A 72,089-nucleotide genomic window follows, 5' to 3' on the forward strand; every position below is an offset into this window, starting at 1 on the left:
AGGTTACGTAGACCCGATTGTGGTGGGAACTGCAGCGGTTAAATGTCATAAAGATTGACTCTCTCTCTAGAGTCAAATAAAAAGTAAAAATATATATATTTATACAATTGGTACACATTTGATCTTTTACAGACTAGTTCTCTAACCAAAAATTCAATTAAATAAAGCTGAGTCGAACTACCTTCCCCATCGCTTCCAAAAAGTCTTCCTACATATAAATACGAACACTTGATTTCCAAACAATTAACAGTTCATGATGTCAATAAAAAATTCCTCAATTCCACTACCCATCAATATATCGATTTTATTGTGCAATAATCTAACTTCATTTGTTCGCCACTTGTCTCGCAACTCACAGAGAACATCTCGAATGGCAATTCGAAAATTTCAAACGCAATTGAAGCACTTAAGAGCAACGCCCCCCACCATATCTCACTCTCCACTCACCCAATTCACTACACCTCCCTCTCTGGCTTACATTTACTCGTATAGTACATAACTACAAACAATCACAACAAATCGTATGAAGCCACCCACAGTTAACTACCGTTATCCTTTAATAACACACTCCCAAAAGGATATGTCTATCACGAAAGAGCGGCAACAAAGCAGAAGTTGGGGCGGAGAGCGGGAAAAAGGGCAGTAAAAAATGCTACAAAAATCAAATGTTGAGCTTGGGCTCGTGCCACTGGCGGATGTTGCAAGTTGTTGAGGGCGTTCGCATTTTTTCGCTGTCATCATGAGTGGTTGTTGTTCTTCTTGTTGTTGCTGTTACTGATGCTGCTTGTTGTTGCTGTTGCTGCTCTCGTTGCTGTCAAATGAAGTTGAATTTAATTAAATCCTTCATGTCGTTGTGTCTGTTAAAAATAGACAAATGACAGTTCTCGCCTGTTTGCCTTCGTTCTCAATTCACAGCAACAACAACAGTGCGCCCTTTTAGTTAGTACGAGTTTTATGCAAGCAAGCGTATAGGTTATGTACTTCTATGTATGCGTGTGATCATTGCTTTTATTCGCAGTTGAGTCGGTTTATCGCACGAATGCAATTCTCATAGTTTCATTTCGAGTAGTCATTGTTGCCGTTGTTGTTACTGTTGTAGTGGCATTTAGTTTTTTTTGCGCCAAATAGTATGTACGCATTTCTGAGCAAAGTTGAAATTGATTTTACATTTAATAAAGTTGAAGGCTTTGGTGGAGCAATTGCTTTTATTAAAACTAAAAAAAAAACTCGGGGAAAGGAGAATGTGGTCTTAAATTTTAGTTAATCAGATTGAAATAGTGCACAGAGCTCAGTTAGTTGGAATCTAGGTTGCTTTATAAGTTAACCCAAACTTAGTAGCTTTAAGGCGTTACATGGGTTACGGGTTTCAAGGAAACGAATTGTGTTATTAACACCTCTAAAATGTTGTTCTAAATTCTCAAGTTAATCCGTGTAATAGTTTCGGCTAAATGTGCCGTCTTTAAAAACGTTTTTCTCGAAATTGTATTTTTGAAGTGAAATTTCACACAGAGATAAAATTCTTAAAGACTTGGACGAAGAATTATGAAAAAAAAAAAAACAAAAAATATGTCGGAAACTTTTCACTGAAATTTTCTTATTTTTGTAAAAATGTCTGCCAAAAATCCAATTTTCATTTTTTTTCATCGCTCAAGTTCTAAGATAAGGTTTTAACTAAAAAAAACACGCATTTTTTACTTTAGATGATCCTGTAAGGAGTTATCCTGCCAAAGCGGGCTCATCTTTTTTCCGAGGGGTCACCGATAATGGCGTCGCAATGGCCGAGTTTAAAATAGTTTTCTTTCCAAATCTTTCAGTAGGTTTATGAATAGAGAATAGGGAATAGAGATTTCATAGGTGAAGTTTAAAATCACTAGTTGTTAATAAGAGTAAGGCGTAATGTTGTCTCTAACTCACTGAGCAATGGTTGACGACTGACAATAAATCTTAAGGCATTCAAAATTAATACGCACTATTGTTCTACTTGTTATATCCACTCTCATATCTTGTGAACAATATTTACTTACACGACATTCTTTTTCTTATCTTTCCAGGTAATTATTATGTGAAAAATCAGAAACCAGTATTGTTTGTATCAGATTTTTGATACGAAAACGAGAACATGGTATGTAAGTCACTCTTTTCGTCAATTAAATTGTTTAAATTAAATTCTTTATTTATTTACGTTTATAATTATAATATACAAAAGTCAGAAAGTCAGAGTTTGTTGTAATGTAGTGCTCTGTGATTACCTAAGAGATTTTCGACTAACAACACCAAACTTTTTCAAGCTTCAATTACCGGAACAATCATAACTTTGACCAAATCTGTCGTTAATTGCTGACTTTGAGGCCCATCAATGAAACCACTCTTCAACTTTTCTAAACTAAACATTGAGAATTTTCTACAAATTACGTTCTGCATGTGGATCTATGACGTGTCTCTATAAATCAATAGATAAGCCTATAAGGTTCTACGGAATTGTGTAGGGCACTGAAAAATACTTAGATTACTGCAGGCCTGGACAATTTGAAATATTCGCACACTTTCTTTCCAAAAACTTGGACAACCAGATCGCTGAGGTGTGTCGTTTCCCCGTTCACATACCTTTTAAGAGTTGCACGGGAGGTAGCATCTAGCATCGGTAGACTTAGCCGCAAGGTGTATGGCCACAAAAGCTGCCTTCAGGCTCAGATAATGCAGGTACTGTAAACCTGAACAACCTGAAATCTTCGCACACTTTTGATTTCATTCCAAATACATGAACAATAATCGAGTCTAGCCCTGGCTGTCTTTTCTTTATTCACATATTTGCAAGGGCGGCATGGTAGGGAAACACTCGCTGGAGGTAAGTGGCGGTGAGCTTTTATACGTATGGATCAAAACTTGCTTGAAGTTTGGTGAGGAATAACTGTTGGCAACTCTCCATCAGCTTCAGTTTTAGGCTTCCTGACGTAGTGCCTGTTATCTTTTGGAGAGGTAACTAGTAGTACATCGACATAAGCCTTAAGTTCGCTGACTGCGCGCTCAAGAGCAGTGAAAAGATATCTAAACTCTTTATTTCGAATGCTTGGTCATATAGGTATTGTGGGAAACTGTAAGGTAAATAAGCAGATACTTCAGTCTCAATAACTGCTGAATGCGTACGGGTAGGAACGGTTTCTTGTGTATAACCACAAGACTGTTGGACCTCAGACTTAATTAGCAAACGCTGGTAGACTTCTAGCAGCTCTGTATTGACAAGTTCTGGTCCGGGGTAAATCGTTGGATCTCTGGCGAACTTTTCGCTCTCGGCTAGCTACACCTTTCAGTAGTTCTAGTTCTAACTGGACATTGCTCGACCAGAATTCTTGCAGTAAGATTCAATAACTTATCGGACGATAGCTGCATTAGCTGTTCTGAAGAAGATAAGATAAAATAATCTCAATAGTTCTTCCTCAAATATCCCGCTTTTACCAGATCAAGCCGAAAATACGAATTGCTTCTTTATTAACGATATTCACCGGATCTGACCACCAAAGTGCTTAAAGTTCCAAAGAAAGATCGATGGAAAGATTTTTAACGATAATTCTTTAACAGCTAAAAATTTACTGTACTAAAAAATAGTTTCGTAAAATGTGAAGTTTTAGTCAATTGTCCTATAATCCTAGGAAAACTGAACTGCCTATAAGTGTGGGTACCGGGACATAAAGTGGTAGCCGGTAATGAGCTGGCCAACGAACTAGCCCGCTTTGTGGTAGCGTCCAGGTTGATGGGGCCAGAACCATGCATTAAAGTGGAGTCCCACACTGTATAGGACCTGCTCCCCAGGGAAGAGAGAGCGAAGAGAGAAGAGCATTGGCAGCAGGCAGCAGGAATGCGCCATGCCAAGTTACTTCTGGGAGGGTACGACAATCAGTTGTCAGTTCAATTTTAATATAAATAATTCTTAATTAATTTAATTAAATATGAAAGGTTGCATGCCACAGCAAGTGAAAGTAAATGAGTCAGTCGTAACGGCACCCAGCAAACCACAATCATTTCGTAGACACCTTTTACGATTAATTATGCACAAAACTGTTGCTTACAATGCCGTTTAGTTGGTGTGCGCGCCGCTCTATCTGAGGCATGCGCTTGTGTGGCGCGCTGCAACGCGCTTTATCGGACATTTTTGATCGCAACTTAAACGATCAATTAGCAAAACGAACGGCCATCGATGATGCAAAGCGCGCAGACGCTAATGAAAACCGAAATGACACACACATAAGTATATGTACAGGTGTTTACATGCACTTATGTAGGTATATACTAGGCAACTTGCCTCCCGGCTTTATCACATGCGCACCGCCGTTTTATTTCAGCGCTTGTCGTAACTTTTTCGGGGCGCCAATGAAATTAAATGAAATCATTAAGCTGCAAATATCTGACCACAACAGAAATTAAATAAAAATAAATGTGCACCAACGCAACAACAATAATAAATAATACAAATAAAAGCAAGTGGACGCAAGCGCCAAGCGACACAATCGCGCAGGGCGCACTGCTCCATTCACCACTCACTAAAGCACCATTTTTGGCCGCCGCCGTGCACACATTTAATTTGTACGCTTTGGTCCGGAATTCGCTACCTGATATTATGTATGCTATTTTAAGAATTTACGCGCAAGGACATTTGGACAACTGCCGCTGTGTGGCGGCGTGGCAGCAGTGGCATCAGCTGCCGCTAAGTGCCGCCGCGCTGCAGCTGATCGGCGCCGCCCGCGGAAGGTGCTTGCTTTGGTCATTGATATCATTAGCGCGTTGACCCTTATGCTGCTCTGGCGCTTGAGCTCACAGGCGCCCAGGTTGCTGGCTGCTGCAGCCGTTGCAGTTATGTTAATTTTGTTGCCTGCAATCGCCGGTTCGGTTGCGCGCTCATTGCCTCATTTACACACTTTTATTGTGCGCATTTAATTTCTCTTTATTTTAGTTGTGCGTTGTTTATGTAATCGCTGTTTTTGTTGTTGTACTTTTTGTTGGCTCCTCCAACAAGTTGACAACGGCAATAATGTTAAGGAGTTCCTTTGAGACTATTGATATGCGCTCCTTGTATTTAAGTCATGTTTTCCGCTGCTGTAGGTTGTTGTTATTGCTGTTATTGCCGCGGTTGCCATTTGTTGCGGTTTGCTTATCAGCGGCGTGTTTTTTCTTTCGCTGATATGTAGGTGCTTTGGTCTCAGGTGGCAGCGTTGATTGTGCTTCCTTGTTTCTTGTGGGTTGCTGGACTCTTAAACATTCTTGTTCTTCTTTTTTCGTCTTTGCCTCTTGCGTCACCATAAGCAGTTCTGATTTCTGCTGTATTACTTCGCTTTATTCAGTTTTTTTCTTACATTTCGATGTCAAGCCGAATTCGTTTATAGAGTTGTTAACGACTTCTCTGAATAGCCGTTCTTAAATAATTTCGAAATGAGTTAATTAAGCAATTAACTGGTGACTCATTGGTGCATCAGGGATTCTGTTAAGCAAGTAAGGCGTTGAGTCATTTCTGCTCTTGACTTAGGAAAGTCTGTTATTATAGGAGGTTTTAAGGTAAGGGTTCGGATCACTGCTGGCATCATGCGAAGAGTATTTCCTTTTGATCTCATATCAAGAAGGACCGTTTTACAGACCATTACCTTCATCGGGGTAAGTGGAAATTTAGGAACAAACTTATGGTTTTATGGTTTGAGATATGAACAGCCATAAAGTATGGTCATACTGTCTTTAAGACTTAAATGTTTCTCAGAGGTCTTTGGGAACACTCTTCTAATATAATCGGTTAGTTAGAGGGAGGATGGAGTCATGTGTTGAAGTTCACGCAAGTGATATTGATATCATCGGCCTCAACACCCGCGCCGTTAGTTCTGCTTTCTCCAGACTGGACAAGGAAGCAAAAGAAATGGGTCTGGCGGTGAACGAGGGCAAGACGAAATATCTCCTGTCATCAAACAAACAGTCGTCGCACTCGCGACTTGGCACTCACGTCACTGTTGACAGTCATAACTTTGAAGTTGTAGATAATTTCGTCTATCTTGGAACCAGCGTAAACACCACCAACAATGTCAACCTAGAAATCCAACGCAGGATAACTCTTGCCAACAGGTGCTACTTCGGACTAAGTAGGCAATTGAGAAGCAAAGTCCTCTCCCGACAAACCAAAACCAAACTCTATAAGTCACTCATAATTCCCGTCCTTCTATATGGTGCAGAGGCCTGGACGATGTCAACAACGGATGAGTCGACGTTGCGAGTTTTCGAGAGAACGGTTCTGCGAAAGATTTATGGTCCTTTGCGCGTTGGCCACGGCGAATACCGCATCCGATGGAACGATGAGCTGTACGAGATATACGACGACATTGACATAGTTCACCGAATTAAAAGACAGCGGCTACGCTGGCTAGGTCATGTTGTCCGGATGGATGAAAACACTTCAGCTCTGAAAGTATTCGACGCAGTACCCGCCGCGGGAAGCAGAGGAAGAGGAAGACCTCCACTCCGTTGGAAGGACTAAGTGGAGAAGGACCTGGCCTCGCTTGGAATATCCAATTGGCGCCACGTAGCGAAAAGAAGAAACGACTGGCGCGCTGTTGTTGACTCGGCTATAATCGCATAAGCGGTGTCTACTCCAATTAAGAAGAAGAAGAAGTATGTATATCTTGACAAATGCAAAAGTTTTCCATACAAGACCTTTTTTTCGACCATTTGTTCTGTTTTTTTTTTAAGTCCTGCTAGTCCCTGAGTTTTTAAGATATCGTTTTGAAATTTTGCAAACATCATTTTCTCTTCAAGAAGCTGCTCATTTGTCGGAACTGCCGAAAACTTTTGCTTTTTTTGCTTTGACAAGATATATTCACGAAATTTGGTATAGATTATTTTCTAAGACAATAATGCAATCTTCGAAGAAATTGTTCAGATCGGTTAACTATAACATATAACTGCCAGACATATTTTTTTTCGGCAAAATCAATTTATTTTATTCAAAAAAGTCTTTTTCTGCTTCAATACAGCTTTCTGCACGGTCGAACGTGTGTGTCGAACGTGTGTTTTAGCTCGTTGGTCGGTATGGCCGCCAGTATGTCGGTGCAAGCCTTTTGAATGGCCTCTACGTCTGCATAACGCTTTCCTTTCATGGGCAAAAGCATTTTTCCGAATGGGAAGAACTCGCACGGTGCCATGTTAAGTGAATACGGGGAGTGGTTAATGGTTAAAATGTGATTTTTCGTCAAATAATCGGTCACAAGTGTCGATCGAATGGTGGATTCTGAGCACACACCTTTCGAAAACCCAAATTTTCGGTCAAAATGCGATAAATCGATATTTTGGAGATGTTCAATTCCATTTCCATGAATTTCAATTGTGATTTCTCACGACCACTTTGAAAACGTTGAAACCACTCGTGCACTCTGGGCAATCATCGCCATAAATTGAAACGTTTCGGTAAAAGTGGCGCTGAACTGTATAAATGAAATGATGATGAAGTTTTGCTCACAGTATTCCTTCGTTCATGCTATAAATAGGTCTTGAATATCTTACCTGCCTTAACAGGTATCATGTAAGAGATCAAGAATATTTCATCAACCACTTAAGTTAGGTCAGTTTTGGTGGCTCATCTAGAGAACGTACTTTGAACAACTTTGTGTAATCCTTTGTGGTGCCATAAAATAGAAATCCAATATCCCATCTAATAAGTCGACTAAGAGCCTTGAAGCCAATACAGGCTCTGGAGGACAATACATCAAATATTAAATTATTTTCGTTTTAAAACAATGCTTGAGCTTCGATATTTCTAGCTCTAGTAGTATGGAAAAAATGTGTTTCACTTGACTTGTACATTCAAGTAGAGGTACTTTTTTCAATAGGCTTTTTTTTGAGAGATCACGCCTGAGTCGTGTCACTGTCATTTTATTCTTGTTGAGTAATGTTTGGCATTTCATCGTGAAAAGACTTACGCCTGAACAACTTTTACAAATGGTTCAACTTTAATATAAAAATTCACGTTCTGTAAAGAATGTAGTTCTCTCGCTTTGCTCAACTTATAATCAATATAATCGGTCTACAGAGCGTACACTATCACCCATCTTGAGACCCAGCATTGATAAGTGGATAATATTCGACCGAAAATCAGCTGTAGCTGTGTACACGAAGACTGTGAAAAGTCGATTCGGCGCCGTTCGCAACTAATACAAATTACAGCTTGTGCAAGAAATGAACCCGCTCGACCTTCCTAAGTGACATTGGTTCAATCAAGGGGCTCTTGAAAAGTTGCAAGAAGATCAGACGTTTTCGAGCTAAATTTTGATCAGCGGTGAGCCCTATTTCTGGTTCATGTGTATGGAAACAACCAAAAATGGGATGAAGTGCAACCTGAAGATATACAAGAGCTGTCACTTCTTCCAGAATCATCGGTGGAATCATCGGTCCATATTTCTTCAAAAATGATGCCGGTGAGAACTTAACATGATTACCGACTTTTTGATGCCTGAAATTGAATGTCATGATCTCGACGACATTTGGTTTCAACAAGACGGAGCCACTTCCAACACATCGCATCAATCAATGGATTTTGGCCCGTTCGATTGGCCACTAAGATCGTGTGATATCATACCATTTTACCTTTTCCTGAACTTTTGAAGTTTCTGTGTTTTTTTATTTAAAATTGTAGGCAACCTCGAAATCGATCACCCTTTAAAAAACCCACGATCCGATTCCTAAGCCATAAAACACCTTATATAGCTCACTAATTAACTTTTATTATTTCGAATCTCAGCAGGTGATTATAACTTTTTCATCGGATATAAGCGGAGATCGTAAAACCGAAAATAGCGCTTCATCTCCGCTAAGCACTAAATATTGCTTTGACTTACACAAGCAACGATTTGAGCAAACAAAAGGGGCTTAATTATCAACTAATCTAATAAAATAATTTTAAAAATTAAAAATCGAAAATTTTATCACATAAAAATCGCCGTTTTATATGCAAATTCGAGCGCGCGGTATCCGATTGAACAGCCACCGCCCTGGTTGTTTGTTGTACAACAACTTTTATGTTTAGGCTGACTGCGCATGCGCACAAACTAATCACTTACTGATAACTCAATTAACTTGTCGGAATGTATTCGTTTTGAAGTATGCCCACATGCCGAATTAATACAGCGGCGCACGAATGTTAGAGCAAAGCGAATATGTAAATGAAATAGAGAAAGAAAAAATAATTATTTGCTATAAAAAAGTTACACAAAATCACAACAGCGCCGCACCAAACAAGTAAAGAGTGAAGAAGGTGGTCTTGCGATCAGCGCACTTTGCTTGCGATCTGCTGCTTTCGTCTTGGCGTGTGATCGACCGAACGACCGACCGACCGTCTGTGTGACAGTTAGGCCGCGAGTCGGGAGCCTGTGTGTGGCGTTGACTTTGCTTGATGACTCTAATGTCGCTTAAATTGGATCAAATGCGGTAGGTAAATTAAAAAGTGATCGAAACATTTTTATTGATAAATTAACAAATACCCCGAAGAATAAAAAGCCGAAGTGAAATACATACTACATACATACATTAAATCAAAGAGAGCAAGCGGGGTGACATGCAGTTAAATGTTGTGACGACAACTTGCACAGTGGCTTGACCATTGATAGCGCTGACAGACCAACAGATATTCGGTTGAATGGTGGTATGCATGCCTCAATAAGTCTACACTCCCGCCCAACTCAAGCACTTATACGTGCGGTACTCTCTTTCTCTGCCGCCAATGACCAGCATGTTCATGGAAATTTATGCGGAATTCAAATAACGACGTGTGTGGTCCTACAGCGCTACAGCCCACCAGCGAACTTCAAGCAAAGCGAGCGAACGGGAGAGAGGGAGAGAGAGCGTGATTACGGCGCGATTGAGTAAAGTGCGTGTGTGGTGTTGCTGATTATTCATGTGCTGCAGATCAATCAATTTTATTTAAGTAGTGACTCACTTGACAGCTTATGAACTCTGATCTCAGCGAAACAATGCCTCCCTCTCACTTTCCGGCTTTGTTGCCTTAGTGGGCGCTGTTTATGAAGATCGACAGCGACGAAATCAGCAACAATTGAAATTAATCGCTTGCAGACACATTGTGTTCCTTTATTGCCACAGCAAATCGCTTAATCGGCGGCAAAATAAATATTATGCATTAGTTACGAGATTTGTGGACGTAGAGATCGGCACCAGGGGTAGATCGAATGCGTGCTCTAAGCTAAGAAGTTACAATATAATTGTATTTACATATATTTAGATACATTACAAAGAAGCGGCATTACAGACCCCTAAAAGACTCAAGGACTTTGACACCGTTAGTGTTATTTAATCAACCATCATCCATCCCCCATCAACCATCATCCATCCTCCATCAACCATCATTCTACCCCAACGATTGCGGTTTATCTAGACACTGCCCTATTGGTACTCATGGCTAGGTTAGGGTAGGGATTTTGGGAGACAAATATTGTCAAAGCTGCATGGAGGAAGGTGAAGTGGTGTTATCTAGACACTCTGTGAACGGTTCCGTACTACACTCGCCTCATGCATTCTTGCAGTAGATCTGTGGACACAGGAGGTCCGTTGGATGACTAGCTCTTGGTAGGGTTAGGAGGGATTTTGAAGGCCACACATTGTCAAAGCTGCATGGAGGAAGCTGAGGTGGCATTATCTGGACTCTTCGTCTTCTAGTAACCAGATTTCGCTGATGTTGAACTCGGTAGTTATACCTTCAGCGAACAGGATGAGTTGACTGCAATTGATATTAGTGGTCTCAAAAAAATTTTTTGGCTTAAGCCTGCGTTTTGTCTATAAACGACGATCTGCCTAGATCCGTAATTAGAAGTTCAGGGAACGGAGTCCAAGTGATGTCATTCGTGACTTGAAGAGTTATTACCCTGATTGCCTAGGCTAAGTTTCTCCGAGTTCGAAAGCGGACCATTTAACACCGCTTAACTTGCATCAGGATAGAGGGAGATTTAAGAACAGTCTTAGGAATCGAAATACATATAAACATTGCAGCTATCCGTGAAGTCTTCAAGCCCTAAATTTCTCTCAGTAGTCTTTAAGATCACCCAAAAGCTCGCATAACATTTCCTCACTTTTCTTCACGAAAGCTCGCGTAAGCGTGTTTATGCATCGGCTACCACGCAACGTGATGTCATAACATAACCGTAAGCATGATCAGGTAATGCAGCCTCCTCTTCTGTGCCCCGATTGTCGACCGCGAAAACAAATATGCGAATATGAATGTTCACACCAATGCCCATAAACATTAACATCAATCTTTCGCGGATCAAATCGAGAAGAAACCGCCGCTATGCACTTGTGCGCCCCATAAAAGACCACCAGAGATGACATGGCCTTAAGTCATAATGCAAGCAAATAAACAATAACAACAAATTAAGATCTCTACAGCAAAACGAACGAACGGTATGGTAGCAGCGTCAAAGTCAGACATACCTTACTAAGACGGTAAAAAGAGATTAAAGCAATGCCAAGAATTAAACCTTACGCACGGGCCAAGAACTTGCAACCGGCCGGCCGGCGGCTCCGGCAAACCGGCTGATGGATGCCTAAGTCCTGGCGGGCTGTGAGTCAAAGTCAGTGTCAGGCGGCGGCACGGTAGGCTCACTCCGGAAGAAGACGGCGTAGAAGCGGCATACAACGCATCACCGCCGTCATGGTTGTTGTCTGCGTCGCCGTCGCCCTAGGGCTAGCAGACAGCAGTAGTGAGCTTCATGGTTAAGCGCCTCTACATTTCATGCGTGGCTTTACTGGTTTGTTTGTTATTGTTATGTGTGTGTGTTTTTTCGCAAGTGGCGTACATATGTATGTGCAACAACAACATATGATCGGCTATCTCATGTTGTTGTTGCTAGCTGTCTGTTTGTTTATTAATTTTTGCGTAGCTGTCTTTCAGGAATGGGTTGATCCCCCATAAAGCCAAATTAATCAATTAATGAAGCATTTAATTACAGTGTATGGTCTGGTGAACCGAAGCGGGGTGTAAGATGGAAGGGAAAAGACTCAATTTGATGAATGGAATAAGTGCCCACACATGAGTCTATGAGTGGATCGATGTTGGCAAGCAGAAGAATTACTCCATTACCTGTGAGAATTATTTTTAGCCATGAACAATATGAGTAGCTCGTGAGATCGAAAAAATTGCGCTATTAATACAACAAAAAAGAGTCGATTTAGAATTTATGAATGATTTGGAATAAGTAAATTCAATAGTTTGATTTTCTCGAAGCACAGGCATCAAGCGATCTTTTAAATTCTTGACTTTTATAGTCTATAATATATAGGTGTGTCGGTATAGTAAAGTCTTTAAACGCTTTTCTCTTATTAAGTTAGTCAATGCAGATCAAAGCTTTTGGATCACACAAAATGTGGGTCATTATTATATCGCTCGACAAGACAGACAGCCAGAAGTTCTTCTTTGAAACAGGATATCCAAATGAAATTCACTATTTTTTCTGCTTCTTGCTCTCTATATGACAATCCAAGTTTCGTCCACTGTTTCGAAACGACGCAGAAACTCCTTCGCTTTCGCTTAAGCCGTGATATGAAGGGATCTCATGGATGCACTTGCTGTTCGGAAGACATGTCATTGCCGCTTTATTCTCAGCTATAATCCCCCTCAGGGGCGGATCCACCGCGGGAGGGTTCCTCCTCCCAAAATTAAAAGTTATAATTTTGTACTTGCAACTCAAAGTCCTTTTCTTCGCGGAATGTCACTGATGATGGAAATAATGTATAACTTTGAACTTTTGGGGAACCGTGGATCCGCCCCTGACTGTGATTGAGTTTCCTACAAATGAAACGAAGTTGAAGCTCTTACTGACACCAGTCACGAGTTGAATGCGTGCTCAACTGTGAGTATTTTTGGCTACTAAGTCTGACCGGAGACATAAATCTAGTAGAGAAGCAGGTCCTTGGTGTTCGCTCCAATCTGCTCATTGCTGTCAATTCAATGCTGATTCGCATTGCGGCAGGGTGTCGAACCCAAAGTACGAAAGAGGTTTCGGATCGGTTTCGAAGCCGTTCAAGGTTGAATTATGTTTCCATTCCTCCTTTACATTCGATACCAAATAATGCTTTCATTGTGCTTCCGTGTAATCTTAAGCGCCGTGCGGTTAAACCGTCGTGGCTTTGTCACGTCATCGTCCACCGGTAGTTGTTTTCGGAGCACCTGGGCGTGGCTTATGAAAAACCGAATCGCGATTAAGTTGGTACTAAGTAAACAAAATTTTGCCGGTCGTCATCGAAGAAGAGAAGTTACCGTGTACAGCGTCGCAGCGATTTTTGATTTCCTTTCCAAACAACAGAATCAAATCACTGATCCATTTGGTTGTTTTATAAGACTTCTAAAATCAACAAAACAACTACGAGTCCGAGAGATATCTCTGATTACTCTAGATTTTCTAGGGACTTTATAATTCATAATTGGTGATACAGTTTCCAAAGAATTCGTAGGTTTCCTCAATATAGAAAAAATACATAACGCAAGACCCCGAATTATTGACGACAACTATCTTTCAGTTTGGCTCTTTTGTCATCCTTTCTTGTCCTGAAAGGTTAAGAGACTTACCGCTATGTTGGTCTTGCCTAGCCATAGCTAATTGCTAAAACTTCAAAGGTCGTAAGAGCCCGATGCCAGCTTTCAGATATAAAACCACAGGGACGAAAAACCAACCAAACCAACTGCTGATTGGACAAACTTTAAATAGCTCATGAAAACAACTTCATGTGGGATGTGGATTATGTGTTGAAAAGAATGCATGTTGTAGTCGTTGACAGTCCTTCGCCGCTTATAAGTCCAGGTTTCCATGAGAGTCACTTGTGGCTCTCGAATGGTGAAGACGCTCTTCAACGTATACTCAACTCTCCATCAAAGACGGATCCGAAGTTTATATTTCAAGAAGAATCGGTATTAACCAATTACTGGATATTTCCATATCGATTTACTAAGTAATACACACCATGCTTCCAAAAATAATATAATTCCCACAGAAGAAGCCGATAACCAGATTCAGCCCACCTGTTCACTCTTCATCGAACATTTCGCTGCATATTTCAAACATTTCTTAATAGAGTCATAAAAGCGCCCATTACTGACCTACAAATTACTACTGTGCCCGACGTTTACGCCATGCCACACACAAGCACCGAAAGGAGTGGAGCGAGTGCATGCACGGCCAGTGCCAGCCAACAACAAGAACCAGCTACTGCCTAGAGGAAAAATGAGAAAATATTGTCACAAGTAGTTATTGCTCCGGCTTTGTGTCTGGAGCGCGTCAGTTAGCTACTCATAACTATGGGATTACTCTTAAATATTCATAAGTTGTAGTCACCCAAAGCCGACAGCGTCTGTGCGCAAAGTAAGAGCAAGAGAGCAGGAACAAAAGGGAGCAATTAAACGATAAAATTACAAGACGATCGGATACTACGAAGGTAAGCACATACACACATGCACATGATCATGTGCGCATGTAAACATACGTAAATCAAACCAAATTCCAACTTCTGGGTGGTCCAACGCTACCGTCGTCTTGCTGTACCCCTTCCATGCGAGCTGCAGCGGCCCCAGCAGATTAGCAGCGAATTTAAAGAAATTCAAATACGCCTTAAAACTGCCGAAGCGTGTGGGGAATTTCAACTATCGGCATTCGAAAGGGCTTAGCGGCCGCAGCGCAGCAGTTGGGCAACCGATGACAATAAAACAACTACAACAATTACCGAAGAATTAGTGAAATAAGAGTTGAAAAGCAAAAACAATCAATATGGGGGGCTATTAATGGCTAACGGCTAGTAATCAAGCATTTTGATGTGTTCATTAGGTAAGCGACGCATGCGCCGCGGCTTGTAGGTGAGACAGCAGCAGGGGAGCAGTTCTGTGCTGGTTGTTGTTGTTGGAGTAGCGACAAAGAGTCGTAATTAGAATAAAAACGCATGTATGCTTATGTGTATGTGCGCGTTGGTTGAGATTTAAAGGAGTTGATTGTTCAATTAGGCAGCGAATTGTTTGTGATTCGGCGTGTACAGTGGGTTAATCTCGAAAAAAATCATTAAAATATGGTAAAAAGTAAGGAAGAGTAAAGTTTGGTTTCCACGGAGTATTATGGGTGGAGATATTTCACAATGCCAGCAAAATATAAAAAAATTATAAAAAATGTTTACCGTGACTTAGTTCATGAGAAGTAGTCATCCTTGAGGATGCCAGCGCTTTGACGCAAATTTCAAAGTTCTACGTCCTTGTTATCGATGCCTCTTCCGGCGTCTCATATCGTAAGGTTCCTGAATGTTTGAAACGTTGGGTGGGACAAGTTCTGAAGAGATGCTTTATTGTTTCCATGATGACTTGCTCTTGACATTTTCTTGCACTAGTCAGCTCAATCTGTCATTCCCATTTTACAGGCGTATCCTGCCACTAGACTGTGACCTGTAAATATTGAAATCATCTCTAAAGTCTTTACGAATAGCAAGAACCTATCCTTTGAATATACTGCAGTGACCCGACAGCTTAAAATACTGCATTATATTTAACTCTGAACACAATACACCGCACCAGTCCGTCCTCCTTTTTTGAACCATCGTATAAGTTTTTATGGGTTGCGCAGCTACCTCGCCGTAACTCCAAACATCTCTTCTACCATATGCTCATTCTCAGCCATATTTTTGAATTGAAAAATGAGATCATATAGTCGGTGCTTGACAAACTGCCATTACCTACTGAGCTAAGCTCTGAACTGAATTCTCCTGCAGCCAGTAGTTGTCCCATCGGTGTTGCCGAGCAGTTTTCAGCGAAGGGGTCTATAAGTGGCAGGCTTCGCATTAGGTCAAGAACCGCCGCTGGATTGGTTCTTAAAACTGTCGTTAAACACATTGCAGCGATCCGATGAACCCTTTCCGGTAGATTGATTTCCGTATATCTGACCACCAAACTGTTGCACCGCAAAGCAAAATTGGTCTCATAATCGCTGTGCAGCACCAGCGCATGAGAAAAGAACAAAGTCCTCAGGTTGTGCTAAGCATCTGCCTACATGCATACAAGGTACTGTTGGCCTTTCTTACTCCTTCTTCCACCACAGTTTGCTGTCCAAACCTATCACAAAATATTTGGTGCGGTTCTTGAGAGAAAGCTGTGTCCCATTTATCGAAGGCACCAGCTATGGAGGGATTTCGTATTTTCTAGTGAAACAACAGATCCGTTTCTTCTGTATTTGACCCTAGACCAGCTTGCGATGCCTAATTTTGAACTGCATTGGGAGCGGTGGTCATGTTACAGCTAATGATGTGTAGACACGACTCGAAGGAGCCGAGATAGCATACCTCTAAACCTTCTACAGATCAAGGGAAGATATATTAGGTATACAGGGGTAGAACAAGGTCTGGTAAAAAAAATAAGTCCAACCAATTTAAACAGCAAACAAATCTGACCATTGACCACTGTAAATGGTTAAAAGTTAACCGGTTAAAATCGAAAATTGTAATGGTTATATGAGTCAGTATTTCGAATTTTTACCTAAACCTGTAGTTGTTCAGGAATCTACTTTGTAGTAAAGTGAATTATTGGACCTAAGCATATAGCCTTACTTTTGGAGAATAGTGGGAGATTTTAAAATGGCATTATTTCTTTGTACAATGTTGTGGAGCATTTCGTGAGAACTTGGTCGACAACGACATATGGACCAAACAGTGTACGCCATCATGCCTTTGGATTAGTTTTTCAACTGCTCTGTTTGTTAGGTCCAACACATCAGCTTTTCCGTAGAGATTTACATGTATAATATTAAGCTTTAGACTATAGTTAAAATTTGGTTAGTTTTTCTCTCCGAAATATTATGAAGGGTTGTTGTTTTAAAGGATACCTAACCCCCCTTTAGATTACAAGGATTAGATAAGTTGTCGTCGAGGTCATCCAGCGGTAGGCCCAGGAAACATGCTGTTTCTACGGGGTCGGACTATAGTTGGCGGGGTGTCAGATGTGTAGGGTTAGCAGGGGGTGCAAGGTTATAGTTAGTTTCATGCGGGGACTCGTTGCACGCTGGAGATATGTTTGATATGTCAGGGTCGCATAGAACTCATAACAGTCGGTTCTGCGATACCAAAACCGACCTGGATTTTATACGGCCAAGGGTTGTACTTTCAGAGATATAACCTTGTTTGGATCGGTAAGTTTTAGTATGGTGAAAGGCCGTTTTCTTCGAGTTTAGTTAAGGTATCTCGGATAATTAGAAGACTCTTTAGGGATCGATCTACGCGGACTTGATTTTATTAAGATATTTACTGAATTTGTAGCTGAGACTGACAGAGAGTCAAAAGAACAGAAAGAATAAATCTCGAAAGCCAGTATATTCGTTAGTAATATTTTGTAATGACTGTTATTACCTTTCCACACTGTCCACTACTCTGTATTACCGAGTGAAAGGTTAAAGTTATGTATGTCAGCCCGTATAGAGTCAAGCTATTAGGCCACACTGCAGTGATTTCAAATCATCCACTTCCAGATCATAAAAAGATGAATAATTAAATACTTAATAAACCCACTACTCTTTCTACTTGGTCTGCTAGTTATTATGTGTATTTAATAACTTAATCTAAATAATCTAGCTGCGGAGACGGCGCATTGCAGCTTAGCGGTGCGCTGCCACATACTGTGCGATCTAATGAATCGAACGGCGCTCGGTATGTAAACTGTCTAACTGTCTGCTCCGACATGGCTCATATTCGTATGCACATTCGTTTTTTATATCTTTTGTATCTTAATTAATAACTGAACACACACACACGCATACACACATTCGCATTTTAGCTGGCATGACGGCATGCAACACAGACTCTCTATGTGTGTTTGTATGTGTGCGCGATCTGTAATCGAAAACCCACTAAGTGACAGTCTCGTTGACTTTGGCTGATTACTGTAATTGAGAAACCTTATAAGTGGCGCTGACGAGTTCATTTACGGACACACACACACACACACGTACACTTATAGTGAACGTGCAAAAGCGCTGGCTGAAGGTAAAACATACCTAGTTGGTAATACATATATAACATATAATGAGTATATATGTTTGTATAAAAATGCGAGTTTGTCTGTAGCCTTATTAAGTTCTTGATCGAATGAGGCACAGATAGACACCCATAAGTATGCTTGCATATAATCACATGAGCGTGTCATTTTTCACACCTCAGCTGAAAACAAAAGAGGAGAATACATCTCGAAGAAGCTTGAGACGGAACACTGAAGAAAATTAATATTTTATGTCTTAGTATTATTAAGGATCGAACTTGATCTCATCCCTGCAGATATCTAGTATGATCGAGAGAAAAAACTCTTCTAATATAAGAGAGGAATGCTGACGAGTTACCTTTGTTAGGCGGATATAAGTCTGGAAGCAGCCGTTAAGTCAACCCGCCTATCGTGAGAACCTTGAAGTAGATATCTTCATGAAGAACCCGTTTAATATTCGGCGCAAGTCCACGCTTCCTTCCCATTCACACCTTCCTTGCAACAATGCAGCTGTAGCTATTCATCAAGGCACTTTGGACAAAAGTTCTGACTTTATTTCGGTTCATTCGCCACCAGCCACATCTTATCAATAATAAATCTACAAAGGTGTCTTGTTTGCTTCTTTTTACGAAATTTTTTCGGTTCCGAGCTTTTCTTATTTCCAGACTTTTCTGAAAATCCGTGTGATAACCTTAAATTTCTTAGTAAGGAGCAAGTTTCATATCATTTGAAGAGTTGGTTACGATGCTTCACATCAAAATGGAGATCCCACCTTATGGAATCTCTAAAGATAAAAGAAACTTACAATGTTTTCTTCCAGGCTATAGGTTGAAGTGTGTGATTAACCTTATAACTTTTGGGACCGAACTCTATACTGTGTAGGCTTTCAAGTTGATATGCGAGCATCACGGCTAGAATTAAAATATATACAAGTCCAAGTCGAAGTCCAAGCATAATCCATGTATTTATATGTAATAGTCTACTTCTCCAACTTTTCTTAATACCTGAGTAATATCTGCTAAAAATTGGAGACTTATTTATTTAATTTGTCATATTGTTGAGAACTTTTAGAGCGACTCGATATCGAACTTTGTTATTAGAACTCTAGTGCCTTGAACTTCGTAGCTCTTAGATATAAAAAAATCCTGGACACAAATAGAGGATCTGTTTTAGGGTCTGTTGCATGCCCACTTCCCTACACTTTCTTCATAGGCCACCCGGCGCGTATGGGATGCCAGTAAGTTGTCACCTGTCATTAAGTCAATAAGCATTCTGCAGTCCTTTCGACACCGCGTGTGTATAAAGCATGTATGGCATCCGTCGGGATTCTTACACACGATCTTGACGATTCTCATGTCTTTAAAGCGTTCCATCTCTCACTGATCCGTTTGGCAGCCCTTTATATTCCCGGTTCTGGTTCGACAGCCAGACGGAAGTTGGTTTTAGCAATCCCTTTGTGTCCTGGATCCCAGTATATATGTAGCCGCTGCCTCCCTGCTTCCAGGGACGGTCTCTGACGTATTACGATGTGAGATTATTACCTTAATTGCCGCCTGGTTATCAACGTATATCTCGATCTTCCTTACGTTATTTCCTGTGTTATTAGCTCTCAACCGTTTTCCTGACCGCAAAGTCTTCTACCTGAAAGATACTGCAGTATTTCGCAAGCTTGAAGGGCCGCCTGAGATCTAGCCCCGCGCAATAGATTCCGCCGCCCTTTCATTAGCCATTTCTAAACCGTCTGTGTCGATGTGGGAAGTTATATTGGGGAATCGCATGCTCTTGTGTCATCTGGCTTCTTTTAGTGTGATTTGGAATCTTCTCTCCGAGATAAATCATCAGGATAAGTGGTCTATTTTATGCATCGATCCCCTGCTTATCGAGCTATGCCCGTAGGTTACATTTTATATTAGATTCCATCAGCGACCAAAGTATTGGTAGACCTACAAAAATTTCGGCTTCTGGAGTAATATTATGCCGTAGATTTCGCAGATATTTTGTTTGTTTTGACAGAAATGTCGCGGAAGTCGAATAAAAATGGGACATTCGCGAACGCTCTGCCTTAGTTCTGGTGCATAAGTGTTGTTGTTATACAATTTCACGAAAATGTTTCTCTCTGCCAATTTCTCACAGTGTACACATTCGCATTAATAACTCCATTCGAAATGTATTGATGTCGTGTGGCATATTTGTGCATTGAAATTTATCGTCTACGCAGACGCATATTGCTTACATTGCAGCCGCACACGGCAGCAGCAACCGGAGTGCTTGGCAAGCAATTTCGTTAGACATTGGAGATTACGAGTATTACTGCAGCCAATATTGAGTTAAAACTATTAATAACGCTACTAATATTTGCTCGTATGTAAGTGAGTTGGACGGCAGCAAAATACCGCAAGACACCCTTTCGCCAATTGCGACGACGACTCCAACCGCCAGCGAGAGGTGTGAAGCGCAAATTAACACACTTGACAAATTATTGCCACACGCACACCAACACAAACACACACACAAACACATGAAAGCTGTAGGCATGAGTTTAGTTTGCCCCAAAGTGGTTTGCCTTCGCACAGCGCAACGCAATGCAACATTCAGCAGCAACCGGGGTATCGGATCACACGACGCTGGCAATTGAGGCATTGCAACGATCGATTGATGGCAGATTTTTTAATGAAATTGTCTGTTTTATCAACTGAAAAATGCGGTTTCCCATGCCACGCACAACAATGTGTGCTTATTTACACTCAGACTATTTATTTGTATGTACATTTGAATGTGTAGGTGTGTGCGTGTGGCAGTCGCAGCAATTTTATCTGGCTGCTGATTGCTGATTGCCACACTTTATGGTTGATTGGAGGGGCACATTTGCTAATTGTAGGCCTGTTATTTAGCATACAGTCTTATATATGACATATTAGGGTGGTACTGAAAAAATCGAATTTGGGGTTATTGGTGCCAAAATCGGTAATGGTACCTTCGAAGACTGTTTAAATATCGATTTTGATTAATAGCTGGAATAAAATAATCATAATACACTGAACAGGATATACTTGTATTAAGTCTACCACGATGTTCATAACCCCCGAAAGAGAAAGTAAGAGAATCTATAAAGCTCTGTTAATGAGTTCAAACTATCGCCGTTCTGCTATCTGAATATCCATTCAGTCACTGAAGGAGGCTGCACTCCGGAACAGCTGATCCACATGTAACATAAAGGCTGCAATCTCGACTTGGACGACACTGCAATAGTCGAGAAGTCTGAAGCTGGAGTTGAGAAAGAGCTCCTGCCTCTGAAGGAGGCTGCACTCCGGAGCAGCTGATCTACCTGTAACTTAAAGGCTGCAACCTCGACTTGGAAAACACTGCAATAGTCAGGAAGTCTGAAGCTGGAGTTTATAGAGAGCTCCTAATAGTTACCCCTCCATCACCCTTCTCCCAAGCTTTGACCCATCCTTAAAAAAGCCCACTGCCCTTCTTCTCCAACGGCTTCTTCCCACACACATCACCCTCGTCGGCATATGGGCAGAAAAGGAGCAGTCATACTTCGATTTGATGCAAGTGACCCGGTATGAAGTCAAAGAGTGTGTGAGGATAGTCGAGTGCTCAGATAGGTGTTCTTTTAAGAATCCAGATTCTCTGAGTCTGATAGCAACTTTCGCAGCCTAACACCTTTTGACGATGTCTACGGGCACTATGCACATATGCTGATGAACGCCGCTCGTTGAACGCTTTGGAGTTTCTTTGCAAGTGTGGTCCTTTGGAGTGTCCTTCACCACATAAATACCCCATAGAACACAATGGGCTTGACTATGATGTCGGAGAGCCAGAGGACCACTTTCCGTGAGAGACCCCACCTTTTGCTAAAGGCTTTTCTACAGTAGTATAAGGTAATCGATGCCTTTTTTTGCTCTCTTTTCGATATTCGGCCTCCATTCTTATCCAGGATGAGCTCCACGTATTTCAGTGTATTTGTTGGTTGCAAACGGAAAGCTTTTTTGACCTTAATCCACCATAAAATTTGTATGAGACATTTTCATTTGTGATTCCAGTCATATAAATACTAAGGCTTATGTATATTAAAGTAAATGTAAACATAATCTCGTTGCATTTAAGTGCCACCCTAATGTAAATTTATAGCAGTTGCGTTACAGTTAGAGATTTCTGTTGCAAATTACTTTATAAAAACAGTACAAAACCACACATAATTCACACCTCAACTTGGAAATCCATATGATTACTAGCATCAATACCAAATACATTAGTACATATGAGCATATGTACGAGTATGTTTATAAATTCCCATATATTATATATACATGGGTACTTACATATGTATATAGTTGCAGCAATTTTGGCATGCATCTCCGGCTAGTTAAACTGGCTCTTGTCTGCTGCTGACTCGCTTCACTTGGCTTGGCCGACCATGCGTCCAACGTTCGCTGATTGAGAGATCCTCAATTGTTGCTCAGGTATTGGATTTCCAAGTCGAGCGGTACATCTGTGGTTTTGCTTCACCAACATTCACCATGCAACACACGCTGCAATCATGTTGCATCGATAATTTATTTGCATTGTATGCTTTTTACAAAAAAAAGGGAATTCTAGCTATAAAATTTACTGGAAACCACACACGCTCTCGCAATTCACACCTTGGACATATTAGTTTCAGTATGACGTGTGTATTATTTGTTATTTAAGTACATACATATATGGTATATATATATATATATAGCATATATATAAAAATTTAATTTACCTCTATATTTCGCATGTCGTGAGATTGACTTCTAAGTGTATGCCAACGGCAGATGGAGAATACTCAATTTCTATTTTAAAAATTAAGAAATGTGTTTCAAAGATATGACTTCCGTTGTTATACATAGAAACCCTAAAAAATTGATCTTATAGACCCTCATAAATCGACGAGGCGATTTCAGTCTTTCACAAATTTGTTGAGTCAGCTAAAACTCTTTTCAGCTATCGTTAGCCTCGTGGTTCATCTAAGGTAGGACTGCCGAGATGTTTTAACCTCAGTTTTTGAAAAGCTAGATAATGAAGAAGAAAGGGTCGCTATAACCAGGTACCCACTTGAGTCTGATAGTGAATTAGTTCGAGGTATTCCTTAACTAACTTTGAGCGCACGGTTTTCGAGTTCAGCACTATCGTTGTGCTCCACTGTCGGAGTGAGTGCTCACTTTGCAGAAAGAGGCTGCAATCCTTACAGAAGACTCCAACCTTTTCTCCTAGCTTCGACCCATTCGTGAAAAGTCTCACTACGCCTCTTCTCCCTCGACACCAAAAGTAGCCTCTGCGATGCAATGTTCAATTGTTTTGGGATAGCATTGAAAGAGGAGAAAATTTTAGTGTGACAGCCGGCAAAAATTCATGCTATATATAGAATGGTATTAAGTGCGATTGCTGGTGTAGCCTTCTATCGAGGATAAGCTTCAGGTATTTCTTCTTATCAACAGCTGGAAGGCGTGAGTCTTCGTTAAGGAGTGTGACGTCTGGGATCTTATACCTCCTGTTGAAAAACCTATTTATATTTTATTTGGATTGATGGCTACACCCTTTCTATTCACCCAATTGGATACCAAGTTCAGATACTCTTCCGTTAGCTCGCAGTCTTTGGTTAGAAACTTTTCTGTAACCATGAGAAGATCATCGTCGGTAATCACAAGAATCGAAGGCAGTGTAGAAAGTACCTCATCAAGCGGGGTGCTCCTGTTAAACTTTCGGAATGTATACTAAGTAGATATATATATGGGGGAATTTAGAGTTTGATTTTTGTTAGTCGAGAGAGGACTTAACTTTTCAATTGCCTACTCAGTCCAAAGTTACAATTGCTGCTTCTTTACGTCGTACCTTCCCTGTGTTTGGATGCATATCTTCGCTACAACGGATAGTGGCCCGAGTCGATGTTTAGTCCTCAGAGCTTATGAATGTCAAGTACATTGTAGACATGTCGTCCATCTACCACAACATGATCGATTTAGTTTTGAACTTTTCAATTCAAAGACAGCCAAATACCTTGATGATTTTTTTGTGTTGGAATCTAGTACAACACCATATTTCGAGCCTCTGCATAATGGAGGTTGATTTTATCAACCGTTGTGTCAATGTGGACATCGAGGCGGGGGCAGCTCTTATAGGTGTGTCTAAGCGCTCATAGAAGCCATCTTTGGTCACATCGTCGCTCTCTTCCGCAAATCAGCGATATGTTGAAGAGTTTCACTTTGATGCAGATTGTGGCTAGACGCCCCTCTACTGGAGTCAGGACTCGACGCCTGAGACTTTCTCCTACCACGATGGCCGCTGTGTAAATGGACCATCTCGTCTCATTCCTTGTCCTGACCATCGCACTTCTTAGAGGGCGGCAACGGCAGCCTTTACTTTTACGAGGACGTCAACAGACACTACCCTTACTTCGTAGTCCTTATTACGCTTGCTGTAGTCGTCATAAAAAGTGGAGTCTTTCACCCGAGGCTGTTGTTTCTTTTTTATTGGTAGTGGTTTCTACGTAGCCGATTCCAAACCCAGTGCACAATATCGCTAAACGAGTAGTATAAAGTTTTCAGCACATATATATAGCGAGCCGGTTGTTTTAAGAGCGACCCCCGCTCGCAGCCACACCTCTGGTGAAGAGTGGCTATAATTAGACTTCAGCGAACCCTTACATCGAATATATCGGAGTGGCCCCGCTTAAGCTTCCTCTCTTTTAACCGTGGCCCTAGTTTCCACACGGGTTGGCTGCGGTGTCACCTCACTTTTGTCTTTGAAACATCGCACATAAATCTCAAAAAATAAATCCTAATAGTTTGTGCTCTTACCAATATTTTAATCTAAATTAAAATTTTTTCTCAGTGTAAATTTTTTGGCATAATTTATGCCACATTACCACAACCCATTTGCATTCTAATCTCTTAGTCAAATGTCAGCAACAATTCAAATTCAAATATTTTGACATTTAATGTCTTCGGCAACTTTTCCCAGCAATTACGCCTCAAAGCCATTCAACAACTTTCTCAGACCAATTGAAATATAGGCAAATCGAGAGTGCATAACAATTAGGCGCGTTGGCAAAAAGAAAATAAAACATCGATAAATAAATATTATTTCAATTGCATTGATTGAATGTCCAACTGACTGAGTGGCAGTCGTCGATTTGGCCGGACAAGTGCAGGCTTGGAAAAGATGACAATAATGATAATCATGCCGGTAATGAACATCGCATTCCCAACGCCCGACAAATACATGAACGAACGATCGACGAACAAATCGATCGCAGAAACTGTGTATGGTCACATGTAGGCCTATTCGCCGAAGGTAGGAATGTTGTGTGCTTTCGTAAAAAGTGGAGGTTACTCATTACACATTCACTTAGACTCCTAACTATTTAGCCTAATTTAGTTAGGGCTCAAGAAAGGTATTGTTCAACATTAGAATTTCAAAAAACAACTAACATAAAATGGATCGTGGTTCTTTTGTAAAATTACAATGAAATATGTATGTAAATCTTAAGTCCTAAAGTGATTCCATGATTCGAGCTCAATCGTCCATCCTTAATCGTTTCTTACTGTTCTTTTGCATATTATTTGTCTCCACACCCGCCATTTCATCCAAATCCTGCGTTTCGTCAGTGTCGTACCTATTCTCTGCCACATCAAAATTCAAACGTCTACTTTTTACTCGCTTCTAATGCGCCAACGGTGACCCTATATAGGGTATCAGCAAGAGAGGAACTTTGCTCTTGTGTATCCTCGGCGTTTCCACTTTTTCTACAGCAATATTCGTTGCGTGCTATCGTTTTTCGTTCAGTTATTCCAGAATTTCGTCCGCGTCGTTTTTGTGCTCTTCTACATCAAAAACCAAACGTCTACGTCTTACCCGCTTTTCGTGCGCCAAAGGTGATCCTCTGTACGGTATCAACATGAGTGCAACTTCCTTTTTCTCGGTGTCCAACTTTCCGACATTATTTGCTGCGAACTGTAACTTATCTTTCCCTTTATCAGTGATCATAAAAGGTGTACTGCTTATCAATGATAGATCTCCTACTTTCATGCGGAAGAACATGTCCAATTCGTTCAAAATTTCATCGAATTCGTACAAGTTCATCTTCCGAAGTTTATATGAGCTTAAAAAGTTTCGAGAAGTCTTTCTTGGTACGTGTGCACGTTGTCAGTTTACCAACTCTAACTGACTTTCTCGGAACTAAGTACCCAATTACCTACATTTGCTTTCGACCCCAAACTGAGTTTTGACCAGCCTTATTCGGAAAAATTAACTAAATCTGACCCTCGTGAGAACTTAGTTGTTTTTAAAAAATAACCGAGGCTGGACCGTTACATACGGTTTTCTTTTTTCATCATCATGGCTTTAGGAATCATTGTTTTACAGGTTTTTGAAGGAACCCTACAAAAAAAAGAAGGGGAATAGTCGGTAGGCAGATAGAATGTATGTCTGACGGCTCATGATCTAACGAGGAGACTCTGAACCAACCCGTGTTTCTTCTCAAGTTCGTCAATATAACAATTTTTAACTGTTTAACCTCTGAATAACATTCAAGATCGGCAGATACAATGCTTTTCAATTCAAAGCTTTGAGCTCGCCAAGAAGTTGTTAAATAGTCGCTTCTTCATCTACAGCTTGGCATGTCTGTCAATAAGAATGTTACCTTTTGGAATTCCTACTAGAGTTCTTCTGTCATTCCTTCTTAGTTTTAATAGTCTGAATCTGCGGCCAATGTTCCATGCTTTTCACATTTGATTTGGATTTACTTCTCCAAGCCTCAGCTATATTTATAACATGTTTGTCGCTTAAATATCTACATAATATAGTCAGACTCATATAAATTCCCTCTTTTCCGGTGTCTAGTTGTTGGTTGGTGCCTCCACTGGCTACTTCTTCCGCTTTACAGTTGCCAGGAATATCACTAAGTCCTCGAACTCATTGCAGGTTTATCGTGAACTATGATGTTAGATCCCTTAAGCGATCGAAACATTTTTGTATTATCTTTAATGACATCTTCAGAGACTTTAGTGATTTCAAAGCTAAATGGAACAAGAAGGCTTTCTAAATAAATTTCTTTCCTAAATTGCTGTTATCGCCGTTTGGAAGATACTGCATTGATTTGGTAGCTGAATAGCGATTCTGGTACCTAGTTTTGCTGAAACGAATCACTTCTCACACCATTATCTATGTAGATCTAACTTATACGTATTATATATATGCTTATTCTTGTGTCCCTCTCTGGAAGGCAAGACAATATTAGGGAATAATAGGGTATGCTTTGTTAATACAAAAGAAAAGAGTCTGAAATTTTTGACTGTTCACAGTATATTCCGTTATATTTTTTACTTTCAGTGCAGTGGACCCCCGAAAATCCCTTCATAATTTCTTTCGGGTTCGTGAAATAAAAAGAAAAACTTGGAAAACAGCTTCGGTGTGTTACATATTATCTAAAAGAGGGTTTCTCACCCATCTCTAGTAGTATCATTGAATATTACTTTACAATTTCACCTTGATTAACAAATGCCAGTTGCCAAAGCAAAACTATTTCTTGATTCCAATAAAGGTAAATGGGCATAATTGCAGCGCTGACGAATTTCGCGGGCAATACTTCGCTGCAATTTTGCTTGCTTCAGCTACCGCATTGTAGTTGTTATTGTTCATAATTATAGATATTATGTATTTGTTGTTTTTTTGATTGCTGCCGTTTGCAGTACGTGCTTGCAATGTTGTTGCGCTAATTTACATAGTGCACTTTGCTGTTATTGTTGTGGCAACATCTTTGGTTTTAACTTGTTGCTTTTTAGTTTGTTCCACGCGTAGCAACACCGTTTTAATTGCTTCATCATTTGTTGCAATGCATATGCTCTATGCATATATAATTATGGGCATTATTTTTATCAAAGCGGCACGTATCAAGGATTGTGGCAGTGTGGCAGCAATGCAAATTATTTGCCCACTCAACTGGTGACTGTGGAAAGGTGGGTAGTAAGTTAGTTAGTAAGTGCACCTCGCTGTAGGGAGCTGGAATGTTATTATTTGCTTCTAAGTTTTTTCCATGGATGATTTTCGTATCCTAATGGTACTTCGGCGCACCTCCAATAATTTTTATTATTATTTTATGATTTTTGTGTGTTTAAAAAATTGTTTTTCGGAAATCTAGAATTTTTATTAAAAACCTACCTCAGCGGCTATTTTGAAAGCAACCATCAGTCGAAATAATAGTCTCAAGACTTCCTGGAACTCGCTTCTAAGTTTTTTTGATACATTATTTTCAAATTCAAACGGTACTTTGAGCCAGTTCCAAAAATAATTTTGTGAATTTTGAGGAACTGAAAACTTTATTTTTCTAAATGTTTTGTAGAACTTTTATTGAAAATCGTCTAACCAAAATCGACTATTTTGGAAGCAACAGTCAGGCGGAAGGTCTACAGAGTTTTGATTTTCTGACCGGAATATAGACTTTGTGCTAATCATAATCTAATGTATTTCAATCGATAATTTTTGAATTCTAACTTCAGTTCGGATGACTTTTTAATTCTCAACCGTATTTCGGCCCCCATAACTATTCTAAGACTCTTGAAAATATTTCCCAAGAATCCTATTGAAGATCCATTTGGTCGAAAATTCGTCGAAAAAAGGGCTTTCAAAATCTATACTTCCGAGAGGGACTAGAATTATATAATATTACTAGCTGACCCCGCAATTATTTACGACTTTTGAGATTTTTTTTGGAAATGTCTTCTATTATTGAAGATTTACTTGATCGAGGATTTAGTCCATTTTAAATGCAACCCGAAAGTTTCTGGTAATATGAGGATTTCGAAAAAATCTCAAAAACCGAATTTCTGGAGTTAATGAATTAAAATCCAAGTTTTTGTTAAATAAATATATTTTAAAAGATTAAATAACTAATTGAAGTTTTATAAAATTGTATATAATAAACATATTTAATATTAAATTTATAATCTAAAACAATACGTCTTGCATCATAATTTATCAATTTATGTATACTTCTTCCTCCAATCCAGGGCGCTTCGCATTATACTCCACAACTATAAATTCTTTTTCTTCCTGTTCTTCCAATCTTAACCGCTTCCCATTAAAATTCTTCAAATTCTTGTAAGGTCCCATCTATACTTGAATATTATTCTCCATAATCGAAATCTAACCGCCTGCCTTTCACTATTCTTTCATGTACCAGTGGCGACTCAACGTAGGGTATCAACATTGAGGATAATCGTTCGTCATTCAGATTTGGTGTTTCTATCGCTGCTTCTTTAACAATCGTTGAACCTATACATTTTTTTGGAGTTTCCTGGTCGCGCTTCAGTGTCCGAAAATGCTTCCTGTGGTAGTTTGTCGTCAGACTTCTTCTCTTCAGTATACACATTTGAGTTTCGGCAAAACTCCTCGACCTTCTGCTGGAAAAATTCCACAAATTCGTGTAACTGTGCATTAGAATCGTAGATGTCGGAAATGTCCATAATTTTTGTTCGAATTTTGAAAAATACTTAATATCAAATAGTAATATTTTGAAAGTTGTTTTTTTTTTTTTAATTCTTGAAGCTTTCTACTACGCCAGGCGTGTTTTGGTCTCTCTGTTTTGACACTGAGACTAAGTTTGGTGAAAGCTGCACACGCCTTTTACATCATCTCATGTATGGGTATATTATGTAAGTACTTAATTTGCTGCATCCTTCGACATATTTGACTTAAATATTTTCAGGTAGAACTTACTAGGAAAGGTCCTGTTCCCTTTACATACAACCTCGGGTAGAATCTAACAAGTATTTAAGCGTAACCTTATGAGATATTAGATTAGAGGTTGACTCATACAGTCCAACATTAATTCGTCCATTTTGGTAGTGTTAAATTTATATCTGTATATGTGACCTGGTCTACGAAATGGGAGCTAACGTGCGAAAACTAGTTTTCTGGGAAACAGCTGTTAAAAATAAACTCGTTTCGTCAGTTTCTCGTAATAAATTGATTTTTTGACACCTAAGCCCCCTTTCCGTAGACCAGGTCACACATATACATATATTTCTTGGATTCCTGAATGTCGGCTTTGTGTTCCTGTGAATTCCAGTATTTAATCGTAATATTATACTCTATTTAGTTTGGACAGAGAACAGAAGTTAATAAGTTTGAGGCTCAATCTGTAAGGGTCAAAATGTAACAACTTTGATTTAGTACATCTGACCTCATTCTGGGAAAAGTATTTTTTGGTCATACGAAATTTAGACTTTTGCCTCATTTGTTGCCAATTTATTGACATATTGACTTTACTTCATTTGTGGATATAACTTTAGCACCTACTAACCAAGCTCTACTTTAAAACAAGAAAACCTTTCATTAGGCGGACGAGAATCAGTACTATACATAAGTATTTTGTTTGACCGTTGCAAGAACTCTTGTTCGAATCAGTGGTTCCTGGAGAATTTTTTGTATAACTGAATTTACTGAGCAGAGAGAAAGAAATCTGCATTATAAATGTCCGTTAATGAGCGGCATTTGCTGAATATTAGACAGAACTGTCGAGGCCATATAATTTACTTGATTACTGTTCCAAGGAATGAAAAGTATATCAGTCCGGTCTATGAGCAACCCCGCATTTATGTACTCGCAAGGATTGTGATTTTGGGCTACTTAGGCTAAAATGCGAGACAAAAAATCTGAAAACTTTAGAACAAGGTAAAGCTCAGTGGTTACCAGCCACAGAGATATTTCCAAATTATGGTATATAGAGAAATATTTACTCCTCAAGGTATTATGAAAGTATACAGGAAAGAAAAAAGGCTCTCCACTCCAACTGAAGTAAAAGTTCCTTTCTAGAATTGAAGCGTTTAAGAAACTAGATAGAGAGAAAAAAATCTCAATCTAAGTTTAAAGGGTTTGTCTAGGGCAACCAACACAAAATGATTGCAGCATTCCACAGCAATAAATGCTGTTTTGTTTTCGAGCCTCAAACTCTGCAAGTAGTATCTATGTATCTATTACCTAAGCATGTATTCGCCTATTTATGGCAACCATTAAGTCATTACACCCATTCACTATCAACATAACTCTCTTGTCAATTGTTATATTTGAGCAAGAAGTCGCGCGAGTAAGCTTCCAAGATACATGTGTTTGTATTTAATGCGTACAGTAGCTGTACTCCTAGTCATCACTGATCAATTTAAGATCATGATGATCGCCTTTTTTGGTTGCAACAACAGATCATTTGTGATCGTTTTATGGTTTGTTGCCTTTAATAAAAGGAAGAAAACAATATCGATTGCTCTCTTAGTACATCAATATTACCTAAATCTGCTGAAACATACTACCGCTTAATTGGAGCGTCGAGCAACACTCAAACAAACCCGCTCCGTTCATCTGCTAAACAGCTTGCCTGCCTACCGCCAGCCTTGTGCCGAAAGCTCAGCGCTACGGCGCACCTCTTTATTTGTGGCAGTCAACTGCACTCCCAAATGACACAGACATGATCGCGCACGAGCACATATGGTCATTGCATGAAGATGCCGAGACAAGCTACTCTAACTGCTATCGAGCTCTTGCCCCGAACGAGTCGTCCGTCGCATTGAGAAGTAAAGAAATATGCCGAATTGTAAGCGCTACACGCCGCCGCGAAGCCGTAGTGGCGACGGCAGCTGTGTCGCTTGTGTGGTCTGGCGTGTTGAGATCTTTATGAGTGCGATCGCTGTCAGCGGTAGACTTGTAGTGACATATACACTTATGCAGTTGTTCAACGACTTAGTGCGCGCTTTTTGGACGAACTGCGTTCGACTATGGTTTACTCGCTCGCTGGTACACACTCATTCGAACTGGATATATAGATATAGTACACACGAGACCGTCGGTTGATCGGTCTATTTGTTTGTTGGCTCACATATGTACATACATATGTATATGTAGGAACATGTAGTATATCTGTCGGCTGTTACTAATTGTTGCATACGGCTGAAATGAAATTGTCTTATTGCAATCAGTTGTGTGGCAGCAGCTCCACATACGGCTTAAGCTAATCACTCTTACCATATAAAGGCTTTACGGTAGCCAAAGAGATTACGAATATGCGAGCTTAAGTATAAATAGTGCTTCAAGGATGAATATGTTTTAAATTTAGCATGACAGATGAAGCAAGGAAAGTGATTTTTGTGGAAAGTAAGTTGAAAATTGTGAGGCATTGAAATTGAAGTATAAGTGATCCGAATAGGGGTAGGGTGTTATACTCAGTTGAAGTACTGCTCCTACTTAGTCAAGCTAAAAATTTTAAAGAGAAAGAAATAAATGCATTAATTCTTTTTGGAAATCTCAGTCGCAATCCTGGTAAAGAGAATTAAAATGGAATAGTATCTGGAATGTCTGGCATATTCTATTGCAAATAAGTTTTACTTTGGAATAAAAAATACTCTATAACAATACTAGCCGGAAGAGTTCATTAGTGCTCTCGAGAAATTCGGGAACGAATCGAATCTCAAGCATCTCATATATTGTCTTCTCTGCAGCACTACTGTGTTGGGGCAGTCCACGTGCACTACGAAAGGCACCCCACAAGATCGGGTTCTGTCTCTTTAACTCTGATTTATTTTGTATTGAAAGAACTCAAGAGATGAAGTTGTTGGGTGATGGCCTATGCATATCGTGTTGCTTTTAATGTTAAAGAGAATTTATATATACCGTTGATGAGTTAATCAAAGAGTAACTCAATGCAGTAGCTAGCTGAGAGCAATGTAGCGGCTTAGTTCTAAAGTCTATTTATAGCGGTATCTTTTCCGCGGACATACATATATACCTCCGAGAGATATGTTAGCGGAGTCGCTAGAGAAGAGGCGCATTGAGCTTTATCATGTTCGGATCGAATCGGAAGGAGGAGGTTGCAGGAGGAGTCTTCTGTCAGGATCTCTCATTCAATTCTTGTTCCAGACTGCCAAGCCAATGTATTGTCTTTCAAGCAGAAGTGGCAGCCATCAAGGTAGCCACAAAAGTACTTCTCCGAAGTCCGATGAGCTTCCATGAAAATCCTCATACCCAAATTCCTTTGAATGAGTGCGAGCTAGTGTTCTCCTGTCTTTGCGGATTTGGGCGCTAGATCTAAGGGCCTCACGTGAGCTCAGCAAGCGTTGGTCGGAAAAAGCCGTCTGGCACAGCGTAAAAGGTTCATTGAATTGTTAGCTCTTAGTAGGTTCACATCGGCATGGGCTTTCTAACGGGACACTACCCCATTAGCACTCATGCAGTGAGACTAAAGAATTGGAGGACTCAACTTGTCAAATTTGGAAGAAGAAAGATGATGTTGAAACATGTAGTCACATTCTTCTTTACTGTTCAGCTTTGAGCTGCAGCATATCGGTTAAAAACTTTCTGTGAACCTGTCGAATTCTTTGGAATTGATTTATATGTGTAAGCGGCCTCAATAAATTTGTGCAAGCTCTATGCGTTTTGTCCACATGCAATGGCATTTTTGATCAATACGTTGTAGTTCTGGGCTTCACAACAGATAGGCGTATTTTGCTGTCCAAGTGGGATTATTCATTAGACGCCTCACGAGAAATCAGCATACTTACGAGGTATGACTATTAAGTACTGAGACTGATTCCATAAAAACCGTATATTTGAATTATTATTCTACAACTCTGCCATCCCCTTCAAAGTAGTCTACTTGGGCAGCTATACAGCGATTCCAGCGCGTTTTCCATGCTTCGTAACATTTCTGGAACGCTTCGACTGGGATCTCCGCGAGTATCCTCGTCATGGCTGCCTGGATGTCCGTAATCGACTCAAAATGGGTTCCTTTGACCAATTTTGTTTTAGGAAACAAACAAAAGTTACAGGGTGGCATGTCGGGCGAATAAGGCGGCTGTTGCAACACGGCGATCCCTTTAGAGGCCAAATACTAGGACACGCTAAGGGCGGTGTGGCACGGCGCGTTGTTGTGATAAAGGATTTAGTTACGAGCGATGTCTGGGCGCACCTTGTTGACTTGTTTTCGCAATCTTTCGAGTACTTGGCAATAGTAGACTCGATTCACAGTTTTCTCCGGTGGAACGAATTCTTTGTGGACGATTCCACAGCTATCAATAAGGCAATAAACATCGTTTTGACCTTCGACTTGCTCATGAGAGCTTTTTTCAGGCAGGGGCGCGCGGAGACAACCATTGTGAGCTTTGGCGTTTGGTTTCCGGGTCGTATTGGAAAACCCAGCTCTCATCGCCTATAATAACTCGATCAGCAGCGTGGGATCGTTTTCCACTTGTTCCAAACAGTCTTCTACGACGGCTATTCGAAATGCTCTTGATTTCGTTTTTTCATTTTCGTGACGAGCACTACAAACACACGTCTACTCAATTTGACGCAGCAGGCGAACTAAACAAGCTAGAGCGATGGTACATATATCAATGGAGAGGGGAAAAGAGAAAGGGAATTTTAAGGTCATAGGTTTACCACAAGCGCGGCAATAAAATCAGTCTCATTACTTAAGTGTCAAACCTCGTATCTAATCAATAGAAGAGTCCGGCTTCATAAGTAGTTTCCAATTGTTGTAGTCAATTAGACCTATCTAAGGATTATTGGTCGAACCAGTTACTACGTGCACAAGGGTACACCAAAAAGATTTGGAGAATTTTTTGTATAATTGAAAAAATTTCCTTTATAAATTTTGGTCAGAGAAGAAGTAAGCATCTCATGATATTTCGATGTAGTTATATGTCTTCGGTAGTTGATTTTTCTGATTTCTTGAAAGCCAACTGGAAAGAAAGGCCATGTCTCGCACCGCTGTCGTATTTTTTTAATAATTTTCTTAACCAATAGCCAAGTGCCTGTTTTTGAGCGATCAACAAATTATGTTGGAACCCACTTGAAAAAAAATATTTATGCAATCAAATGTTCAATGCAATCAAATGTTCATGCAATATTAATGCCCATAGTTACCTTAATCCCACGTTAAGTCACATGACGATCTTGCTATATCAGTTTCCGCTCAGCATCAATAATTTTCGGAAACACAACTGATTTCGGACGACCTTCCCGAAATTCATCGTGGCGTGATCTACGGCCTTGATTGAATTCACCATACCATCGATAAACACTGGCCCTTGATGGAGCATCATTGTCAAAAATCGAATTAAGTCCGTCTGTGCACTCTTGATGAATTAATCCAAGTCGAAAGTTGTAAGAAATAATCGCACGAAAAGTTTCCGATTTTAATAAATTTTTTGATCGATATGAATATTTTAAGTTACTGTGAACAACACAAATACCGTTCGTTTGGCAAAATGTTCTGAGTATGTATAACATCAAAAAACTCCAACTTTACATTTGCGAGTTGCCAGATGCCAACACTAGTGTTGCCGAATCCCGAAATATATGTATAACGTCAGACAGAGTATGGACTCGGCAGCTGGTTCGTCTTCTGTATAAAGAAATAGATCAGTCCGGTGCACGCAAAACACCCTGTATTTATATACTATGAAGTATTCCGAAAGTGTAAGAGTCTATCAGAAAGAAACTCGAATAAGCGTACTAAATCCTTATGGTCGCATGAATTCCTCTAAAAATTACCATTTATTTTCAAAATCTTAATTGGCTGCTTTAATCTCTCATTTTACAAACCAAGCCAATTTGCCATCTTTAATTTACCAATTTTCCTTTTCATTTTATTTTCTCACTTTGCTTTCACGCCACAATTTGTATTTTCGCATCACTCTATTTTTATATTTTCGCGCTTTCTTTGCTTTACACCGGGTTCAAAGTTCGCGTTGCTACCAACATTGGCCACCTCCACCTGCCATGGGCTTGGAAACGATTTAAATCTCTTCGGCCTGTCAGCACGAAGGCGCGAGTGTGAAATTTAAAACGTGATAACACCGTTGTTCCGGAGGGGTGGGCGCCAGCGACGGCCGAACATCTGTTAGCTGGTGTTGCGCTGCTTTTCGTTGGTGATACCAGTGTAGCGTGTGTGTGTTTTGATATTGTGGCTGGTGCGCGTGAACACGTGTTCAACGGAGTCTTCTCGACACGCCGCACACTTTTTATTTGATTTAATTTGTCTTCTTTAAAACTTGTGGACTCGCAGATATACTCCAATTTAATCTGACAAACACACACACACACAAACCAAGAGGAAGATATTGAAAGCGCTGCAGCGTTCTTAACCCTCATTTGTTGTTGTTGCAATTTGATTTGTTGTTTATTGCCGCTGTTGCTGGCGCCGCCGCCGCCGCTGCTTTGGCGACAAAATTGATTTGTTCAATTTTTCCAACGATTAAACTCGCTGAAATTGACATTAGTAACGGTACATTTACTTTGAAGGTTGCAGCGCAATTCGACGCGTCGCCGCTCGAAGCTTTCACATATAATAATGCGTTCCGCGGCTTCGTGCCCGGGCGTCGTATCCGTCAAATCGTCGAAGTGTCATTCTCGCTGCGTCAGCAGAAATTCTTTTGTTATTGTTGTACGGTGCGGAAGCCGTGTAATTTCGGCATTTTTGCACGTCTACTCGCTGTCTTCCTGATTTCTGAGGTATGCTAAAGTTTGCCGCTGCAGGAGGAGGCGGGCGGGAGTTCTTTTTTTTGGAGAAATGAAAAGTTTGTGTTAAGTTTAACTGACTTCGCTGACGAAATTGTTGTTTTTATTGTTGCCACTGCTGCCGCGCTAAGGAATTTAATCAATTTTGGCCCTTTATTGATTGGCACTTTGCCTTTAATGTTTTCTTATTTGTCGTTTTACTTAATTTAAATCGATATTTTAAACCATATTTAATTTGTGTTTTCTTCTCTCTCTTTCTTTGCAGGACGAAGTAAGTACAAAATTCGGGCAATGAGTTAAAGAATTAAAAAATTATTGAGGTTACTGTTACGGGTGAGTATTTTGGAAATTAAAATTTCTTCTTACTTATAGACGCTTACGCGGTTAAAGCCGAGTTTACAATAGAGTGCCAGTCGTTCTAAGTGAAGGCAGGTCTTTCTCCACCTGGTCTTTCGAACGGAGTAGGGATCTTCCTTTTTCTCTGCTTCCACCGGCGGGTACTGAGTCGATTACTCACAGAGTTGGAGTATTTTCATACCTTGGGACGACATGTATTAGTGGGTCCGATATCGGCGTTCCGACCAATGAGTAGCTTCTTGAAAAAAAAAGGTTGTGTGCGAAACTTCCGAGTGATGTCTCGAAAGTTGACGGACTTACGATTACATTTGGTCGACCTTAGGTTAGGTTAGATTAGTTGACTGAGCGAAAGATCGCACTTGGACTGCAATATTCAGTCGTTTGTGGCGCCATAAAACTATGACTCCTATAATTGGAACTTACAAATCGGTAAAGCGCCTTGTAGCCAATAAAAATTTGCTCAGGCGTTTAATGGAAAAGAAATTCACAGTCCGGTTGGACATCTAAAAGTTGGAGCTCCCAAGTGTTTAAGTCTTAATCGCGCAAATGCGGAATAATCAAGCAGGAAGTGCTGAGATGGTTCGACCTCGCTCGTCTTCTGCTATTCAGCTTCTGCAACTGGCGTCGAACAAGATTCTTAACCTTACAGTAGGGACACCGATAAGGTAATGACCCCATAACCAGGGAGAGACTAGCTTTACTTAGGACAAATAGCTCACTGGAAAGCTTTCGATCGTTCTTGGGCCTTAAAGAGTTTGCGATACCAAATGAACCGTTTTTGCGAAGCTTAGCTACCAGCCAACTTAATATGGAGACAACGATACAATGTCCGAGATTTCAGATCACATAGACTAGCTCCATGTACAGACATCAACCAAAGTTTGTAAATGTGTAGAATTGATCCATAAGGAATAATTAGAGCGCTGCCAACCTCCCTAATGCATAATTTAATTTATGAGGACACTCCGACATGTACTTTTTATTTTCATTTACTTTTTAATGAGGAGGAAGCTTCCAAAACCTGTATTACATGTCTGTGTGGAACGCTAAGCCAAAGTAAACCTCCTACCATTATATACCAATTCCTTCGGTATCGCCGTCACGCATTACGTCGGAAGGATGTTTGAGCAATCCTCATACATTTGTAATGCACTGAATGCATTCAGTATTAAGTTGCCAATAAGTACTTAGCTTTGGCGATGTGCTTCTCAAAATGGCTTTCATTTAGTCCAATATAATTTACTCGATGTTCCAACTTCTTTAAGCAGACTGAGATCTGGAAGTTGGCACGTGGTGAAATCTACAGAATACTTATAGTGGACGGAGCAGCAGTTTGAGGCCCAAGTCGATCAAATGGGCTTTGTTGACAGGGGACGTGATAGCTGCAATAATGGAAGAATACGTATTGTTTTATTCAAATGGGCCCGTTTTTAGTTGTGCCCCTAACCATTTTGTCCTTCTCCATGTCGTCGATGTAGATCACGTCTTGTCGATCATAGAAAATAGGGACCATCAACTTTACAACCGATGGCACAGTTCGTTCTGAGTAGGTTCGCCGGGAGGCGCCCTATGTTTCAACTGTATCGTGAACTGTGATATATGTATATAAGTGGATACATTTTCGTCCGTGGCCCCATACAATGTAGAAACTACTTCCGATTATGCTTAAACATCTATAAAATAAAGACTGTGAGGTGATCTCACAGTTGCGCTTGGTGTAACTATACAGCGAACATTCATGACATGATTTATTCGGTGCTGTTTTTGCACCTGTTATCCAACCCCCGCTTGGTTCGTTAGGTTCAAATTTGTTGTCATCGAAGACATCTTCCGATAGGCCCAGAAATAAGTTGCGCAAGAAGCATTCTAGATGCTCAGGTCAACTCAAGCTCTTCGTCTGCAAATGTTCTTTTCTTAAGCATCCCTACAGAAACTGTTTGGAGTCATTAAATGGCAACCAGCCATTAAATTAAAAAGAGGAAATATATGTCTCTGGCTACATGTTAATAAAATGGACAAAAGTGTTATAGATATAACAGAGTCTCGGTGTAGTCAATCCCTAACTTGCTTAACAAGCAGGCAGTTGTGGCGTGAATGGAGTGTGGTGTGCCCATGCCCGCTATTAAAATTCAAAAGGAATGGCATAAGAACTCTAGTAGGACTGCTAGCTCTCTTATTGGCAGACATGTCAGCAGTCGGGGGTTACTATACAATGACTGTTGTAGAAGCTGTCAAGAGGCACGTAGAAGAAGAAGATATTATAAAATATCCTCTATGCGAACACAAGGCTTTGTATAGGAAAATAATCCCGTTTTTAGTCCTGGTGGTTTCATAATGGGCCGCCCAAAGGCTTACGTGCGTCAACAAAAATCCAAAATATCTACAGTCTATATATATGCGTTAGTAGCGTCATTAGGTCGTGTCTGCTTAAACACTGCTAGTTTAATAATGTTTTTGCAAAAGCGCTGCTTTCGATCGAAACAGAAATAAGAATCGAACTACTGTGATATTGGCAGTGACAGTTGGGCAATCTAATTTTTATTTAACCCCTTCCTTCAACCCGAAGGAAGTTGTTTTCCCTTTAATTAACAGTTAAATGTTGACAAGCATAGCGAACAAGCGCGACAAAAGTGTTGACAAAGGACACCAGTGACAACGAAAGGAGTGAGCAAAGCACCCCATTGGAGGGAAATTAACAAAGTATGCCTCAGAATATGCAAAGTAAAGTGATAGTACGACCCGATTCCGGTTTTGCCAAAGTGAAGTAATAAAATTTTATTGCGCCACAATGGATTGTCGGATTGTCGGATTGCTGAGTGGGTGCAGAGTGACAGGCAGAGAGTCTTCCTCGGCTTTTAGCACAAATACAGAAATAATTGAGCCACAAGAATTTGAATTCGCTCGCCAGCCACAACGCTTGCGAGAAAGTTGTGCAATTATGTATACGAGTATGTGTGTGGGTGTGTTTGAATCCTTTATTCGGTCTTTAATTATTTTTATGATATTTTCCAACATTGCCATATTAAAATGTTGACACTTAATTTCATTTCCACCAATACATTCGCACACTCGCCACTCCTAATTGCTTTTTCGTGGAAAATGTCCGATGTCGAATGAGTTTTGTATGGAAGTAGTAATTGGTGAGCGTGCTGAAGTGAAAGTTACTCCTTTATTTGAATAGTTTTGCGAAAATGAAGCAATTTCGACAGCCACTAATGGGCATTTCTGGTTTTCAACTTTTCAACTGGCCGCCAAGTTGAGCGAAATGCAAATGTAGCATGAAACGGCAAGTAATTATTTTGAGATATTGGAATGAGTGGCTTACAAGCTAGACATGCTATATGTACACACATTCATATATATGTATGTAAATATATAAGTTCCAAGAAACTACCACTCTGCCCACAGGTTCGCAATAGTTTAGCTGCCCCCACTCTAACCCCTCTTTCAACACGCTCGCTTGGCCAGCGTTAGGGCACAAACAGAAAACCGCGACTTGAACGTCTTGTCGTGCTTCCGAGTTATTAATAACGGCAACTTCGACGCTAAGGAACATATTTCAGTGAAATTAAGAAATATTTGTGGTCACCACAAAACTACTTAATATATCATCGTCTTGGACTTACATAACATCGCCATTCGCATATTAAAGTGTATAAATCATTTGTGAAATATGTTAAATGACCCGAAATATTTACAAATTGTTTGCGAAATGCTACAGAGTTTCGACATTTTTTAATGCCTAACATGGATAGGGGGAATCGGCTTAGCTAAAAGGCTTCAACATTTCACTTTGATGGTATGCCTTGCTTCCAATGCGGGAGAAAAGAGGACGAACTACTGAAATGAATCACTAGAAAATACGATCCTCAACGTTAAGGCAGGAAAAGTCTTGAATTTGACCTCCAAATATAGTGGAGATCTTCTTCTTTGTCGACTATGTCGATCGTAACTGATGATAGACTCAGGAGATACTTCATAAAACTATGACAGAACAACCGGGCCTGAATAGTTGCGTCTTTCCATTGTAGAAATATTATTACTTTTGACGTTATTTGAAAGCTCGGTGGGTCTGATGCTAGGTTGGGTAAATATGCCGGTATCTCGCGAAATCACGAATAATCTCATTTGGACAGCTAGTGATGTCTGTCCGTTGCGATGCTCAAAACACTTAAAATCAAATAGACCGTCGCATAACGACAAAACGCCTAGAGTCTGACACATTTATTAGGGCGACTAAAGTCAATTCCAACCAATTCATCTGTTTCGTATAAAGTATGGCAACCAAGATCCTTTAGTCTCAATTACTGGAAGAGATGTTGCCAGATTGTTAATGAGACTTTGTCGTGTTCGGACTCCTGTCATCGCGTTCATCTAAACTGCTAAGAGCTAATTCTATAGATCGTTTTCGTTCCACTTTGGTCCGAAGGCTTTTGCAACCCACAAGTGTTAGTTGCTGCCCAACGCTTGCTGAGCTCGTGCAAGGACAATAGATCCAATGTCATACATAGTGCATGAAGAATTTATTGCCAGCTTTACAATTTCAGACGCTTCCGCTGTGCCCAATTATCTCACTCTCTACTTTCGGAGTGGATTCAAACTTGACATGAACTTTGATCCATCATCCATATATCTTAGAATGGTATAGTGACGATAGTGCGATGTAGTGGCACAAGTTATCGGGAATGCAGCCGAAATTATAGATGATTTCGGAAAGTTTCCCTCTGGGACCCTTAATGTGACCTGTTTCTCGGAGTCTGATAGCAGACCGGTGGGACTTACTACATATGTACATATCTTACACTACTATCAAATAGTAAATACTGAGCATAAATAGGCGAGTAGTTAAAACCCTGACAATCACTTGACCTTTAAAAGAATTTCTGTCATGAAAATTTTCGAACCGCTACTGAGTTTTATTATGTTGAGCTTAATTTTTTTCGAAAAACAAAAGCTAAATTTCAACAAAGAACACCATAACCTTAAAAATAGCAGGGTGAATTGTTTAGAACTAGAACGCATGGCGACCGCACAGCTTCAGTTCTTTCCGGATCTTGGGTTATTGTTGTGAAGGTGCTCTTTTATCAAGCTCATCGACTTACCCGTTTTCGGTGTTTCTATTTTTTTTATAAACTTGAGGCAATTAATAGTTAGACCAAATACTTCTTGACTAGTTCTGAGCATACAGTCAGCCCCTGTGAACGCTCCGAAGCAGTAAACTTACTGTTACGCTGATAACAGACCGCTCTGCTGGAAAGACACACGGTGATCTAATAACGGGTGATTTTTTTGAGGTTAGGATTTTCATGCATTAGTATTTGACAGATCACGTGGGATTTCAGACATGGTGTCAAAGAGAAAGATGCTCAGTATGCTTTGACATTTCATCATGAATAGACTTACTAACGAGCAACGCTTGCAAATCATTGAATTTTATTACCAAAATCAGTGTTCGGTTCTTTTCTTTTTTATCGACAAATTTTGTTCAGCGATGAGGCTCATTTCTGGTTGAATGGCTACGTAAATAAGCAAAATTGCCGCATTTGGGGTGAAGAGCAACCAGAAGCCGTTCAAGAACTGCCCATGCATCCCGAAAAATGCACTGTTTGGTGTGGTTTGTACGCTGGTGGAATCATTGGACCGTATTTTTTCAAAGATGCTGTTGGACGCAACGTTACGGTGAATGGCGATCGCTATCGTTCGATGCTAACAAACTTTTTGTTGCCAAAAATGGAAGAACTGAACTTGGTTGACATGTGGTTTCAACAAGATGGCGCTACATGCCACACAGCTCGCGATTCTATGGCCATTTTGAGGGAAAACTTCGGACAACAATTCATCTCAAGAAATGGACCCGTAAGTTGGCCACCAAGATCATGCGATTTAACGCCTTTAGACTATTTTTTGTGGGGCTACGTCAAGTCTAAAGTCTACAGAAATAAGCCAGCAACTATTCCAGCTTTGGAAGACAACATTTCCGAAGAAATTCGGGCTATTCCGGCCGAAATGCTCGAAAAAGTTGCCCAAAATTGGACTTTCCGAATGGACCACCTAAGACGCAGCCGCGGTCAACATTTAAATGAAATTATCTTCAAAAAGTAAATGTCATGAACCAATCTAACGTTTCAAATAAAGAACCGATGAGAATTTTATGCGTTTTTTTTTAAAAAAAAGTTATCAAGCTCTTAAAAAATCACCCTTTAGTTTCAAACTACAAGTATAGTCGAAGTGGACCTACCCAACTTTCATATTTTGGTCAACTGCGCCGAAAAATAAGCAATTTTATGAATGGAAGCAAATAAATAAATTATGTATGAAGCAAAAAGCTTTCAGTGCTTTCAAAGAGAGCCGGTTGGTTTGGTTTTCATGAAGTTAAACCACAGGAGTTTTTTTATATGTCACTTTTCCTTCGAAACATTTGACCATCCAGCCCGGAACTCTGATGTTGTAAACTCGGCTATAACCGCGTAAGCGGTGTCTACGCTAACAGAGTAGGAGAAGACTCCAGAACTTTTTTGCTCTCTGACTTTCGAAGATGAATGATTTGCCTAATCAACGACTCTGCCTTTGCACTTTATATTAGCTTTAATTACACAAAAGTCAGTTCATGTCAACTTCGGCACAGAGTGCCAAATTGTCGTCACCGTCTTTGATTGCTTTCCGAGTAGGCGGGGGCAGCAATGACTACGCGAATTCGCTGTCAAAGTTCAGCCAAAGCTGTGATGACGCGCCGAAAACCAAAATAAAATTTAATTATTCAAAAGCAAAATTAAGTAAAACACAACGAAAGACAACTGGAACTTTGGACTGTTTAACATTTGAATTAATTGCGTGGGCAACAACAACGGCAGCGGTATATACATAGTAGTGACAGGAAAACCTCCTTGTCGAAGGACGAAGGTGGGTGTTGCATGAATTTGGCTACAATTCCGAGCGCTTTGCCGAATTACAATTCATTGGTGCCGTGTAATTTTTAGCTCCTCATAAATCTTGGCGACAAGTTCGTGCGTGGATGCCACGGAAATTTATGCAGACTCGCTGCGCAACGTGGCTGGGCTTAAAGCAAGTGGTTTACGAAGTGCGGCAATGGAGACTGCTCAATGAGGGCGCCGGCCAGGTAGTGTCCGAAAATGTAGGCAAAGCGCAACGTTTGCGTCCAGTCATTGTGGCGCAATTACGCGCATATATTTTATTTCGGGCAAATGGAATTTTTATGTTCCGGTTGTGCACATGCACACATAGACACATAGGTAACCTTGCATGGGTGCATACAACCCTTAGACACACGTAAAATTTAGTAGAATGTTGATAATTCACAATTACTTACTCGGGCTCCCAAGTACCTCTGAATTCGGGTGAGTCCTGCTCAATTAAATGCGTTTTACACGGCTACACATATACATACATATATATTTACACATATGTCTCACGACTTATAACGGTGGTCATGCTTAGCTACACTTTTTCACACTTCGTCTCCTTTGCTCTTCCCCTACTTAATGGCTCTGTGTTATGTTCTCTCTGTACTTACAGGTCCGCGTACACGTAAGCCGAAGAAGTTGGCCGGTGAGAAGGGCAGCAGCAGCGGTGCTTCGAATGGCAGCGGAAGCGGAGGTGGCGGTGCTGCCACCGCAGAGGATAAACGACCGCGCACGGCGTTCAGTGGCTCGCAATTGGCGCGCTTGAAGGTGAGTTATTGCTGCGCAATGAAATTTAATTTCCACCGAAGCAGAGGCAATGAATTGAAAAATATCTAGACGTATTTACAAGTATATACTGTATATATGCCGTGGAGTACATAGACGCGCTATTTATTATCTTAAGTGGAAGGCAGTTTATAAACTAGTGGTAGAAGTAGCAGAAGAAATTGCATTTTTGTTAATAAAATTGGAGTATTTTTTGTTTTTTTCGTAGGTGAAAGCCTTGCGATTAAGTATTATAGCCTTTGCTATATTATTCTTCTACTTTGGCACTACAACCGTGATTCGGTCTGGGCCCATAACACAATACACCAGTTTCACATCCCAAATACAGATAGATCGCAATGCACTTGGTCTTACTATTGAGTGCGTGGGTACCTTTACTTCCGTTGACCATCCAATCGAAGGATCTTTTCGCTGCAGCATCATCTTCCATGTGAACGACATGGCCAAACAGCGTCTTCGTTGGCTTTATATGCGTTTATTTACATCCATGTCAGCGTAGAGCTCTTACATCCTTGGTTCCATTGCCTTCGGTATTCATCGCTTAAGCGAACGGCTCCAAAGTCCTGGTAGTTCTCTTGAAAGCTCTAAGTGTTTTCTTATTTCGGTTCGTCATCGTCCATGTTTCTGCGCCTTAAAATAAGACGCGATAGATGAGAGACATATAGAGCGTAACTTTTGTTCGTCGAGACAGCGATCTGCTTCTCAAATGCTTACCAGTACAAAGTAGAACAAAGTTTTCCACAATACCAACCTCTTTTGCTTCTTTTTTGCATTACTTTAAGTTATATTTATACCAAATATCAGTCCTTCTTCGTCGTTCATGTAGTTATATCGATCTAGCGCACCTAGTATTTATAACCGGGTATTTTTTTAAATAAGTTCCGGTCTAAAACTCTTAAAATATTGTTAAACAAAAACTAAATAAAACAAAGAAACTAAAGCCGAATTCCTGATAGGTGCTAGTGAGGCGATGTTGAGCCTAATTGGAAACATGTATCCAAGGGCCTTTATCCTACGAATGCAGACTGCTCTGCGGTTAATTGGCAGGTGTTATGGATTTTCAGGCTCCCTGTTGCAGAACTGGTAATTTGCACAAGAAGCTAGGCCCATGTTATACGAGTATAAGTGCTCCTTGAGCTTATAGTGGCCCGTGTAGAATGAACAAGTAGTCTGAAGTCCCTAGGAAGGTTTATTATATATCTACACCGACTGAAGTTGTATCCCTCCAATAGCAACTTGGCATGAAACATGCTTTGGAGTTGTTGTCAATACCTCTCTCTGCATACGCCTTCTTCCTCTCTTGTCACTGGCGACGTCCTTAGCCATTTCTCGTAACTGTTGCCTTGTCTTTGTTGATTTGGTTCTGGTTTCGTTGGTGTCAGTCATCTTTCTCTTACAAGCCTTAGCTCAACATGGTGAGCTGTTGGGTCTTAGCTGGTATATTACTTCCCAATTCGGCCCGGTGTTGGGAAGGCTCCGTTCGAATGCACTCGAATTTACATCCTGGTTGCAAATCATCCAGTCGTTACGGAAGTCGCTGAATAACTTGGATTAGGAGGTGGCAGCACTGGTTGGGAGATGCCGAGTATGCTTTGCAGCTTAATTCCCTGCATCACGAAAAGGTGCCTTTCATTTGCAGAGGTAGATTAGATGGAATATGGATTGGATGTAATTGAAAAGACGCTCTGGTGAGCTCTAAGTTTTCGGAACCGCATTTTGTCCGATCATATGTTGCTTCATTTAATCTATATCAGAATTTTCTCATAGATACTTGTTTTTTTTGTTAAGTTTGTGTTTTTTTTTACTTTTATAAGCTTTGGTATAGTGAAGTTACCAGAGTACTAAGCCTATGTGAGTCCGGGTGAACAATACCTCGGGTCGCGGTGCATATTTCAATTTAATCCTATTCAGAACTTTTTTCCATATTAATCTTAAAAAATCGAGAAATACTGGTTTTAGTAAAAAGTTTAATTTGCATCGGACATAGAACATCTGGAAATCACTTTTCTGAGAGTAGGAATCGTATACTTTCTTCAAGAGCTTGGAAAAATAGTTTTAGATAATTATAGCCTCTTAAAATACTCATATTTTTCCTCTCTTCACTATTTGTTTATATATTTCTCATTTCTTCTTTTTCGCCCCCAAAAACAGCACGAGTTCACCGAGAACCGCTATCTAACCGAAAAGCGACGCCAACAACTCAGTTCCGAACTGGGACTAAATGAAGCGCAGATCAAAATTTGGTTTCAAAACAAACGTGCCAAACTGAAAAAGTCGAGCGGTACTAAGAATCCCTTGGCCCTGCAACTAATGGCGCAAGGCCTTTACAACCACTCGACGGTGCCGCTGACGCGTGAAGAAGAAGAACTGCAAGAGCTGCAGGAGCGCGAGAACGCAGCAGCGGCCGCCGCAGCAGCAGAGGTAAGAAACGGTAGCGCCACGACGGCAACAACCGTGTCCACGTAGGTACTCTTACACTGCTGAGGTAATTGAATTTGGGGACAACGAAGTAATACTATGGATGTAAATTATATTAATTAATTAATTTATAAAACACTCATAGCAAAAATATGTATACGAATGTAAATTATATGTACAAAATATTTAGATTTTATTGTTTTATATTTAACTAAATGAAATATGGAGAGCGAATATGAGAAGTGACGGAGACTGTGTTGGACGAGTGATATATTCTTTCGTACAATAATAGAAAAATATTTTAGTTCTTATTGTGAATTATATGCGAAGCAACAACACAAACTCAGTATTGCTTACGAGCAAGTGAGAGCGAGGCAAAGGTGTTGTAAAGTAGAAATCACTGATCTATTGTGAATGAGCACTGGAAAAGTTAAGGAACCGTAACTAACTTTCATTACATTTTTTATCTTTCCCTATTAATTTTGAATATGAAAATGAACTTAAAAGAAAGACACGTGATCAATTTCTTTCAAATTTCCAGAAGAAAGTTGCTATTTTGAGTATATTCCTATATATTTTTTGTATATAGCCAAGGAAATCGTGGAGATATTTAATTGTATTATAGAGAAACATTTTCTTACCAGAATCTCGTCAGCAAAGCTGTTAATAAAAAGAATTGATATTGTTAGTAATCACCTAAACTTCTTCTCTTTCGCTTCCTTACAACTCCGCATATTCATTGCGAATGACCTATAAAAAGCACTACGATCATATTATCCATTGTTCCTATGATTTTTATTATGATTTTTTCTAAATTATTTGTTGAAATATCTAAAGAATCTGAAAGAATTTATTCTCCAAATATCTTTTTTAATTGTCTCGTTCGGTAAGAAAAAACAGGTTTAACAACAGAAAATAATTTTACATGAGTTGCGGAGTTCCTTTACAGCCTGCTTGGTAAAAACCGTTACTTTTGACTATTAAAAGCCTAGATAAACACTGCTTTACTCACGATTTGCGTTAAAATATGATTTCATTAAGCTCTTGTAGACTTTTTTTATAGTAAGTTGACCAAACAAAAGTTTCTTAAAATATCCATATGTCTAATGACCTGTGTTATAACGAAGATCAAACTCCTGCAGATTCCTCAAAATAATTTGTTATTCTGAAAATATTCCTTTAAATATGTGGATTAGATATCGCCAAGAAAATCGTTGAAATATAGGTTAATTATATTATAGAGAAACACTTACTTACCAGAGCCTCATCAGCAAAAGTCTTCATAAGCTGTTGTGCTGTTCTTGTCTTCTATATTTCAAGCTTTGATTTACTATAACTTGTTTAATATATTGCGTCCGGTAATACGTCAATTTGAGAAACTTAAACAACAGTTTGACTTGACCTCGAACACATTAAAAGTAAAAACATGCAACTATTGCTCTAAGTCCAGATCTCGGGAGATTAATGACTCTATGTCGATATGGCATAGCAAACACCACAGATTGATAATGGATCCCAGAATTTAAGACAGTTCAGAAGGGTCTTTAGAGATAAGTTGTTTAAATTTGATTCCAAATTTGAGTAGTATATTTGAGAATAAAGCATAATAAAGTTTCTTATTTATAATACCAGTTATAAATACTACATCATCGATAGAGAGAAACTGCAAAGGCTTTAATAAGATCTTTTAACCCAAATTTTTCATAATTTACATTAAATAAACCAGATACAGTAATTCCAAATTCGTAGTAACTATTTTTGATTTAATGTACGGTCATACATACCATTTATTGAAGGCGAAGCAAATCTTTGGGAACTCTACTATATGAGTAAAAAATCGAAATTGAGTTTTTTATTGCTTACGACTCACACCATCATATATTTTCTTCTTCTTTATATATAAAATTGCAAAAAAAAATATAATACAGTTGAACTTCCATAACTCAAAGTTCTATTACTCGAAGTTCTCCATAACTCGAACTATTGAATTAGCAAGAGAAGTCAAATTGCATAATATGCCATAACTCGAAGTTTTGTTTTGTGGATTATTGTGATTCGAGTTAGGAAAATTCAACTGTAATTATAATTTTCAGTAAAATGACAAATCGTTAGGGCTCTTTTCTCAATGTCTCGTCTGCAGCGATTTGTCAGTTAATTTCTTGTAAACTTAACCAACAAAATTTCTTCTTTCGGTAAAGAACATTTTTTTAATTAGAACTGACAAATGCTGAAAACAGCCTTAAATTCGTTATTTTTTCCCATTGACAATAACATATGATTCTTCTGGATTCTTATACAGACGAAAAGATTTTGGCTTTTATTCGTAAACAAAATTTTCACTTTATTGAATAGTTTATTATATGAATAATACTATATATAAAATGTATACCACAGCCACGTGTGACCGATCAACTAGTATACATATTAGTATGTATGTAGTTTGCGAAAAATTTCAGCTTCCACTGTCAGATAAAATCTTTATATAACCATGGTTATATATTATGATTGGATATACGATTGTTCTAGTATTTGATTACACTTTCCTGAATTTGAAACTTGACTGAATCTAAAGCAATACGCTAAAGAGAAAACATGTGTTTCCCTGCATGCGATGAAATTTTTCGACTAAAGGAACCGAAACATGTTAAGAGCGTTTTTTGTAAAATAAAACACTTTGGGGTTTCAGACATTATAATAGAACGATCAAACATCCAATAATGAAGCAATGGTGTGTTTTATTAGATCTAATAAGCTCAATATTCATTAATCGGTTTATTAGAATTATAGACCAGAGTAGATAACATTTGGAAGCAAAAAAAATCTTAGTAGCTTGACACCGATTGGACTCGAAAGACAAAATAACAAAAATTAAAGCGAAAACTATTTACGGATGATCTGAGTTCGGGAAGAGAGGTATTCTTTTGGACATAATAATGAATTTTACAGCAAATATCGTGAAAGATACTTTTTCTACAAAATAAAAATAGAAAAATCGGAAAACTTGGATATTTGAATCTTTCACATAAATTTTGAGGTTATTAGAAAAAAGTGTTGATACAAAAGTTGTAGATCTTTTCATTACCGACAAATTTACTATATAATTTTTTCTTTATGGTACGAAAATTTGCCGAAGACCATGCCCCATCACTTCGTTTTCTCGATTACAGATCATCCTAAATTTGTTTCCTTTTATTTTTTATAATTTAAGCTTTCGTTCATAATGAGTTTAAATAAATTATTAAAAATTTCTTTCACTTTTTGCATTTGTTTTTTAAATTTTCTCACTGGTTTAATATTGGAGAACGTAGATATTTTTGGTTCTGACCGGTTCCGTAAATGAAAGAATGCCGTTTGAAGAAAAGACTATAGACAATAGACTAGTATAATTACAAAAAAAGAGCTCTAATGTACTTAATAGACGACAAGCGATACATTACGAAATTATTCTCGAAACATTGATTTGGATACAGATACAGTTTATGGAAGGATATCACTCATAACAAAGAAAGCCCTTAAAAAATCTTATCTATATAATAAATATATACATATATATTTTAAATAATTATAATCTGTAAAAGAAATTTTTGCTAACGAAAAAGAATTAAATAACTCACGAAGCGTTATACTTTACTCACAAAATTAAGCAATGAATTAGTGAAAGATACTGAAACAAGAAATGAGAGAGCGCACAATTAGTGTGAAAATAAACTGAGAGAGGATTGAGAGAGCGCACGATTAATGTGAAAATAAACTGAGAAAGGATTAGGAGAGCAAAAAATAAGTTTAAAATAATTTTTTTATGAAACTAAAAAGGTAAAATAAAATAACGGCAAATTCATAAATAAAAAAGGCAGACAAAAGAATTGATTTATTTTTAGGTAAGTTCCTTGAAATGAGAGATATTGTTATCCGCCTTAACAATAACAGCGACCTTCAGGTAATAATAGGCGAGAGGTGGTACAGCATGTTTCGGGAATTTGGGCTTTAACTACCTGCTAAAGGTCGGTCGATCCTTTGTGTTGAGAACCTTCACAAGAGTTACCCCTTTAACTGAAAAACAAACAATTTTCCTGCAACACAAAAATTGTATATAAAAGCTGCCGATCCATATTTTACACCAGTCATCTTTGGAAAGCCTTACCAAACGGAGCTATTTAAAACAAACGCAGAATCTTCGAAATGGACACATGGGCAATAATGTCACACATTAAATGTGGTTATGTCAGTTTATTAGAAGTCTACTTACAGCAAGAGGAAGCACGTGAGCGTAGAGAGATGTTCTCGCGCAAATTGCAAAAAGCACGTGCCAGATATGAACTTATGCATCCCAACGAGTCGGATACAGATGATGATGATACGAGTAGTTACGAAAATGAAACCGATAGTAAACGTTTTTGTGCCGAAAACCCGCATAATAATAACAATTTGTCGGAAAAACAAGACCAACCCGAAGCTGAGCCCACAGATGGGCAAAATGTGCAACCAACTGAAATCATTGAAATCGAAAGTGATGACGATACTGATGATGGCTGTGCCGAGCAGGCGAAAGCCAACAAATCGTTGATTATAAAGAAGATCTGGTCACAAAGAGGAAGCGAAACCGATTTGGTCTCGCCCGTAAAGAAGTCAACCTCCAACGGAGGGAGAAATGTTAGATCAGCCAACAAGTATGTAATATCACCGGGCGATGATGATGGTATCAAAATTTCAGAGAGAAAAGTGGAAATTGTAGACCTGTGCACACCACCGAAAGCAAAGGATTCTTCTGTAGCTGAATACCAGAGCACGCCAACCACGTCTAGAAAGCGCTTTAGGAAACGCCGATTGAACTTCACAATGTAGATGACTGATCGACAACCCCTTATTGACGGAATCTTTATTGACGACTGATAACTTGAAAACTTATAAAACACTCAATCCAAAATACAATTTTATGGAAATTCAAGTAAGCTCTGGACTAATGTAAAAATGGGACAAATGTCAGAGAAATTACTAAAATTAGGTAATGGTGAGTTGGCCCACTATGCGAAAGACCACAATTTTCTAATGTTAAAAAAATACGAATACGAGACAAGACGCTTTTGAGTATTGAGAAATATTTAGAGAGACTATGAAAAGACTTTGATTATAAAAGCGGTAATTTTACATAGTGTTGAGTTCTAAAAAAGTAAAATTCGTTGAATTTTTGATCCACCTCAAAGCGATATTTTAAGCTTTTAGACTGAGGATTAACCCATTATTATTTTAAGTTCCCTCAAATGATGTTAGTGTTTTGACGCGGTATCCAAACATTTTGCCGATCATTTCTTTGAAGTTTTAAAAGATCACCTCATGGGAAATTAACAGATTATATTTCTCAGCTTATTTAGCTATTATTTAAAAAATATATACTATATGTGGACTCCAATAGTCATCACTCCCCATAACTTAACCTAAAATATTTCTCCGTAGCCCTAGCAGTGTTCCGCACTTGAATCGCTCCCTTTTAAGCAATATTGTTGGCAAGAAAAAATTTAAAAGTAAACTATTTATTTATTTAATTTGTATTTGATTGAAATGCAATTTTTTTTAAATGAAAGAAAATATACATATATTAATGTTTGGTAACTTTTGTTTAAAAAATCAAATATGTTAAAAAAATGCTGGTAAGAGGCACAAAAAAAATTACAAAATTAAAAACAAAAGAGTTTTAAAAATATTTCCAAATAAAATACTCACGTATACTTCAACTAATTTTATTGGCTTAACTACAAACCAAATCTAGTCCTAGCTGATATACTAAAAATGATACTACTGTAATATTAGTAAGTTATTATGTGAAGAAATACAAATGTATACGTGTAAATATATAATGAATATTTATAGTATAAACTTATATAAACGCTAAAATAATATACTTAATAAATTTAATGTTAAATATTTAGATTTAAGACAAATAATAAAATTTTGTTGAAACGATTAAATGGTTAGAAAATATATACCAATTTAAGGCTAAAAATCACGTTTTAATTTATTTGGAGCTCAAATTACAGGGTGTTAAACAGAAAAAAGTTTAAGTTGAAAGTATGGTGAAATAAAAGTTTAAATTGATACAAAAAAAACCATACGTATATATTTATGACTTTTTGTAGGCAGGAAAATGTTTGAAAAATAAAAAACTTGAAAAAATTTTGGAAACTAACTTTCGAAAAAATGTAAAAAAAGTTTTGAAAAATATTATTTGAATAATGTGTAAAATTTTGAAAATAAATTTTGAAAAACATTTAGAGAATAGTTTCAAAAAAAAAATTTGAAAATAAATTTTTGAATCAAATTTTGAAAATAAATTTTTAAAAATCTTTGAAAATAAATCTAAAAAAAAATTGAAAATAAAAAAAAAAAAATTTAATCATTTTTGAAAAACATTAGAAAATCATTTTTGAAAAATTGTGAAAAATAATTTTGAAAAAATGCGAAAATTGAAATTTTTATACTCACAAATTTTTTATTTAAAACTGTTTTTTTTATTAAAAATTTATATAAAAAAATATATCCTTATTTAAGGCTTGAACGCGTTTTACTTAATTTAGAAATGTTAAAATATCGGAATCGAAATAAAATCCTAAAATTGATAAAAAAACAAAAATATATTTATCACTTTTTAAAAGCAAAATAAAATATTAAAAAACTGAAAAATAATCTAAAAACTACGTAATTTTTTGAAAAAATGCTTAAAAAAATTTTGGAATAATTCGAAAAATATATGAAAACTAATTTTGAAATTAAATATTTTTTATCGAAAAATTGCTTAAATATATATTTATATAATTTTTTTAGTCAAAAAAGCTTTTTTTAAGAAAAAATTATTTTGAAAAAACATCAATTCAAAAATAAAAAATTTAATTTATATTCTTTAAAAGCAGAAGAAAACTACAAAATTTTGAAAAAAACTTTGAAGTTAATACAATTTTTTAAAAAGTCTTAAATAAAATAATTTAAAAAAAATTGTTTTGCTGGAAGAATTTAATTAACAAAATTTTATATTTTGTCTAAAAATTGTTGCTTTTTTATGAAATATTTTCGAAAGAAAATATTTAAAAAAAATTTTAGAAATAGTTTTTGAAAAAAAAAAAAACTTTATAAAAATTTGATTCGAAATTTTTATATTTATAATTTTTTTAAATCTAAAATAATACGCTTTTTTTAATTAAAATTAAAAAAAAAATTAAAAAATTAATTTTTGTAAAATGTCTTTTTTATTGAAAAATTTATTAAAAAAATTTTTATTTTATCTAAAAAACTTTGATTTGTTAGTGAAATATTTTTGAATACAAATATTAAAAAAATTTGGGATGTGGTTTTTGAAAAAAAATATTATTTATATTTTTTTATTAAAAAAATATATTTAAATTTATTTTATTTAAATATTTTTTTAACTAAATTTTTTTATAAAATTTTATTTTTTTATTTTTTTTCTGGGAATTATTTGATTTTAAAAATTATTGTATGTACTAAAATACTAGAAACCATTTTTTTGAACATTATTATTCTCGGTTCCTTTGAAAATATGTTTTTTTCTTTAATCATCTGCTTCAACACCCTGTATCTATATTGTAAATATGTCAACAAACAAGTGTATATAATCTGTAAGTTATGTTAGAAACAATAACTGTAACAATACCGTTTTAACGATAGCAAGCCTCGAACTGGTTTTGACGACTGCTCTAACAAGTATGTAATAATTTAATTAAAATTTATTGCATGCAAATTTGGATTTCAACAGAAGAAAACTGAAAGTAGTCGAAGCACAAAACGCAAAACACAAATGAATACAAATTACTACAATAAATAAAAATGATAATTTGCCAAATAAAAGAGATGGTTTATTTTATTTCTGCTCTCAAAGCTGAAATATTCGATCGAGAATTTAGGAAAGAATTGAAAAATTATTTTTTTGTACGCATGGCCACATAATGGGTGGTCCCAATTATCGCTTTTACTAAACTTTACAAGACAGCTCAGCGCATTTATGCTCAGTTGTGGTCGGCAGCGTTTAAGCGTGACTAGCTTAATATGCAAATCAGCATTAAATCTTTAAGATTAAACTACTAAAATGGAAAGATATATTCCTTTTTATTTGGTGCACGGTTCTAATTTGCAATTTTATTTCATTTAATTTTTGGCATGTAATTAATTGCTTAATTAAGCATCACGACTGAACTGGTGAACTATATTTGAAAACAGGTGAGCATTGATTTATTTTATATTTTCAGAAAGCAAGAAGAACGCAAGGTCAATGTTTCGCACAAAAGTGAACGTTATTTTGATCATAAGAATAGCCGAACGAAACGCGGTAACGCCTGGGTCACCGAAGCTACCATATGTTACCCTTCACAAATGCAAAAGATTCTCAATGGATGTTGATTAGAGAGATTGTGCAGTAGCTAAGTCTATTGTGGTCCGATCTCTTCAGGCTATAAAAATTGTGAGCAGAAGCTGACCTAAGAAGTAGTAAGGAGAATAAGGATCCACTGCGTGGTTTTCTATCTCTTTAAGAAAAAATTACAGAAACTTCAAATCTAATGGAAATATTTATTATCATTCGAAAGAACATTCCTTGGCATTCCTTTTTGAAGATTGCCTCTTTCAAATGTTGTCCACGGCTACGTTTTAGATGGTCCATCCATTGAGTTTGAAATTTCGACGATTCGTCCGAGCATTTCGATTGGCAACTGGCGAATTACATTCGTGATATTGTGCTCAAAGGCCTGAATCCAAGCGGAATTATCCGCATAGACTTTAGACAGAAATGTGGATCAATCATTCATAAAACCCGTTGTCTTTTCTGGAAGAAACTGCAGCTTTTGAATCTCTTTAGGTTGCACTTTGTCTAAAATGCAGCAATTTAGTTTGTTTACCATTGAACTAGAAGTGGACCTCACCGCTGAACAAAATTTGGCTAGAAAACGTCGGATCTTCTTGGAACTTTTCAAGAGTTTTCAAGAGGGAAGGTCGGGGGCTTCAGTGCTTTCAAAATTCGTATTTTGTACAATTTCAATTTAAGATTTCAACGTATAATGTGCCAAGTCGTTCAATACGTCAGTCCGAATCGACTCTCCACATTCTTAGGGGGTGATGGTGTTGCACATAGTACGCTCAGTAGGCTGATTTTGTTCACTATAAGTTGAGTGAAGCGCCCGAAACACATTCTTAACAGAACGTGAACTTCCATAATAAGGTTGAACACTTTGTAAACGTTTTTCAGACAGAGGTCTTTCCATGATAAAATGCCAAACAATACGAGTACTGAACAAAAACATGACAGCTTGACTATTAAAAAACGTATTTCTACTTGGATCAGTCGTTATTACTCTAATTGTGGAAAATACTTTTCATTATATACATCTAGTAGTATATTCAACTCCATAGATGTAAGGTAGATGATATTAAGATCATTTGAGTAGTTTGCGAGAAACCTGGACAAGTTTTAAGTGACTATATAGCTACCTCAAGTGCGCAACTTTACAAGGCTGCTTTCCTACTCTTGCAACTTGCCAGGATCGAAACCAAAGAAAACCTTATGGTTTAAAGGTTTGTAAGTTATATGAGGGCCAGGAAGAGTTTTCGCCCGCTCAGGGTAATTGCTATTCGAACTTCTTCATGGTCGAGCAATGGAACGTCTGCTCCATTGCCATCGATTGGGGAATCGGGTTCCTTCTCCTGGCTTTGTACTTTCACTGCCATTCAGCAGGCTGGAGAAGTGTTCCCTCCATCATTTTAGTATGCCTTGGCCATCGATCACTAGATCATTTTTGGGGGGTTCTACAAGAGTATGCTCCGGTCTTGAAACCTTCTGTTAGCCGCCGCATCTTTTCGTAGAATTTTCGAGCATTACCGCTGTCGGCAAGGTTATCAAGCTTTTCATACACTCGAATTTCGGCAGAGAGAGCATAAGAGGTCATGCTTATGTCGCACATTCATTTTGAAGAATATCGGATAATATGTTTTTATTTATTTATCCATAATATCCACATTTATATTTAACCACCTCTTAACTTAACTTTTCAGCTGAAGAGGACCAGATTTACTTAATTTTTCCGAATAAAGTTGTTCAAAATTCAGATTGGTCTCGAAAGTTTCGTAATACCGCAGGTAGGTAATATTCAAAATTACGAAAAGACCTGAAACATACCTGACCAGGCCCATTGTCGATACTATATACCTGCTCCAGATATACTTAATTAATTATAATATTTCATATTAATTTATTAATAAAAATTAATACAATAATATAATTTATATTTTAATATTTAGTTAATAAGTATACCCATAGGAGGGTTTTACCGTCTGGCAGGTAGAAATAATAAGTATATTTTAACATTGTTAAGATGTCTACCTAAACAAGGGTAAATAGATCAGGTACCGGAGGTAGGGAACTAAAGTTTCATTGTTTCCTGTAAGTATAAAAAGGGTGACAAACTCCTGAAGAAATCAGTTAGAGTTCGTAAGCTGACAAAGACGGACCAAAAAAGACTTCCTGAAACTTTTAAGCACATATAAACTTCGAAATATGAATTTGCACGAATTCGATGAAATTTTGAACGAATTGGACGGGTTCTTCGGCATAAAAGACCCACTTATGGTCGCCGAGATATGGATAGAAAACCTACAACAAGTAGCAAATAATGTCGAAAAGTTGGACAAGGAGAAGAAGGAAGTTCCACTCATGTTGATACCGTACAGAGGATCACCTTTGGCGCACGAAAAGCGGTTAAGACGTAGACGTTTGGATTTCGATGTGGAAGAGCACAATTTCGACGGTGATGAAACGCTGGAAGAAGGGAACAAAAAACTACAGCACGCAACGAATAATGCTGGAGAAAAAGTGGCAACGCCGAAGATAAGCGAGAAGAAAGTTCCACTCATGTTGATACCCTATGTGGGGTCACCGTTGGCGCATCAGAAGCGAGTAAAAAGAAGGCGTCTGGATTTTGATGTAACAGAGAATAGATATGACCACGACGAAACGCAGGATTTGGATGAAATGGCGGATGTGGAGACAAAAAAGACGCAGAGGAACAGCAGAAAGCGATTAAGGGCGGATGATAAGCTGAAATCATGAATTACTATAGGGCCTAAGTTAGATCATATTATTAGTAGTAATTATTATATACTATAGTTTAATTATATATACGAAATATTTGATGGAAAAATTTTAACTGAAACTTGTATTTTTAATTTCGAATACCGAAAAAGTCATTAACCAATAATTTGTATTATTATATATATTATTATTTATTATATAATTTTATTTGTGGTAATGTGGCATAAATTAAATTACATTGGGAAAAATTTTAACTCAGCAGCTTGAACTGGAATAAGTATTGGTTGGTAAGAACAGCAAAAATCGCATATGTTCTCATTTTTTTCCTCGAAGGCTCAAATAATCACAGAACTACTTTATATTGTAGTTCTAAAAGTACGAAGAACCCAAAAGTCGGCCCTTTCATCAGTAGTAGAGTGGCTAATCTATTTTTGCCTGCATACTATTATCATGATACCTCACATACCACCATCAACCATTTGGAGTAAAGTCACTTGGACGTATATTTTTTTATATATGGAGGCTAGGTCAAGTTTTCGCCAATTTTCATCCAATTAGGCACAAAGATAAAAAACAGATATATGCGATATGTGGTGTATGGGAACAAAAGGAAGTATTGGTCCGATTCAACCAATTTTTGACACAAAGACATACCACTGAATTTAAATTATATATCCTGACCGATTGACCGATTTTTGGTCGGTTCTGGAATTCAAATATTCGGTACCTCGAACATTATTCGTGCAAAGTTTTATCTCGTCATAATAGTTGCTTCTTGATTTGTACACTGGAAAGGAAAAAAAGATGAAAATTGAGTTATATGGGATGTTGGCGTGGTTCATTCGGATTTGAAATCGTCCCTTAAACCTGATTATACATATATACATATGTATGTATATATACATAATCATATATTCAACTTGATTAGTTAGGTGAATAAAACTATCGCCGTAAAACCCAAAGTAGCAATATAAATGTATTCGCGTTATTTTTTTTCCTAAAACTTAAATGTTTATTTAAGAAAAGGAGGATGGAGCCATGTGTAGAAGTTCACCCAAGTGAGGAAAGTTCTCTGAACGCCATTAACTTGGTAGTGGCCAGAAACGATTCTTTTACATATGGCTCAAGCATCTCACGAGTAGCCTAATAATATCCATTTGAAGGCGAGCTAAAGTGAGAAGGCGAAGCATCCCTTGATAGGGTTGTGCGCTGGGTTTGGGACCCGCCACGTAAGAAAAAAACACCCCCAATGAAAAAATACCAACAGCCTCGTTGATTTGGTTTTGAAATGGCTGCTTGGGTGACTCACAGGGATTCTGTTAGTCTTTGACCTTCGGCTGAAGTTTTTTTTCATATTAATGTAATGAAGGAAAATGCCTCGGAATAATACTTTTTTCAGGCAGAGAGTTCAATATATTACAGAAAAAGAAGTTTCTATATCTACAGTAACTTTCCAACGCATGTTCGAAATTTATGAAAATGGAATAATAGCCAAGATACGTCGTCACTTGGTAAACTGCACGAATATAGACACAATATATTAAAAATTTCTGAATAATTCTCATTTGATAACAATAAAGTAATAAATGATAAAAAATCAAGCAGGTGGCAACAGTACACAATATAAAAATTACTCTAAACTTTTTCAAATCGCTTTAACTAAAACTATGCAATAAATGGCCATTTTCTCCAAAATTTCCAGAATACTTGAATTCTATCACCTTATCATAAAAAAAATACTGAGATGGCAACAACTGTCGGAAAATATTTTCACCAAAAAATTGTTGAATTTTATCTTTAATTTTCTGGTTTAAGGTAGTAATTCTTATTTGACGAATTGATTTTAATTCAACTTTTTAAACAGATGGCAACATTTCTCGCATTTTTTTAATAAACTACATATTACAAAACTCTTCTGTAATCTTCTTCTCTTCTGTAGTGCTCCTTATCGTAGAACAATTTTTATTTAAAAATTTCAAACAGGTGGCAACACTTTTTGAAAACTAAAAGCTAAAATTTACTAAAAACAATGGAAAGATTATTCCCATTAGTTTTTAAATTAAAGTTTTTTTAATTAAAATTTCCAAGCAGGTGGCAACATTTTTTGGAAAAAAATCTTTACTATAATCTACTGCAAAAATCTCCGTCTCTTTACACATATATGGAGTAGTGCTTCTCTGGTATGTCAACATGGTTATCTAAAGCTTTCATACAGGAGACAGAAGCTTCCGAAAAGCTTATTGATAACCAAACCGGCCGGTGTACGTATATGAAAGCTACCAACGCTTTAGAAATTCTAGAGATGTTCGAGAAGGTCTTGCAAAACGGTTATCTTAAATTCCACCTTTGTGATGAATAACAGAAAGTAGTGCTTAATATGACTCATATTGGAATAAGATTATATTCTTAAGTTTCTTTAGTATATTTCTAAAACCAATAACTGCAGATAAAGCTCACATTTCACACCACCGTTACAACTATTCCAACACCTTCAATGCCAATGTGACAAAGCTATAAAACTTCAACTCGATTACTTGCTGATTTATTTTTCTTGGAGTTCTTCGTCTATTTTAGGCGATTAGCGGGTGACTCACGGTCCCAACTAAATACTTCAGGCACATCTGGGTTCAGCGCAAGAATCATTTAAATATTTTATAAACGAAATTTGCCATAGGCGTGTACCCTTTATGGCAACTCAAGGCAAATAAGGCGAAGTACCAAAGGCAAATAAAATCGGAGAGCGGTCCATAAACCCATAACCACACGCATTAGCGATAGTGTCGCGCGTGTTCATAAATTTCATAAGTGATGGCGATATTTTCACGCTTTAAACGTCTTATTTTGGTCAAAACAAACCATTAATTCTTCTTCATTTCTTTCTTAGTGGCTTTGTTGCTGCTTTCTTTACTTTTTTGCTTGCCAGCTCGCAGCTGAAAGTTCACATTTTTTATGCGAGTTGTCACAATAGCAATAAAAATTTAAAAATGCATTTTATTACAATAATTTTTACAAACGTATCGTATGTGTGTGTAGAAAATATGAAGAAGACGCGAAAGTGGGTAGAAGAAAACGCAAAAATGATTCAAGGTGTGTGGATATGATGGTGTTTTGTAGGAGTTGAAAATCCTCAAAGGCAGCAAATGAGAAAGAATAACAGCAGTTTGTATAGAGCTTACAAGTGAAACGATGTTGAGACGCACAGTGGGGTGAATTGAGCATAGCATCGTGCAAATTTAAAGTTTCCTGACATAAAAATATTTAAAACGAATTTTTGTATTCCTCAACAAAAGATAGCAGAGAGTTGATAGCATAGGCAATTATTAAACACAAAAATTGGTTAAAATATGACCCACAGCTCAAGATGTCCAATGTGTAATTATAGTCTGATAGCCCTCATAGTACTACTTCCAGACCTGTTGATCTTTGGTAATGCCAGATGGGGGTTTAGTTTAATCTGGGTCAAAGTATTCGTCGTATGGGAAGTCAACCCTTTTTGTGAACTTTAAGAGCGAGTTGATATCTAATTTTGATTAGAATTCAAGTTTCTTGAACTACGAAGCTCCTAGATATGTAACAGGAGTACCAGATATGGATGGAGAGAGGCAAATGAGGTGCTCTAGCGTCCTTATAATTACTACTTCTCGGCTCGAATGTGATGGAAGCAAGTTATGACCTGTCAGTTGGCCAACAAGCCTTCTTATGAATAAAAAGCATGCTAGCTTTTCAAAGCTCTTGCCTGCATGTTCTTAAGGCATTCCATATCACCCTGATCCGTCTGTTAGCTTTATCATAATTTCACTGTAACTGACACTGAAAGCGAATTTTTAAAAGGATCTAAATCTAATACTAATAATACTTATGTAGTTGCAGGGAACTTACTTATACTAAATTTCCTAACATCACACAAAAAGTTCTACCAATCACATGGAGTCTGAATCGACCATCAATGATCAATCAGTTATCCATTGATTAGATAGGTTAAGTTTGTCTGTGCAGGATAATAAGCTATTTGCTTTTGGTCCTTTGGCATACTAAATACAATTTTTAACAAGCTCTGTGGCCTTACTAACGACACCGCTTCCAGTATCTCTTATCGTAGGCCCCAAAAACTCAAAGCGTAGCCTTGCCAATGCGGAAGAAGTGCACATAAGAAGCTCCATTGTTTGCCTAGTGCCTTCCTATTAATATTCCCTCCAGTTTTCTCGATCTGTCAGTCCATTCTGAAGACTTGTGCTGCCACCAGACTGAGTTCAATTAATATTTCAATCAAGTTCCTACAATTCTTATGATCGAGTGCTAGTAGGAACTTTGTAAACTTCCAAGCTATCGTTTTTTATATGACTTTTACAGTTTTACCATGCCATGCTCATGTCCAGATCGTCCTATAGAAAACGTAAAAGCCTTCCAGTATTAATGTCCTGTGCAAAGTAAGTGCCGCTCGAGCTCACTTTTAAATAAAATCAACGACGAGTTGATGGATCATGTTTTGAGATGTTCAAGCGTAATAGAAAGAAGTTTTGGCATGGATATGTAACAACGCATGAAATATGACACCATCACTTCACACCGAAGTTCTACCACACATCCAATTGAATTGCACACGGTGAACCCGCTCGGCTAGCGAGGTTATGATGTCTGTATTTTGTGATGCATATAGAATAATTTTTATTGACTACCTTGAGAAAGCAAGGACCATCAACAGCGATTATTACAAAGCGAAAACGGTCGCATTTGAAGTAGAAGAAAGTGGTTTTTCATCAAGACAATGCACCGTGTCAGAAGTCAGTGAAAACCATGGTAAAAATTTATGAATTGGGTTTCGAACTGCTTCCATATTACCGTATACACCAGCTCTGCTTCCAGCGACTATTTCCTGTCCTCGGATCTCAAGAAGTTCTCGTCGAATGAAAAAGTGATCGCCGTAACTAAGGCCTATTTTTAAGCAAAGGACAAATCGCACTAAAAAAAATGGTAATCGAAAAGCTGGAGGCTTGCTATAGTAAATGTGTCAGCCTTAAAGGCAACTATGTTGATAAAAAATATTAATTTTACAAAAAAAAAATGTTTTACTGTGGTAGGAGAGGGACTCTTCAAATGACCTGTTGCGTAAATAATCAGCTTGATGAGCTGAGTCGATTTGGCCATGTCTGGCTGTCTGCCTTTCTTTCCTTCCATCTGTCTGTACATATGCAAAACAGTCATTTAAATAATAAAATAGTTCATTTTATGAAATTTCGACCGAAATTTTGCTCACATCCTCTTCTCGCCAAGCCGCTTCTCCCCACTATAGAATATACTCTCAAACAAACGATGAACGATCGGAATGAAGAGCTCGTATAGAAAACTTTTTCATTTGGCGAGACATCTTCACGGCATTTCTCATGTGCTATTGTCCAAAGCAAAGGAACAAACTTCGAAGAAATTGGTCAAATCGAGTAATTATAAAGGGTGATTTTTTAAGAGCTTGATAACTTTTTTTAAAAAAAAAACGCATAAAATTTGCAAAATCTCATCGGTTCTTTATTTGAAACGTTAGATTGGTTCATGTCATTTACTTTTTGAAGATAATTTCATTTAAATGTTGACCGCGGCTGCGTCTTAGGTGGTCCATTCGGAAAGTCCAATTTTGGGCAACTTTTTCGAGCATTTCGGCCGGAATAGCCCGAATTTCTTCGGAAATGTTGTCTTCCAAAGCTGGAATAGTTGCTGGCTTATTTCTGTAGACTTTAGACTTGACGTAGCCCCACAAAAAATAGTCTAAAGGCGTTAAATCGCATGATCTTGGTGGCCAACTTACGGGTCCATTTCTTGAGATGAATTGTTGTCCGAAGTTTTCCCTCAAAATGGCCATAGAATCGCGAGCTGTGTGGCATGTAGCGCCATCTTGTTGAAACCACATGTCAACCAAGTTCAGTTCTTCCATTTTTGGCAACAAAAAGTTTGTTAGCATCGAACGATAGCGATCGCCATTCACCGTAACGTTGCGTCCAACAGCATCTTTGAAAAAATACGGTCCAATGATTTCACCAGCGTACAAACCACACCAAACAGTGCATTTTTCGGGATGCATGGGCAGTTCTTGAACGGCTTCTGGTTGCTCTTCACCCCAAATGCGGCAATTTTGCTTATTTACGTAGCCATTCAACCAGAAATGAGGCTCAACAAAATTTGTCGATAAAAAAGCGGATTTTCTGCCAACTTTTCTAGGGCCCATTCACTGAAAATTCGACGTTGTGGCAGATCGTTCGGCTTCAGTTCTTGCACGAGCTGTATTTTATACGGTTTTACACCAAGATCTTTGCGTAAAATCTTCCATGTGGTCGAATAACACAAACCCAATTGCTGCGAACGGCGACGAATCGACATTTTACGGTCTTCAGCCACACTCTCAGAAACAGACGCAATATTCTCTTCTGTACGCACTGTACGCATTCGTGTGGTTGGTTTAATGTCCAATAAAGTAAACTGAGTGCGAAACTTGGTCACAATCGCATTAATTGTTTGCTCACTTGGTCGATTATGTAGACCATAAATCGGACGTAAAGTGCGAAACACATTTCGAACCGAACACTGATTTTGGTAATAAAATTCAATGATTTGCAAGCGTTGCTCGTTAGTAAGTCTATTCATGATGAAATGTCAAAGCATACTGAGCATCTTTCTCTTTGACACCATGTCTGAAATCCCACGTGATCTGTCAAATACTAATGCATGAAAATCCTAACCTCAAAAAAATCACCCGTTATTTATCTCCCATACCTCGTACTGAGTTCAGTACTCAATTCAATTCGTTTTGAGAAGACAATGCATTTGAAGAGCAAAATGAAGATCAAATACTTGAAATCAATGATATTAAATGCAACAACAATAACAAGTCTTGAATTGACAGTTATCAGAACCACTGTGCGCTCTCTTTTACAAAGAATTTCAATATTAAGCGTTTATTATGATCTTTTCTTAGCCTTTATTTGCGAGAATGCCAAAATGCACTGTCGTACGAGCGCTAAGTCATATACGGCTTACATACATATATACATACTTATGTCTATATATCGTAAGAAACATACATACATACATAGCGGCATATATTCTCGAAGTAATGACATCGTTCCAAAAATGTCCAACAAAGAAACTCAAAACCGAATTGTAAATCATGACTTTGGATTAAGACGTTTTTGCGTTGCTTTTTCACACTGCCTTCATATTGTTGTTGCTGTGCTTAATTTAATTCTTTTATTTTTCATTATTTCTTGTGGCCTTTTGCTGGTAGTGCAACTTAATCTGCGCCAACTGTCAACCGGCCGACCCCACAAGCAACAACAGCACTATCGCATTACAACACCCACATGCGAGCGACTAAATGCTGGTGCAACGCAGCAGCGCTCGGCTGTGCGACTGTGCGCCTGCGCAAACGCACCGAAAAACACCAAAAGCGGCACCTACACTTTGCAGCGATGTGGCGATAACACTATATACATACATACATACATATTTATATATACATACATACTTACATATATATTTGGCTATATAAGCTGTTGATAAAGACACTTTTGGCTGCTTTTACTTTGTGTTTTTTTGCTAAAGCAACACTTGTTTTTCTTTTTTTCTGTTCCGCTCCTCTTCATTCGACATCTGAACGCAGTTGTTGTTGTGTCGGTGTTGGTGGTGGCATTTTATGTGTGAATTTTATGGCTGCATTAAGCGCTGATGCGTGTAAATTCAGGATTAGCGTGCAAAACAAAAAAAAAACGAAAAAAACCAGAAAAAAGTCGAGCGAATTCTTTAAAAATATAAAAAATATCAAAAAAAAGTCACACCTAACGCCACAGCCACAGGTCAATCGAAGCGAAGTCCTGTCTGTCTGCCTGCCTCGACTATAAATATTGCAAATAAATAAGTAAAGAGAATAATGCGCGAGCAATAAAATATTGAAAGAGTTCAGGCGAAAGGAATTTAAGTCAATTCTGCTGGTGTTGGTGTTGGGAATTGCACCATTTCACTTTGAGTTGCAATAAAATTGTAAAATACACAAATTGCTGCAGATAAGTAAGTACTTTGATATCATTTTTACTTTACCAAAAGGCTGGGATACAGTTTTGTTACATGGCATACACATACATACATACATCCATTCAAAGTTATGACTATGAGCTGAGTCAATAAGGTGGGAATATTGTTGCTGGCGCTTTGAAATGAAGCATCCGAACAGTTGTGTTCACAATTGTAGCAGTGGTTGCTTGGAGATACGAAATAATATATTTTTTCATAAACAAATTTCATTTGATTCAGATTTTGGAAATGTTCACTTAAGATATTATTTGTTTTTTTAAGGCGACTGCTTCAGGAGATACTTCACTCTGAGAGCACCCATTAGCAACTAAGTCGTATAAGGGAACTGTGGGATGGCATTTCAAGCTCCTTACGCACAGCTGCAAGCGAAAGCATTGATTTTCGGAAAAGTTGAAAGAACAGCTGGTACGATGAGGAGTGCCGTGTCGCAGCGGAGAGAAAACAGACTGCCTACCTCGCAACATTACAATCCAAGATAACACGTGCAAGATGGAATAGATACCGAAAGATAAAAAAGGAAGTGAGACGAATTTGCAGACAAAAAAGATAGAAGTTGAAATGTGGGAGTACGAAGAGCTTGACAAGCTGTGGAACCCTCAGCGGTGATCTAGAGTCTGCTGCCCAAAGCTTTCTAAATTTATGGAGAGAAAACTTCTACAGCCTGCTGAAAGGCAATGAAAGGACAACAACATAAGATGGTGAACCCGATGCGTTCCATTGCCCGAACATGAAGAAGTCAGAATAGCAATACTCGCCTAAAGGACAACAAAGCGGCGGTAGCTGATGGATTGCCAACTCAAACTAATACGGCTGTGTACACTGACGTTGAGCAATACTAAAAGCTCCGTCAGGATCGGGAAGGACCTGTTCGATACCAAAAAAAAGCTTCAGACAAGGCGACTCCCTTTCGTGTGACTTCTTCAATCTACGTGAGAGAACAACTTTAGCTGCGGAGGTGAATCGAGAAGACACAATCTTTTATAAGAGTGCACAGCTGCTGGCGTACGCCGATTATATCGATATCATTGGCCATAGCAACCGATCCGTTAGTTTTGCTTTCTCCAACTGGATATGGAAACGAGGCGTCTGGGTGTGGTTGTGAACGAGGGCAAGACAATATTTGTAATCTTCTTTCATCAAACAAACAGTCGTCGCACTCGCGACTTGGCTCTGACTTGACAGTCTTATATTCAAAGTCATACTATAGATAATTTCATCTATCTTGGAACCAGCCTTAATACCAACAACGACGTCAGTCTCGACATCCAACGCAGCATAATTCTTTCTAACAATGCTGGGTAGGCAATTGAGAATAAAGTCTTCTCTGTAAATTCTGCAAGTCACTCGTCATCCCTCTATATGGTACAGAGGTATGGACGATGATAACATCTGATGAGTCGACACTACGGGTTTTCGAGAGAACTGTTCTGTGGATGGTAGTGCTCGACAGAGGAGAGCAGAGCATCGAAGAAGACTGGAATCTTGAATTAGAGAATGTTGATGTGAACTAACTTTGCTTTCAAATAGACGGCGTTACACGCCAATGAAAGAATTATTTTATTGAAGGATACTTTTGGTCAGCTCTCATCGTGGGTCTGCGGCGTGATCTCTGAGATCTTTTTGCTGCTTTCTCTGGCTTTACTACGATTCCTAGTTAGCTACCGTCTTTAGATCGCGATATTCCACAGACGAAACTATTTTTGTCAAAAACTGTTTGCATATAAGACCTTATTAAGAAATGATTAATGCAGTGGGAATATTGGCCAGAGAGCGAGACCCAGCAGCTGGAGTCTAAGCTCGCCCTGGCGGCACTTACCAATCCAACCAAGCTACGATGGTAAATGTTCTAAATTCTGGGAATGTGCAGCAGGACATATCCAACCCAAAGACGAGGGATATAGAAGTGGGGGTGTAGCGTGAGAACGGCGCTGTGCTTTGTCTACTCTCAGTTTCAAAATACTTTGTAAGTATAAATGTATGTATGTAGGTATATCTTTGTAAGGCGTATGACGACACAACAAACGCTCAAACAATAAATCTATGCGTTGACACTTAACTGCCGCGGCTGAGCCGCTTCAGTGTGGCGGACGCGTCATCATTGTGGCATGCAAGCCAGTTGGTCGGCTGGGATACAAACGTTGTAGTGTCGTTGCAGATGAATTACCCCGTTTAGCCTGGAATGCCGCGTTCGCTTTGGGTGCGAAATATGCAACAGCAGAAGCTGACCTCTCGTCGCGAAAGGAGGCACCAATGCCAGCCGCCCGGTCGCTGACGTCGGGAAACGTCATAAAATTTGCAAACAAATTGATGTCGTGCATTAAGCCGCAACCCGACAGCAGGCAAATGGTCCGAGTTGTGCCGCTGAGGGGGCGGACACGTGGACAGCTTGTAAAGCACTGGGCTTATTCACCGCAGAGCCGAAGTTAATCATGGTCAAAATAATGAGATCGCCTGGAATGAGTGATGTTTGTGGCCAGCAAATGGGCCGAGCCGCGGACGACGCGCCATCACAAAAACAATAGCAAACAATCAATTTCACAAAGAAACGACAATGTCGCATAAGGCACAGCGTTCCAAAAGCGTTTCCGAATGCGAATTTGAGTTCGGAGCGCTGGCAAACGCGCGTGTGCTCGTTTGTAATACACCGTTATGCATGTCGGTGTCAGTGTGTGTGTGTGTGTCGCCGGCTTAAAAACGATTGTCATAAATCTGCCGTCAAGTGGTTGCGCGTATAAATTTTAAATGAAAATGTAAATATATTTATCTTTCGGTTTACGTTTGCGAATATAAATTTGACTGTTCGGTAATTAAGCGCTTCTTATGCGAAATCGTCAAGATTTATGGTTAATTAATTTTGCTGTAAGGAAAAATTAAGTTGAAATGATATAAAAGGCTAATAAAGTGGTGACTAAAGATAGCGGTAAATTTCGAAATTTTGAAATGCCTGAAAAAAGAAGAAAATTTGGTATTATGCTTGATCCGCGATCAGAAATATTACAAATGATTTAAGGGGATAGCTGGTAAAGCATAATAAATCTTTCGCAGCTTGGAACCTCGTTTACTCCAAGAACCGTTGTTGTCAACGAATACGCTTCTCAATTTTATTTGGAAAATATTTTGAGAAAAATAAGAAGATATTTCGATTTTTAAGTTGTAATCATTTTCTTGATAATTAGTTCCTTAGTAAGCGAAATAACTTACTTATAGTTACAGGGTGAAGGATTTCGAGGTTCCCTACTTGTTTAATGAAAAAAAAACAGAAAATTCAAATTAATTGCGACTGGTAACTGGCGAATGACACGCGTGATAACGGGCGCCATTTATGATTACGTCCTCAGCAACATCACTTTTGAAGAAGTAAGGACCGATGATTCCACCGACCCACAAACCACACCAAACCTTTGTGTTTTTTGGATGAAATGGCAGCACTTGAATCTGTTCAGGTTGTTCTCGGTCCCAAGTGTGGCATTTTTGTTGTTTATGTACCTATTGAGCTGAAAAAGGCCTTATCGCTGATCAAAATTTTACTTGAAAACGTCGGATATTCTTGGTATTTTCTAGAGCCCATAGGGCGAAGGGATGTCGCTTGGGAAGGTCGTGTGACTTCATTTCTGTATTTTGTACGCTTTCAATTTAAGATCTCCCCGTAAAATGCGCCAAGTCGTTCCATACGTCAGTCCGAGTTGCTGCGAACGACGCTGAATCGATCGACTCTCCACGGTCTTCGTGGGGTTAAGGTCGTGGAGCTAGAATGAGCTGAGTTGTTGTGAGTCCACCGGTAGCGCTTGCTCCAGATTGGTAATTAGGGATTTAGGTATTTCTTGCAGAAACGTGGTTTTTCTAAAAGAAATAGAATGTAATAGAATAGTGTTTCCAAAATTATTGCTTCGAATAAATATCAGCCGAGAGATCCAACTTTCGACCACTTTTTACAGCAAGAGGAACATTTTCTACAAAGCTTCAATCGTCTTAAATTTGTCTTTGTAGACAAGTGACTTCACTTAGTCCCACAAAAATAGTCCGGCGGTGTTAGATCACACGATCTTGAAGACCACGCTACATGCTCACTTCCTTATGTTTCGTGGGCACACATCAACATTATCCAATACAGGCATGAAAAAGATAACATTAAGACCGACTTCGTTTTTGAAAAAATATGGACAAATGATTCCTTCTGTCCATAGAGCACACCAAACAGTGACTTTTTTAGGATATAACAGCGTCTCAACAATGGCTTGGGGATTAGCTTCATTCTAAAATGTGACAATTTCGTTTATTAACATTCCCATTTAACCAAAATGGCTTCATCGGTCAACAAAATTTTCTTGTGAAAATCGTTTTGTGCTCATTCACGGAACGTGCGACTGGCTTGATGGTCATTGGACTTCAAGCTTCTTCCGCAAAACCTTGCATAAAGTGAGTGGGCACCGCTCCAATTGATGTGCGAGATGGTGAATGAACTATTTCGGGTCTTCTTCGATACTCTGCTCCACCGCAGCAATACCGTCTTCGAAGCGCATTATTCGCTTGAGTAAGCATGGTTGCTCGTATCGCCGACTCTGCTGGACCAAATATTGGACGCATCAAGTGAACTCGAATTACTATTTTACGATTTGCAAACGTAGCTTCGGAGATAGCCTGTTTTTATGAAACGGCAAACCAAACTAAGTATAAGCCAAGGAACAGCTGTAAAAACATTAACTCGCTTTGTTTCGAAAACCACCATTAAACGTGCAATTATGGATGAATGCATATAGGCTTTTCTATCTATTCTATTTCTCTTTAGTTTCATTAAGTCTCTTATTGATCTATAAAGTGGACTAGTCAGGGTAAATCAAGACTATTGTCTATTGGATTCGCTATGTCTTTTATATATTTGGTTATAATTTGGTTGAAGTTTTAGTAAAGTTCATTCGGATTTACTATAATCTAAGCCAATCTTTGTGAAAGGAATGTTCACTGAGCTGATTGTCAAAAAACATGGCTCAAAGATTTATTACAACTGTAGCCTTGACCAAATAATTCGGAGAAATGCTGCCGAAATAATAGTATTTCAATTGATATGAGTTCGGTTCCGTTTTGGCTAGGCTTTTCCAGTTATGAGAGCACAAAAGACAAGCATAATTTACAGGACAATACAATAAAGAACTTTGCTTGTCGAATCTTTCTGCAGTCCACAATATAATTTGTTGTCGAAGGTATTTTAGCGTAGCATTTCAAGCTTTATTTCTGAATAGTTTTAATCAACTGAGGCATGAGCATCAAGACGTTAGTGCGCTGTCTTATCTTTTAATTATGGAAAATATTCCGCCACAATTTTGAGAACAATTAGACCCTTTCGTTTAGCTTCTTCATCGAATATAGGGAAGCTGGAAATAACGATAATACTCTTTACTTCGATGATATTGATGGCCATAACCGCAAACAAGGAAAATCTTAAATTCCGATGTGGAATCCACGACTCCAGTTTCAAAAAGCGCTCTCACTATTTCATATGTGAGACGAATACTCGGTAGCAATGGTTGGAAGGGAGTGAAGACAACTTGAAAATAGTTGATTTCAATTCCAAACAAATATCAGAAAAAATTAACTAATAGCTTGAGTTCAAGTGAAAGTTATACAGGATTTGATGCGTACTAGTTGCTCACATAATTCTTCGAGGCGTACAGTTAAAAGATGGGTGTCGATACATCCATTTCGGGACTTTGTCAATATTCTCCACGCGATGCTGTAACCACTTCTAATTTTTTAGCGACGGTCACACTGATACCAACTTGATTTCAAGCAGTTATTTATGGATGAGTTTTAAGATTTTAACCTTTAACTCGATAGAGTCTTACCTAATCATATCTACAATATTGATATGGTGGCCAATAATGGGAAAGATATTTGAGGT

The 72,089-nt window shown here is 38.4% G+C and overlaps 1 protein-coding gene across 1 annotated transcript; it reads left to right on the forward strand.

The window, feature by feature from the left end:
* The first annotated feature begins 43,616 nt into the window (after nt 1-43,616).
* Nucleotides 43,617-48,650, forward strand: LOC105233942 (homeobox protein invected). Its single transcript, XM_011216120.3, has 2 exons — nt 43,617-44,601; nt 46,771-48,650. Exons 1-2 carry the CDS (start codon nt 44,413-44,415, stop codon nt 47,083-47,085), a joined length of 504 nt encoding a protein of 167 aa, XP_011214422.2. The 5' UTR covers nt 43,617-44,412; the 3' UTR covers nt 47,086-48,650.
* The last annotated feature ends 23,439 nt before the right edge of the window (nt 48,651-72,089 follow it).

Source organism: Bactrocera dorsalis, chromosome 3 (assembly GCF_023373825.1).
Source record: "Bactrocera dorsalis isolate Fly_Bdor chromosome 3, ASM2337382v1, whole genome shotgun sequence".
Lineage (NCBI taxonomy): Eukaryota > Metazoa > Arthropoda > Insecta > Diptera > Tephritidae > Bactrocera > Bactrocera dorsalis.

Bases quoted from the DNA above. Each gene is read 5' to 3' on its own strand.
- LOC105233942 (XM_011216120.3), top strand. From the start codon at position 44,413: ATGGCTCTGTGTTATGTTCTCTCTGTACTTACAGGTCCGCGTACACGT. The intron at 44,602-46,770 runs GTGAGTTATTGC...CCCCAAAAACAG, and splicing joins CGCAATTGGCGCGCTTGAAG to CACGAGTTCACCGAGAACCG.